Consider the following 72,089-nt stretch of genomic DNA (forward strand, 5'->3'; position numbering starts at 1 on the left):
ATGTTGGAGAGGATGTGGAGAAATAGGAACACTTTTACACTGTTGGTGGGATTGTAAACTAGTTCAACCATTATGGAAAACAGTATGGCGATTCCTCAAGGATCTAGAACTAGATGTACCATATGACCCAGCCATCCCACTACTGGGTATATACCCAAAGGATTATAAATTACTCTACTACAAAGACACATGCACACGTATGTTTATTGCGGCACTATTCACAATAGCAAAGACTTGGAATCAACCCAAATGTCCATCTGTGACAGACTGGATTAAGAAAATGTGGCACATATACACCATGGAATACTATGCAGCCATCAAAAAGGATGAGTTTGCGTCCTTTGTAGGGACATGGATGCAGCTGGAAACCATCATTCTTAGCAAACTATCACAAGAAGAGAAACCAAACACCGCATGTTCTCACTCATAGGTGGGAACTGAACAATGAGATCACTTGGACTCGGGAAGGGGAACATCACACACTGGGGCCTATCATGGGGAGGGGGGAGGAGGGAGGGATTGCTTGGGGAGTTATACATGATATAAACGTTATGCACATGTACCCTAGAACTTAAAGTATAATAAAAAATAAAAAATAAAAAAATTAAAAAATTAAAAAAAAAAAGTGAAATTCATGTAGCATACAATTAACCATTTTAAAGTGTTTAATTCAGTGGCATTTATTACATTCACAATGTTATACAAGTATTACCACTATGTAGTTGTAAACATTTTCATTATCCCAGAAGAAAATCTCATACTCACTACGCAGTCATTCCCTATTCTCTCTTCCCCCTAGCTCCTGGCAACTCCTAATCTGCTTTCTGTCTCTATGGCTTTACCCATTCTGGATATTTCATATCACTGGAATCATACAATATGTGACCTTTTCTGTCTGACTTTTTTCACTTAGCATAATATTTTAAAATTTCACATATAATGTAGCATGTATCAGTACTTCATTCTTTTCTATGGCTGAGTAATGTTACATGGTACTTAGATACCACGTTTTGCTTATCCATTCATCACTTGATGAACATTTGCATTGTATCCACCTTTCGGCTAGTAAGAAGGGTACTGCTATGAACACTCATGTCTAAGTATGTGTTTCAGCACCTGTTTGCAGCTCTTTGGGGTACATAACTAGGAGTGGAATTTCTGGATTGCATGGCAATTCTGTTTAACTTTTTGAGGAATCACCAAACTGTCTTCCACAGTGGATGCACCATTTGATATTCCCATCAGTAATGTGTGAGGGTTCCAATTTCTCCATATTCTTGCCAAGACTTTTTTTTTTAATTAAAATTTTTTATTGTGACTACCCTAGTGGGTGTTAGGTGATATCTCATTGTGGTTTTGAATTGCATTTCCCTACAGATTAATGATGTTGACCATCTTTTCATGTGCATGTTGCCCATTGGTATATCTTCTTGGAAGAAATGTCAATTTAAGTCATTTCCCCATTTTCAAAACTGGGTTTTTAAATATTTTTGTTGTTGAGTTTTATGCATTCTTTGTATATTCTGGATATTAGGCCCTTATCAGATATGTAATTTGCAAGTATTTTCTCCCATTCTATAGGCTGACTTTTAACTTTCGTTTTTAACTTTCAGCATGCCTTAATTTTTTTAATCAACAAATTTTTTAAAATGTTATATATTTAGGGTGTACAACATACTTTTGACATATGTACACATTGTGAAATGGCTAAATCCAGCTGTTTAACATATGCATTACCTTCCATACTTACCATTTTTTTGTGGAGAAAAAATTTAAAATGTACTCTCTCAGCAATTTTCAGATATATAATATATTGTTATTAACTGTAGTTAATAACAAATTAACTGTGGAACAAATCTCTTGAATTTATTCCTCCTGTTTAACTGAAATTTTCTTCTTTCACCAATATCTTTTCACTTTCTCAATAATGTTTTGTGATACATAAAAGTTTAAAAATTTTTTTTTTTTTTTGGAGATGGATTCTCACTCCGTAGCCCAGGCTGGAGTGCAGTGGTGTGATCTCGGCTCACTACAACCTCCGCCTCCTGGGTTCTGGTAATTCTCTCACCTCAGCCTCCTGAGTAGCTGGGATTACAGGCACATGCCACCACACCCAGCCAGTTTTTGTATTTTTAGTAGAGACGGAGTTTCACCACGTTGGTCAGCCTGGTCCTGAACTCCTGGCTTCAAGTGATCCTCCTGCCTCGGCCTCCCAAAGTTCAATTTATCTGTGCTTTTTATTGTTGTTGCTCTTTCTTTGGATGGCGTATCTAAGAATCCATTGCCAAATCCAAGGTGATAAGATTTGCCCGTATTTTCTTATAAGAGCTTTCTAGTTTGAGCTCTTACATTTAGTTTGTTAGTCCATTTGGAGTTAAGTTTTGTGTATGGTGTGAGGTGGGGCTGTCCAGTTTTATTCCTTTGCATGTGGATACTCAGTTATCTCAGCACTTGATGCATATTTTTATATCATTTTGCTTTTTGTTTAAACTATAGGAATATATTAACTATCAAAATTTAAAAATATATTTTTAAATGGGAAAGAAATAATTCTTGTAAAAAGAGGAGCAAATTAATAATGTGGCTAAGATGATGAACTGTAGAGTAAGACTGCCTGGATTGGAAGCCTGGCTTCTCCACATACAAGCTGATTGATCTTGGGCATGTTGTCTAATCTTTCTGTGCCTCAGTTTCCTCACATATGAAATTAAATAACAGTAGTACGTGCTTCACAAAGTTATTATGGGAATTAAGTGAATTAACACATTTGAAGTATATAGTTGTTAGTAAGCCCTATATAAGCATTTTTAAAATAATTGAATAAATAAATTTTGAAACTTCTAATACTCCAACCATTGTGTCCACTGCTTAGGCACCAACTTTTCTGGAGAAGCAGGGCCTGAGTGTAAGGAACCAGAAAAAAAAAACATACTGAAAGTGGTTAGCAGCATGCTGGGATGAAAATCCCAGTCTTCTATCCCAGTTCCCTAGCACAGAGATGCCATTGGTCCTCGCAAGAAGGGATTCCACCCTGGGCCTGTGCTTTAGTGGGCTCCACGTAAACACAAACACACAACAAAACATATTTATAAAGAAACACATGGCGCCTCTGTTACTGGTGCAGTATAACCCATAACCCTAACATCCACCCAAAAACTCATGTAGGGAAGTGTGTCTTCACAACTCTTGCCCTGTGTTCTTGAAACAAAAGGACACCGTGTTCAGATGATGGGAAGGTGTGTGGGTTGTGCTACTGCTATCACGGAGTCTTATCTTATGGTAAGACTCACTACTTTGATATGTGGAGAACATTTTTAATGACAGAAGTGCCCATATAAGAGAAAAGACACATTGATTAACTTGTGAAATCCCTCCGTTTGAGCATTTTGTATAATGAAGTATCAATTTCCAGTAGTGCTAAGTATCCATTTTCTTTCTTCTTTTTGTGTGCCAATTCATGATTTCAAAGATTCTCACAAATTAGTGCACTATTCAAAACAATTGCACAAGATGCCTGGGGAACATTTTGCAATATTAAACATTTCACATCACTATTAAATGTGTGTGTGTATATATGTCTACCTATAATACATGGAAGTTTGATAATGGTTCTTTACATTGTCAAGTAGATGGACATTGAACATTAAAATTGTGAATAGTTTTAATTGTATAAAAATCTGATAATATTTAATTAAAATTTAAAAATTAAAAGATTTTTCAGCTTTATTTAAATATTTTATTAAAACACTGATATTCATTCACTATTATTTAGATTGTGTCTTTAAATTTAAATAATCAATTGGAATATTTTTTAAAAACTTATGGAAAAAATATATAAAAATAATTTTAGTTTTTTATATCTTATATTTATTGCAATTATATTTTTATTAAGTATACTCAATTTGGGATAATTTCAATGCAATTATATTTTAATTTTTAATCCTTTAGAGCAGTGCAATTTAATACAGTTATATGTTGCTTTACAACAGATATGTCCTAAGAAATGCATTGTTAGGCAATGTCATCATTGCGCAAACATCATGGAGTGTACTTACATAAACCTCGAGTGTAGCCTACTACACATCTGGGCAATATGGTATGGCGTATTGCTCCTAGGCTGCCAACCTGAACAGCATGTTACTGTACTGAACAATGTAGGCAATGTAACACAATGATATTTGTGTATCTAAACGTACCTAAATGCAGAAATGCTACAGTAAATATACAATATAAAGGATTTTTTTAAAGTACACCTGTATAAGGCATTTACCATGAATTGAGCTTACAGGCTTGGAAATATCTCTGGGTGAGTCAGTGTGTGAGTGGTGAGTGAGTGTGAAGGTCTAGGATGTTACTGTATTCTACTTTACACTATAAATACTGTCCATTAGACGACACTAAATTTATTTTAAAATACTTTTATTTCTTCAGTAACAGATTAACCTTAACTTAATTTCTTTTACTTTATAAACTTTTAAATGTTTAAAAACTTTTTGACTCTTTAGTAATGACACTTGGCTTAAAACACAAACATTGTATAGTGATACAAAAATATTTTATTTCGTCTAACATTTAAGTCTCTAATCCATCTTGAATTAATTTTCGTATAAGGGGTAAGGAAAGGATCCAGTTTCAGCTTTCTGCTTATGGCTAGCCAATTTTCCCAGCACCATTTATTAAATAGGGAATCCTTTCCCCATTTCTTGTTTCTCTCAGGTTTGTCAAAGATCAGATGGCTGTAGATGTGTGGTATTATTTCTGAGGACTCTGTTCTGTTCCATTGGTCTATTTCTCTGTTGTGGTTTAGAGACTTAAATGTTAGACCTAATACCATAAAAACCCTAGAAGAAAATCTAGGTAGTACCATTCAGGACATAGGCATGGGCAAGGACTTCATGTCTAAAACACCAAAAGCAACAGCAGCAAAAGCAAAAATTGACACATGGGATCTAATTAAACTAAAGAGCTTTTGCACAGCCAAAGAAACTACCATCAGAGTGAACAGGCAACCTACAGAATGGGAAAAAATTTTTGCAACCTACTCATCTGACAAAGGGCTAATATCCAGAATCTACCAAGAACTCAAACAAATATACAAGAAAAAAGCAAACAACCCCATCAAAAAGTGGGGAAAGGATATGAACAGACATTTCTCAAAAGAAGACATCCATACAGCCAACAGACACATGAAAAAATGCTCATCATCACTGGCCATCAGAGAAATGCAAATCAAAACCACAATGAGATACCATCTCACACCAGTTAGAATGGCAATCATTAAGAAGTCAGGAAACAACAGGTGCTGGAGAGGATGTGGAGAAATAGGAACACTTTTACACTGTTGGTGGGATTGTAAGCTAGTTCAACCATTATGGAAAACAGTATGGCGATTCCTCAAGGATCTAGAACTAGATGTACCATATGACCCAGCCATCCCACTACTGGGTATATACCCAAAGGATTATAAATTACTCTACTACAAAGACACATGCACACGTTTGTTTATTGCGGCACTATTCACAATAGCAAAGACTTGGAATCAACCCAAATGTCCATCTGTGACAGACTGGATTAAGAAAATGTGGCACATATACACCATGGAATACTATGCAGCCATCAAAAAGGATGAGTTTGCGTCCTTTGTAGGGACATGGATGCAGCTGGAAACCATCATTCTTAGCAAACTATCACAAGAAGAGAAAACCAAACACCGCATGTTCTCACTCATAGGTGGGAACTGAACAATGAGATCACTTGGACTCGGGAAGGGGAACATCACACACTGGGGCCTATCATGGGGAGGGGGGAGGAGGGAGGGATTGCATTGGGGAGTTATACATGATATAAACGTCATGCACATGTACCCTAGAACTTAAAGTATAAAAAAAAAAAAAAATTTTATTTCTTTATATACTATTTTATAAGCTTATTCTATTTTTGAAATTTTTAATTTTTCTTCTTCGACTTTTTTGTTAAAAACGAAGACACAAATACACACATTAGCCTAGGCCTACACAGGGTCAGAATAATTGGTATCACTGTCTTCTGCCTCCCCTCCTGTCCCACCGGAAGGTTTTCAGGGGCAATAACAAGCACGGAGCTGTCATCTCTTCTGATAACAATGCCTTCTTCTCGAATCCTTCCTGGAAGACCTGCCTGAGGATGTTTTCCAGATAACTTTTTTTTCATAAGTAGAAAGAGTACACTAAAACAACAGCAAAAAGGATGGTAGATACATAAACCAGTACCATAGTCATTTATTATCAAGTGTTATGTACTATACGTAACTGGATGTGCTATACTTTTATTATACAACTGGCAGCGCAATTTGTTTACACCAGCATAATCACATACATGTAAGTCATGCATTGCACTATGATGTTATCATTGCTGCACTATCACTAGGTAATAGGAATTTTTCAGCTCCGTTAGAATCCGATGGGACCACCATTGTCTCTGTGGTCTGTCATTGACTGAAACATCATTATTTGGTGCATGAACTTTAAGCAATGATGAAAATGCTCTATATCTAGACTGTCCAATACGGTAACCACTAGCCACTTGTGACTACTGAGTATCTGAAAGGTGACTGGTACAACTGGGGAACTAAATTTTAAATTTTCTATAATTCAAATTAAAACAGCCACTTTTATTTCATGGCTATTATATCATATCCTATATCATATCATATTTATATATCATATCATATATAGTATGATTATATCATATTATATATGTATATCATATTGTAAATACAGCTGGAGACCATTACCTTCCCTAGAACACAAATTCATGAAAATCATGAGTATCATAACGTAGTTACTGATTTTGCCAGAATAAAGGAAAAAGTAAATTTTATAAAAAAGCATATAATTTATGAATTATTAATATCTTAATTGATTATTCATCCAAACACCACAGGTCCATCAACAGAACTCCCAGCACATGGGATAATAATTATGTTCAGTCATCTTTGATGTTTTGCCAGCTTTCAGTCAATTAGAAACTTTGGACTTTACACGTATTTTTCTATGTAATCATTGTGAAGATATATTTGTCAAGGAAGGAGGATAGAAAACATGCTGTTCAACTCTTTGTGAATTAAAACTGTTAAATGTAGGCATATGATACGCAAGTTCTGCTTGAATTCTTGCCCTGGCTCTTGGCGAAGGGTCGGCCTGCCTGGATCTGAGTCATCCACCTAGAAGAGGGACAACACCACACATTGGACACTGCTCTCAAGCCCCTGGAATACCACCCCACTTGGCTTCTCCTAGTAACAGTGGCTGCCTTTGCTTGCCTGTCTCCAACTCCTCCCAAGAGCACTGTTGACTGTGAGCTGTACCTTTGAATCTGCAGGGGCCCTTCCCATCTGCCTAAAATTTGCTATCAGTGAAACAGAAAAACCCTTGGGGGCACTGTCAGGGAACATTCTGGTCCACAAAATGCCTACCAGCCACCATGCCGTTCTCATTCTCGCCATTAGCAACCTTCTCATTCTCTACATCATCAGAGTCCTATGTGCGCTCATTCTAGAGGGCCGATAATTCTCACGGATCACCAGTGTGGACTCAAATTATCTGTATTATAATCTCACAGTACAAGTAAAAAAGTATATGCCTACGGTTTTTGTTCAGTTATAAAGTTCAAATAAACTTTCTAGATTAAATACAAACAAACTACAACACTGATCAAAATAAAAGCAGCAACATTAACTTAATGTGGCAATGTCTTGTGGAAAGCAAATTGCCAGTGTTGAAACAGTAGAAAGTTCTTAATGTTAGTTTTTTACTGATTGTATTTCCGCATTTTAAATTTAGTAACACTTATACAGAGAATGCTGTATGTAAAATTATATGTGTGTGTGTATATATATATATATATATATATATAATCATAGTCCACTGCAGCCTTGAACTCCTGAGCTCAAGTGATCCTCCTGCCTCAGCCTCTGGAGTAACTGGGACAACAGGCACATGCCACCATGCTCAGCTAATTTTTAAGACTTTTTCGTAGAGATGGGCTCTCACTATAGCCCTGGTCTGGAACTCCTGGGCTCAAGCCATCCTCCCACTTTGGCCTCCCAAAATGCTGGGATTACAGGCATGAACCACCACATCTAGCCTAAAATTATATTGTTAAAATACTTTGTTTCTCAGTTTGGGATAACCAGAACTCATAGTTCTGATCTCAACTACCAGTTTTAATGAGGTGCTTCTTTCTAACTCCATCAGCTGTTTCGCTATCTGCAGGTAACGACTCTTACAACATTATCCAAATTGGGCATCTAATTACCTAATTTATCTAAATTATCTAAAATATCTAAAATGGGCACATAGAATGGGCATCTAATTCCATTAGATTTCTGGTCTTAGAAGTGGAAAATTTTTTAATTGAATATTTTCAAATATCCCTACTGCTAATAAGTTGGGAGCCATGAAATAAGCGCCTCCTCTTCCATGAATGTGGTCTGGTTTGCCACAGCCCAGTTTCTTATCAGTTCAGTTTCCTTGTATTTCCATGCACTTTCCTATTTGAACTACTTCCAAATGTGATGCCCACAGAGCCAGACACCATGTCATGTGGGCCTTTAGGCATGTGGCACTGTTCAAACTGGGAGGTGGCCTACAGTGTGTTTGTACACACACATTTTAGGTTATCATAAAGATGATTACACAAAATTTATAAATTATCAGGAAACCTCAAAGTGTCCTTACATAAGTGATTCTCAAAGTGTGGTCTGTGGATCCCTTGGGGTTCCTGAGTCCTGTTACTAGGGTCTACGTGGTTTGCAGTAAAACCAAGATGTGATTTGCCTTTTGCATTCTGTTGACATTTGCACTGAGGGTGCAAAAGCAATACTGGGTGTTTTAGTTTGTTCAGGTTGCTATAACAAAATACCATAGATTGAGTACTTTATAAACAACAAAAATTTATGGCTCACAGATCTGCTTGCAGTTAATCTGAAGTACAAGATGAAGGCTCTGGCAGAGTTGATGTCTGCTGAGGGCGCATTCCCCAAGGACAGAAACTTTGAGCTGTACCCTCCCATGGCACCCATGGCAGAAGAAGCAAAGCAGCTCTCTTCAACCTCTTTTATAAGGGTGTGAATTCTAATCATGAAGTGGGCAGTTCTTATGGCTTACTGATTTCCTGAAGTCCCCAACTCTTAATACTATCACATGGGGTATTAGGTTTCAACATATGAATTTTTGGGGGACACCAATGTTCAGACCATAGCAATGGGTGAAACTGCTGGAATCTGAACACGACACCAAACTGTTACAGAAGGCATTATGTTCTGCATCATCATGCATTTTCTGCAAAGAAAAAAAAAAGCCATCTCAGCACTTTGGGAGGCTGAGGCGGAAGGATCACAAGGTCAGGAGTTCAAGACCAGCCTGACCAACACGGTGAAACCCTGCCTCTATTAAAAATACAAAAATTAGCTGGGCGTAGTGGCACCCGCCTGTAATCCCAGCTACTAGGGAGGCTGAGACAGGAGAATCGCTTGAACCTGGGAGGTGGAGGTTGCAGTGAGCCGAGATCACCCCACTGCACTCCAGCCTGGGCGACAGGTCAAGACTCCGTCTCAAAAAATAAAAAATAAAAAGGAAAACTAAAAAGCCAATTTCATTTAATGTCCATGATGAAGCAGTAAAAATATACAAATTTGTAATATTCTAAGCGACAAAATGGGAATTACATGCAAACCACTTCTGCTGCATACTAAAGTTAAGATACCGTCTTGAGGACAATCTCTCATGAAATTGAGTTACGGAGCTAAACCAGCTGTTTTTTTTCATTGAATACCATATTTACTCTTAAGAACGACTAACACACACAATGGTTGCTCAGACTTTGGTGTTTGGTACACAGCTTTCCCAGAGATGCGTTAAGTAAGCCCAATAGTTTAGGGAAAACAACTCACAATATTTTTAGCAAATGATAAAATACAAGTTTTCAAGTAAAAATTAGAAAACTTGTACCCGTAAGTTTAATAGTTTCTAAATATTTAAAAACGTTTCTGATAAGATGGTAGGGATATTAATGAATTTATCTTTTTTTATACACTATAAGGAAATGTGTCACTATTTGGAAGATTTATGTAACTCAGTAAACCAATATTTTCCTATTGACCAATGCATGTTGTTACAAAATCATGCATAGTCAAAGACCTACTCAAAGTGCAGGATAGACAAATGGATTTTAATGTAACAGAGTATGAAAAGTTTATTGGCATGGTTTCAGACTCTATTGTAATTAACTTTTAAGAAACTACCATTTGTCAAATTTTGAAGAAGTGTTAAGAAATATCCACAATTATCTGAAAAGGCTTTCAAAACACTCATATTTTTACCCTATTACATATCTATATGAGGCCAGATATTCCTTGTATATTTCAACTAAACAACATATTTCACAGATTGAATGCAGAAGCAAATATGAGAATCCAGGTGTCTTTGATTCAAGCCACATATTAAGGAGATTTGTAAGAATATAAAACACTGTCATTCTTACCAAGTTTTTGATTTAGTAAAAATGCAGGGGTTTTTTGGTAAAATATGTTATTTATTGTAACATATAATGGGCTTTTATTATTATTAAATTATTCATCCATTATTTGATAACCTCAGCAGATATCAAATAATATTATATATTTAATAAATCAATTAATAAATTAAATAAATTACTAAATATTAATTAATTTAATTATAAATATGTTAATTTCCCTTAGCTTTAATTGCTAATATGGGAATATCAATAGATACAACTTAAGTGGAAGCTGAATTCCTAGACACACCAAGAGTCTACAGTCAATGTCATGGCCCTAATTGGGCCATAATTGGGCCATAAACAAAGATTGTGCAAACTAGAGTGATATCTGGGAAGACCTGGATGAGCCTATGTTTAGAAGATCCCCAACACAGCTGGAGTTACTTCAGATAACTCCTCGCCATAATATTATTATCATTTGATAGCTTCAGAAGATATCAGGTTAATTTATTAAATACATGATATTATTATTTGATATCTGCTGAGGGCCCTTTTCCCAAGGACAATTATAATTTACTAAATGAATTAATAAATATTAATTTTTTTCTAGATACCACCCACATAAACAAAAACTTTTTGGGAGTCCTCCAGAATTTTTAAGAGTTATCGAAACTATTGCTTTAACAACTGGGAACTCCGATTTGAGAAGTGTTACCCTACATTAAGCCAACAGCAGCCTGGCTCCTTCATGCTGTGCAGTGTGGGACAGAGCTGCGTCCTTGTTGTCATCAGCCAGACAAGCACATATTAAAGCCCACCTTAGCCATCGGCATTAGAGCTTTAAAATCAGCTCCATCCTACCATGCTGTCACTCAATCAGGTGATCTTAATGACCAGCTCTACATATCCTCCCTCCATGCCCCCACCCCCACCACCCGCCAACAAATCCGATCATCTATCTTTGTCAACAGTCCTGCAATGAATTCTGAATGTAGTTTTTCCCTTCCCTGGCCTGGCGTTTACATAGTACCCTGAATGAATCTATACTTACATCCAATGGAAATGAGAGGGATGATGCGGAGTTATCCGAAGTAACTCCAGCTATGTTGTGCATCTTCTAATCATGGGCTCATCTAAGCCTTCCCAGGTATCAGTCCAGTTTTTACAATCTTTGTTTATGACAATTAGGGCTATAACATTGGCTGTAGACATTTGTTGTGTCTAGGAACTCAGCTTCCACTTAAGTTCCGAAGTTAATCAGTTTGTGATCTTGTTCTACAACTCTCTGCAAGAAGAAAAATCACCGGGAAATAGTACATTCCGAAACTTGTCAAAGTTTCCTTATCCAGCTGGAGAAGTGCAGTCTCAGACCAGAGTCAATTCCTTGCCCAACAGAAGTTACTTTGAGCCATGAGAAGCAGCCTACTTACCCTTACCTGGACACTTCTCCATAACCTGTGAAATGGCCTCTGTCACTGCCTCAAAGCCTCATTCTTGGTGGGCAACTCACCTGGATCCTGAGATCAAAATATGAGAGCTTAATGAACTGCTCCTCTGCTGTAAATCTACTATCCTTTCACAGTAAGATGTGGATATTCTCACCTTGCTCTACCCAGTGACATGTTAATCTAGTTCTTATTTCCCCTGAGAGCCTCTTGCAACTTCACTACTAATAGGAATCACTCTTTTATGCTTGCAAAGAAACCCTCTGGTGTAAAGAATTTATACAAAGATTTACAGGATTGGTAGGGTAACAAGAAAAGCCATATCCCTAGCTGCCTGCTTAATCTGGATCCAACTGCTGCTAAGACAAAAAAGTACAACAAATTTAATAGGAAACCAGAACAAAACCCTAAGAACGAACGCTCAGGATTGTTTAGGTTACAATCTTAGCTTGAGAGATCTGTCCCTGGCATTTATACTTCCTAAAATAGAGAATTTGACTGAGTCAGGTGGCCACCATCCAAATGAAGTGCCTCAACTGGGAAAAGATTCATGCCAACCTGCTAGGGCGTGGTGTTTAGCCTTTCTTATATTTAGTCAATTCATGGGCTCATCATTTCGGGTGAGGTCATCAGGATGGTGCCACTCAGTTCACTTGGCAAGAGCCACAGCAGCTGATGTAGGAAGAAGCCTGTTGGAGTTTATTTTGCTAAAGGGCACCTGGGGGCCAAGGATGCATGGAGCCTTCATGAATTATTGAATGAACCCCCTCAACTGGCTCAGTACAATTATTCTCAGGGGACATCTTTATACACTCTTACAGTTAAAGTCTTGGTGGGGCTAGCTTTTCAAAATAATGACTCCAATTTTGAGGCAGTTCAGATAATTTAGTGAATTGATTTTTCAATATCTCTGTCTGTTACTGATTAATTTGTTGAGAGCGAATGTAGGCATCAGCTCTAATTTCCTTGAAGAGCTTTTATAAGTGACTTACACGTATAAAGGGCATCCTCCAAAACCATTTTAATTTTTAAAGATGCCAAACAATTTGCTAATTAAGTGTCTGTAAATGTGGACTAGTATTTCCCAAACTGTGCCCTCTAGGAAATGCTTCTAGGAGATGTTAATAGATACACAACAAAAATAAGTGAATGAAAGAAAAATTTTCAATCCATTGTCAGAACACTTTGGGAAGAATTTGTTTACTAGAGGAGATTCTTCTTGGAGATTTACTCTCCAATCAGTATATTTAAAGACTTGAAAAGTTCCATTGTAAAGAAATTTGCTTTTAATTAACCAAGCGTTTCCCAAATTTACCTTAACACAGACATTTTAAAATTTTTCCTTATGCTTCCTCAGATCCTAATTTTAGGACATATTGATCTATGTAAAATTTAAGTCAAATATATAATTTTGAAGCATGTGTAGAACTTAAATGGAACAGGTTAGGGAATAGGACTTACTTTAAATCAAGTCCTCAGGAAAAAAATTCAAGATAAAAAATTTGTGTGGGGAAGTTTACTGAGTGGTTTTCTCAGGTTCAATTCCTGCAAGGAAATAAAGACATAGCACTGGGCTGAGGGAGAGTTTGAACTGTGTTCTAGCCACATCAAAGGTCTCATTCTGTCACAGGGGATCACTGAAGTTGGAATGGGCTTTTCGAGTTGTCCTGCCTTGAGGTAATGGGGCTGGGCATTCATAATCCTCCTTACCAAGTTGCTTCCAGGAAGAGGTCATGATCCTGGGCTGGATCAAGAACTGTTATCTTGAGTTGAGGGTAATTCTTGAAGAAGGATTCAGCCAGAGTCCCCATTTCTTAGAGAGGCCATCAACAATTAGGATATTTAGTGCCTCATCCCTAAAGAAGGCCCTGGAGGAACACCATGGCAGCTCTACTTGGTGCCACTTGGATCCATTTGCTTCGTAGATTAAGGTCTGAGAACATTTCCTCCAGAATCTCGGTTGGTCATTTCTCTTGGAGAAACTTACAAGAAAAAGGAAATGGAGGAACTACAGCCTCACCACTGCAGCTCATATAGAGATTGCAACTGACATTCATCAGCTCCTCCTCAAGTACCATTCCAGATCCCCTTGTCCGCGGGTGGTAACTTTGTTGGTCCAGGTGGCTGACCTGATGTAGTGACCAGACTTTGATCTCTGAGGGGCCTGAGCTTCATAGCCATGACTGCTGCACTTCCATTCATTACCAGAATTGCTCCCATTGGGTAGCAGCAGCTCTATCTCCTCCTTATAATAGAGCCAGGATGCTGGCTCCTCTCCTTGCTTACTGTTGGCACAAGGAGTCAAACGTGACCCACTGATAGCCATAGCTAACATTTAATGGGAGCCTTCCTGGGTCTCCTGGTGGAAGCATTTTTTTTTTTTTTTTTGTCTGAAAACCAGAACCTCTAAACCCATAAAGTTGAAAGTTATAGAAATAGAAAATACGAATTTCACAAGTGGGTCGGTGGTACTGATGGAAGCAGGGCAACTCCTAATCGCCTCCCTTGGTTTCTGGATTTACCTCTTGAGAACACAGAACCATGTAAAGGCAGTTGTTTTAGAGCAGTAGCTTTCAAATTTTTGGTCTCAGGACCCCCTTACACTGCTAAAATTATTTTAAACAGAAGCCCGAAGCTCACTGTGGGTGATAACTACCAATACTTACTGAATTTGAAACTAAAACTGAGGAAACTTTAAAATACTTCAATTCATTTGAAGATAGTGTAGAACACACTGCATGTTAACAGAAATAACATCTTCATATAATTATTATGAAGTTAGTTTTGACCTCATGGAACCCTGGGATCTCTCCTAAAGTGTCAGATTGTCCCAGAATATGAAGGAGCATAGTGAAGGACACTAGGCAGGTGAATTTTACTTGCCTTGGTTTGTAATACTTGATTCTTAAAGGAAGCTATGAAATGTGTTGACATTTTAGTGAAGTCTGGTCTGCTTTAGTGGAAGTGCTTCCTTGATTTACTCATTAATTTCTTTGCCAACAAAATGAAATGTTATTCCTCACTTTCTGTAAAATCTGCCTAATAGCAAAGCTTCTTTATGTTAGCTTTGTTACATCCTTGATTATTCAAGAAAAAAGTATGAAGTTATAAAAGAACTTACATATTCTTTACAATCATGTTACTTTCTACATTTAAAAAAGTGCTATTTTGATTAAATAGATAACTAAATATCATTTTCAGGCACCCATAATCATATGTTAATCAAATGTCCAAATCTCCTCTGATAACTTTTTGATTTTTACCTTCTCAAAACCAAATCCAAATACAGAAACACATAAGGTAAAAAAAAGAATATTTCAGGATATCTTTTACATCAAAATCCATTTTGAGATTTCCCAGAGGGTCCCTGGAAAATTGCAAAGATTTGTTTTTTCACTTTATAAGAAGAGAGGTGCTAGAGATAATTAGCGTTTTTGATATGTTACTATTATAAAGTTTCATGGGAAAAGTTGTCAAATCAGAAGAGACATTCAGTTAAATTTGGGTAGTTAAAATATTGTATTAACGTAATGATTTCAGAAATTATGTGATTCTGGAAAGTCCCTGCAGATTTGTCAGTGCCCTTGCATTCTATGTTTTAACTTCAGAGGAAACGTTGACCTAAACTCTGTGGATTTTTCCCATATTCACCAGAATCTTTGTGTTACTTTGCCTGATGATACTAGACAACAACTGTATGCTATTAGTCATAATTTCCATTAATATTTAAAATATGAACTTCATCACAGACTTAATTCTTCAATTTGAATTTAACATATTCTATGCCACTGATTTTCTTTTTTACTTTTTTTTTTTTTTTTTTTGAGATGGAGTCTCGCTGTGTCGCCCAGGCTGGAGTACAGTGGGGTGATCTCGGCTCACTGCGAGCTCCGCCTCCCAGGTTCAAGCGATTCTCCTACCTTAGCCTCCCTAGTAGCTGGGATTACAGCCTGGTGCCACCACATCAGGCTAATTTTTGTATTTTTAATAGAGATGAGGTTTCACTATGTTGGCCAGGCTGGTCTCAAACTCCTGACCTCAAGTGATCAGCCTCCCAAAGTGCTGGGATTACAGGAGTGAGTCACCACGCCCGGCCTGATTTTCAGCTAGGGATGCACCTCAAACTTACTTATGGAGTTATATAAAAATACAGACGTCTAGGACCTATGCCAAAATTACTGAATCTCTTTTTATTCTTGATGTTTTCTTAGTGTATGCTTGCTGTAATCTTAGTATATTATTATATTATGTCTCAGTTATTATATCTCAAGGTTTTTTCCTCTCTAAAGTTATGTTCTCCTATTCTACAAATTAGATGTAACATTCACTGACTTCTCTGAAAACAGGCCTAATCATTATTCTTAGAGACATATTGTCTGAAAGTTTATCTCAGAATGGCTTTATCATCTTGTTATGTGTGCCACAGAAGCACTCAAATTTCTCTGTCAGTTACATTATTCTTATTATTAACTCTCATTAGACCTTTACTTTAGAAAATTATTTTAATAAATTAACCACAGACATTTTCCATTTTCTCTATCATTTAAGATAGGTTTGTGGTTTTTTTGTTTTTGCTTTTGTTTGTTGTTTTTACTATTTACTCTGATGCTTGCCTGAAGACTCTGCTCTCAGCTATAGGTCTGAGTTTGTGTCTCCAACAAAGAAGAACCATCTCAAAGCCCCACAGAAATGGACTGTACCATATACTTCAAACTATTGACACCTCAGAGAACAGAGTTTGGGTGCAGGCTTCTGATGCATTCTGAGACACTCTCAGACCGTACCAGTGGCCTGGGTCAGAATTTACAGAACTATTTTCATTCCAAGAGCATACGGGCTCGTGAGATTGCTAACTCAAGATCCGGTGGAACAGGAATACTTATATTGGACTGAATAAACTGATGAGGAAAATCTTATTGCATTTATTGGTAGAGAATACCGTTGATGTTTAAATGTTCTCTTTTCCGTATTTAAAAGTAAACAAGCACTTCCTTTTTCTTCTTAACCTCTCTGTAATCCGTAATGAGTTAGTAGACTCTGCTCTTTCTTTTTGTTTTTGTTTTGTTTTGTTTTTTGAGACAGAGTCTCGCTCTGTTGCCCGGCTAGAGTGTAGTGGCGGGCTCTTGGCTCACTGTAACCTCTGCCTCCCGGGTTCAAGCAATTCTCCTGCCTCAGCCTCCCGAGTAGCTGGGACTACAGGCACCTGCCACCACGCTCGGCTAATTTTTGTATTTTTAGTAGAGGCGGGGTTTCACTCTGTTGGTCAGGCTAGTCTCGAACTCCTGACCTCAAGCAATCCACCTGCCTCAGCCTCCCAAAGTGCTGGGATTACAAACGTGAGCCGCAGAGTCCGGCCCAACTCTGCTCCTTTATACTGAAATGTAACATTTTAAAATGATATCTGATTCTCATCGATTCCTCTGAAATTAGAAATTTTTAAGTGTCCTCACTTTTCACGTCAATATGCTTGTTTGTATATGTTCAGTAAAAAGCTGTCTTTTAAAAAAATCAGAATATAATTGGGAAAATCAAATATACAAGCAAGGCCTTGCCTGAAATGTCACATTTGTGAATAATCTCATTTAATGGAACTTAGTGGGGCCAATACTTATAAGGTCTTCCCCCCAAAAATGGCCTGGTGCCTCATTCACACAGTCCCAGCCTTATAGGAGTGAAGGCTTGACTGAGGCTGAAAGCTTCACGGCAAGATGGCTCACTTCTGCCTGTTGGCCAGAGACCACAGGGCCTCTTCGTAGGCAGCCTGGGTCTACTCATGACACGGCAGCTGGAATCGCCTACATCCGCTCATCAAGGGATGGAAAGCAAGGAGGAAGTCGCCATCCTTTTTACGACCTAGTCTAAAAGTCACACTGTCTCTTCTGCCTTATTCTATTTGTTAGAAATGAATCACTAAGGCCAGGCGCATGGTAGCTCATGCCTGTAATCCTAGCACTTTGGGAGGCCAAGGAGGGTGGATCACCTGAGGTCAGGAGTTCGATACCAGCCTGGCCAACATAGGGCAACCCCGTCTCTACTAAAAATACAAAAATTAGCCGGGCGTGGTAGTAGGTGCCTGTAATCCCAGCTACTTGGGAGGCTGAGGCAGGAGAATTGCTTGAACCCAGGAGGCGGAGGTTGCAGTGAGCTGAGATCACACCACTGCACTCCAGCCTGGGTGACAGAGCAAGATTCTGTCTCAAAAACAAACAAACAAACATGAATCACTAAGTCCAGTGCACACTCAGATTGGCGCAGGAGAGAATTAAGCTCTACGTCTTGAAGGAAGGCATATCAAATAATTTGTGAAGACATTTTTAAACCCACCACAACCACCTTCCAAAGCTCTAGCCCTTTCCATCATTCTAGGCTCCATCCTCACCTTTGGGTAATTTTATGATTTACTGGATGAAGCGGCCTTATAAACAAATAGCAATAAAACAAAGCAGATTATAATTGTGTACTATTGTAGAGGCACAAAAAGTTCTGGAAAGGAGGTTAAATCCAACTGGAATAATCCAAGGGAAGTTCATGAAGGAAGTGGCATTTGACATGAGAAGATGAGAGGATTTTGAGGGTCTAAGATTAGCAGCAAGAAGGAGGGACTGGCCAGGTGATGGGGCAAGGTGGATGTTGGTATGGAGGCAGGAGAAAGCATATGTTGGGGCTGGAGAACTGAAGACAAAATAGTGTCACTGAAAACAGTGAAAATAAAATTGTGGAAGTTTAAAGAGGAGAATAGTGTGGGATGCCTCGCATGTAAGGACCAGTACAGTAGAAATCCAGGAAAGGTTTCTGAATGGGAGACTGGCATGATTAGACCTATGCTTTAGAAAGAACAGCCTGGTGATCCTGTGAAGATCGAGTCAGAGGGGGACAGGCATTTAATGTATTAAATTATCTTAATAAATTAACCACAGGCATTTGGCAGTAGGAAGGCCCAATGGGAAGCCATCCTAATTGGTTGAACAATGCCCTGTTCACTCCACGGGGCAGCTCAGAGGCGCTCCACTGTGGCTGCACATTGGAGTCACCTGGGTGCTTCCAAAACACACCGACGCTCAGTCTCCCCACCAGGGTTCTAATTTAACTGTGCAGAGGTGGGTTTAGGCACCCTGGCAGATTCTCATTTGCAGCCCAGTTTGAGAACAACGTGACTGAGAAACGGAAGTCAGGCTGATGTCTTCTCAGTTCCAGGCAGATTTGTGGATTACTACTCACTCTTGCCTCATTTTCTGAATTTCTCTTCTACTTTCTTCCTTGGGTCCTTGTCCTTTACTTCTGTGTATTTTTATGACTTTTAGGTTTCCCATGGTAGCACCGCTATTTTGCCTGACTATTCTAACCCCAAACGTGTTTCACGATCTCATTAAAATGGAAGGAATCTGATCAGACTGATTCACAGTAAGATATAAATGATTGATGACCCAAAACCCCACCTAAGGGTATTTGATTTAAAATTTTTTTCAACCTTAAAAAAAGAATAATTTCACACTTACGGAAAAGTTACAAAAGAGATTTTCTAGATACTCTCTTCTAAAGTATATCAGTGTTATTCTCTCTCTTCACACATACACACTCATACGTACACACGCATATTTATTATTCGGAACCATTCAGAACTAAGTTGCAAGCATATCCCCAAATACTTCAGTGTGCATCTCTGCTATGGTTTGAATGTGCCTCCTGCCCTCCAATTCATGTGTTGAAATTTAGTTGCCATTGTGATGATATTAAGAGGATAGGAAATCCAATTAAAATTCATATGTTGATTGGAGGTGGAGTCTAGGTAATTAGGATTAGATAAAGTCATCAGGGCTGGGCCCCTTTGATGGGACTGGTAGCTTTATAAAGACAGGAAGACAGACTTGTGCTGACACGCATGTACTTGCCTCCCTGCCATGTGATGCCCCGCACCACTTCCGGACTCTGCAGAGAGTCCCCACCAGCAAGAAGGCCCTCACCACATGTGGTCCCTACACCTTGGAATTCCCAACCTCCAGGACTATGAGAAATACATTTCTTTTCTTTATGAATTACCCAGTCTCTGGCATTCAGTAACAGCAACTGAAAATGGACGGAGACAATCTCCTAAGAACAAAAACACTCTCTTACATAGCCTCAATACACTTGGCCAAAATCAGTACCTTAATGTTTACACAACACACTTTTCTAATCTACATCCTCCACTCAACTTTTGCTGATTATCCAAATAATATCTTCTACAGAAATACAACGAGAAGGCTGGGCTCAGTGGTTCACACCTGTAATCCCAGCACTTTGGGAGGCTGAGGTACTAGGGGGATCACCTGAGGCCAGGAGTTCGAGACCAGCCTGGCCAACATGGTGAAACCCCTGTCTCTACTAAAAATACAAAAATTAGCTGGGCATGGTGGTACATGCCTGTAGTTCCAGCTACTTGGGAAATTGAGGTAGGAGAATCACTGGAACCTGGGAGGTAGAGGTGGCAGTGAGCTAAGTTCACACCACTGCACTCCAGCCTGGGTGATAGAGCAAGACTCTGTCTCTCTCTAGAGAAAAGAAAGAAAGAAAGAAATAACAACAATGCCATCTTTTCTTTACCCCCTTTCCTTTCTGGTTTGGGATGCAATACACAACCACACACTGCATTCACTTGTTATGTCTCCTGTCTTGGTCCTGAGACTGGGCACTTCACATATGTCTGGCGGGAAAGCCACGGAAGCAGTGCTATGTCCTCAGTGCATCCTATCAGGTGGCACACACAGCCCACTTGACCCAAGCAGTGCTGTTAGCTTCTGTCACTAAGTGAAGATGGTTTTTGCCAGGTTTCTCATAAAGTTAGTAAATATTTTGTCAATAATTAGTAAGAATTGTATAGGGATACACTGTGAGGCCATATAAATATTCTGGCCCTCATTAAACTTTCACCCATTTGTTCCAGCATCCATTGATGATTTTTAGCTGAATTCATGATTACTACGATGGTGGCCAAATGGTGATTTTCTAACTTCATCATTTTTTTCTACACCTATTAGATGGATTTCTACTATAAAAGAGAGCTTTCCCTTCTCCTCAGCTTATTTCCTTATTTATGTAAACATAGACTCATGAATTGCAGTTCTATTCAATAGGTTGTAATAAATCAGTAACATTTTTTATTTTGATGCCCAAATTAATACAGGTTTGACCAAAGACAATCCCTTCAAGCTGGCTCGGATTTTTGACTTTTAAAAGAGGCCAATTTTTTATTCAAATATGTCTCCACATAGTAGGAGTAAGGTCTTGGGAGAAAATGAAGTGGAAAGTTTCGGCAGCGCGCCTGGTGATGGTGAGCAAAGTGGCCTTTACCATGTCAGCGCTCCCTCAACTGTTCCAGCCTCTCACAGCTTCTTCCTCCTTCTCTGTCCTAAAAGGGAATTAAATGCTGGATCTTGGAGGCACCTTAGAGATTATCAGGTCCCTGATTCCCAAACACTGATTACCAAGGGCTGTGTGACTGCAACCCCTGGAGTAGTTTCTCAGAATAGGTGCCCCCACCTTCACCCCAAAGATTCAGATTCAAAAGCCCGACCTGGTGGGATGAACCCTTTTTGTGTATATGAAGCCACCCAGATGACTCCCGCGCTTAGCCAACACCCACCCTACTCCCATAGACATGCACACCCCGCTTTTTTTGCAGGTGAGAAACCAGTGACTCAGAGAGGGGAATCCGCGTGCTCAGGTCATGCTGTGAATGCCAGAACTGGAAGTTTCTTGCTCCATTAACACTGGCTTTTTGCCTGCATTGTGCTATCTCATTATAGTTCTTTGAAAGCTCTGAAATTTTTGGCTGCTAACAGTTGTTCTCACAGCAGTAAGAATGAGGAATTTACTTGTAGGATGGACAATGTTTAAGTCAGGTGTTTGTAAACCAGGGGCTATCTCTGCTCATTTACTTGATTCTTACATGCAATGTAGTTGGTTTATTTTATGCTGATTCCCAGAGTTTCATCATTTAAACTGAAAAGAATAATAATACTTTATATGGCCATTGTGAGCATTCATTTTAGAGATACTGTAAGTCTGGCATTTTTGCTAACTAAATATGCATTTACCACTCCGCCTACCCCAAATATGCACACACACACACACACAGACACACACACACACGCACTCCCCTAATTTCACTTAAGGAAGCACTTTCTGTTACCATTTATCTCTCTCTTACCTCCTGGCCCCTCACTGACAATAACAGCAGTATGTCCTTTTGCCATTGAGAAAGACAGCTGTAAGATAAACAGACGCCATTGCATTGTACATACATGTCCCCCTGAGACCATTCTGCACTGTAGCCACCACCCCGTCCCCTGGGCTACAGGAATCTGACTATTAAACAAAACTAACCTTTAAACATGTAAACTGTATCCACCCAATAACAATTCAGCCATACTTCCTTACAAATCTAGACACGACCCAATACGTTAAAGGCTTTGTGGCACTACAGTGAAGGAAGGGAACATCTTTTCAACATGTTTATAAACACAAATAACAGTGCAGGGTGCTCAAGGCCTCAAGTAATCCACTGCTAACTTTTTCATTAGGTGGTCCTTTGTTGAGCTTCAGCTCCCTTCCAGTACCTTCCATTCATTTTCTTCATCAAGGACATCTGCAGTGCACGGTAGCATCTGGGGGCAGGTTTCCTGAGCCCCCAGCAGGATTCCATTTCTCCACCTTCCACTGCCATCTGACTGCTGATGCCCAGGCCTCCAGAGGAGGAAGGGCTATCCTGATATTATGAGAACAAATGAAGCTAAGAAGTGGTTTGAAGTGGGAACAGTCAGGCCCTAGAGACAGAAAGAATAGTTAATAAATCTGTATTGTACTGAATTAAATAGAGCATCTTAAGCTATCTACTGGGAATAGAACAATGCAGAAACTCCTGTGTTTTTTAGTAACATTAGCAAAAGAGCTTAACATCACCGATAATTAAAATCACATCCACGTTTGGCTTTGGAATGCATAAGGCATCACAATAACTCAGCACTGAAGGGGCTTGTAGTGGTTTTAAAATAAATCCACACATTCTTTGCAGTGTGCTCCCTTCAATGCAGCCTCATTCCTCTCCTCTTAAATGTGGGTTATTCTGAGTGACTCATTTATCATAGAATGTAGTGAAAATGGAGGAATATGACTTTCAAAGATATGTTGTTAAAGACACTGAGCTTCTGTCTTGCTCTCTCTTTTGGATCATGTGCTCTTCAGGGAGCCAGCTGCCATGTCATGCAGACACTCAAGCAGCCCTATGGAGAAGCCACAAGGTGAGGGGCTAAGGCCTCTTTCCCACAGCCATGTGAGTGGGCCATTCCGGAAGCAGATCCTCCAGCCCCAGCCAAGCTGACAGACGACTGCAGCCCCAGCCAACATCTAGACTGGAGCCTCATGAGAGACCAACCCAGAGACCCCACCCAGCTAAGCCACTCCAGAATCCCTGACCCCAAACATTGTGACATGATAAAAATGTGTTGTTTAAGCTACTAAATTGTGTGGTATTCTGTTATGGAGCAATAGATAATGAATACAGCGCTCTTAATCTTTTCCATAGCAACTGTGACAAAAGGTAGTGTGGGTTCAGCTTGCACCTCCCATGACAGAGAGCTTGCTTCTTCTCAGGGCAGACCCTTCTGTTGCTTGGCTGGTCTCTTACCACTGCTGCTCACACTGAGCTGGTTTTGGCCTCTCTGTAACTTCCATCCCTGGTTCAAGATATGCCTCATAAAGCAAAGGTGAAGCTTCTCCTCTTTTATGTGACTGCCCTTCAGACAGCTGCAACTCGTGATTTTGCTGGCCTCCTGTGTGCTCTTGTGCTGGCTAAAGAGAGAAGAAGGGGAGGCAGCACCTTTTGAGGGGCACAGGAAAAGAGGCATAGTCTGTGTATAGGAAAAAAAAACTGCTTTATGCTCTCTTTGGTACTCTCGCAACAGTTTTGGTCACCAAAATATGTGGGGTTTTCCCCCACACCAAGCAATTCTCTAATTCTCTGTTGATTTAATTGTAATTGAATTACAATTTAATTCAATTCTGACAGTAGCCAGAGTTAGTGCAGACCACACAGGTTAAGATCTCAGTCCCACAAGACCACTTCTCACTTCAGACACCAATCACAAAGAGTAGGTCCCCAGGTTACCCGCAACTTCTCTCTGACGTGGCTACACGGAAGTGCAGCTGCCTCACTGGGTTTAATCATTTGCTAGAATGGCTCACAGAACTCAGGGAAATACTCTACTTACTTGGAAGATGTTCTCCCCGCCTTCACTGTAGGGCCACAAAACCTTTACAATTTTGGATGGATTCTAGATGTGTAAAGAAGTGCGGCTGAATTGTTGCTGGGTGGAAACTCCACTGATTACAAAGTATACGACTCAGCAAGAGTCAAATGGAAGAGATGCAAAGAGAAAGGTGTGGGGAAGGGGTCCGCTTCCGTGCCCTCTCTGGGTGTGGACCCTCCCAGAACCTCCACAAGCTCAACAACCTGGAAGCTCTCTGAACCCAGTCCTTTTGGGGTTTTATGGAGGCTTATTGTTTACATCATTAGCTATTAGTTATTAACTCAACCTTCAGCCCCCTTTCCCCTCCCTGGAGGTTGGTTGCGGAGGCAGTGGGGCGGGGGAGGGAGTAGTGGGACTGAAAGTTCCAACTCTCTAACCACATGGTGAGTTCCCCTGGCAACCAGTCCTCACCCCAAGGCTGTCCAGGAGCTTCCAGCCCTTGGTCATCTCACTCGCACACAAAACGACACTTATCACTTATCACAAGGACTTTATGAGCTATGTGCCAGAAAATGGGGAGGGGTGGGAACAGGACAAACATATATTTTTTATTATATCCCAATGTCATAGCTTGGAATTAGGCCACAGTCCTTCATGTACCAATCCAAGAAAGGCTGGATTCTGGGAGATTTTGAGAAATGGATGGCACCACTCCTAAGCCACTAGATAACAATCATAGCAGTAACAGTAATAATTACTGCTGACATAGCACTTAAACAGGCTACCAGATCCTCTTCCATGTATTTTGTATGTGCTGTCATTTAATCCCCACAAAAGCTCAGAATTATTGCCCCTTTTCACAGAGGAGGAAACTACAGTGCCAATAGGTTATAACTTGCCCACAGCCACATAGCCAGCAAGCAACAGAGCAGGATTTAAAGTGAGGCAGCCCAGCTTCAGAATACTCCTCCCTACAACTCAGTAGTCCCTTCCCTTCTGGATCTAGTTCATCTTAGAGCTGCATTGAAAGCCGTTATAGAAACAAAAATTGCAACCATTTATTGAGCATCTGCTATTTCTCAGTACCTGGGCTGAGTGCTTCGTACACACTAGAAAAATTAAGGTTCACGGTCAATGGAACTAATCATTTACATTTATTTATCCAGCACAGACACTTTGCTGATCCCACTGGGGACACAGTGGTGACTCAGGCTTGGGTCCTGCCCTTACAAATTTTTCAGTCCCAAAGCAATAAATTATGTACAAAAATAGTTATAGTTTGAGGCATAGAGCAAGAGTTGCCCTTTTGGAGAGGAGTAGATAGAGCAATGTTATGTTCTAAATGATCATGTTCTCCCAAAATTCATGTTAAAATCCTAGCTCCCAAGGTGATGGGATTAGGAGGTTAGATCTTTCAGGGGGTAATTAGGTCATGAGACTGGAGGGCTCCTGAATGGGATTAGTGCCCTTATAAAGAGCCTTATAAAGAGACCCAAGGGAGCCCATTTGCCCAGTTCACCATGTGAGAATACAGCAAAAAAAAAAAAAAAAAAAAAGGTGCCATCTATGAACGAGAAAGTGGGTCTCACCAGACTCTAAATTTGCTGGTGCCTTGATTTTTGATGGCCTAGCCTCCAGAACTGTGAAAAATAAATTTCTGCTATTTGTAAGCCACTCAGTCTATGGTATTTCATGACAGCAGCCTAAAAGGACTAAGACAAGCACGACACACGGAGAGAGCTGGGGCTATAGGGGTGTTACCTGAGTAGGCTTTATCTGAACTGGTTCTTGAAGGAGGATATGGTTGGGGAAGGTAGAGGTGGGAGAAGGGCACTCTAGGAAAAGAAACAGGACAGGGGTTAAGATGAGAAGAACGAGGCTTCACTCTAACCAAAGACAGAATGATGAGCTAGAAAGATGGAAACACCATATACTGGGGTGGTTTTTGTCTAATCCTGTGCCTAACGTGTGATTTTAGAGAAACCCATGGTCTTGAGGCTGCTGTGGATTTGTGATTTCAGCAAATCTATCCCAGGCTGGAAAAGCAGAGGCCCTGTGAGGCCTTCATCTGGAGCAAATGAAAACTGTCAGACCCTCAGAGCCCCCAGGACACTCATTTATTATGGTGAGAAATATTGATATTAATAAACCCTTCTGCCTGATACAATTTTTTGTCATCACCCTCTTCTCCCACCCCCTGCTGCTGCCACCACCAGTTTCCATTTGGAGAATCAGACTGGCAGCAGAACATCACACTTCTTGCAGACCTGTTGGATACACATTCATAAATACTCAACGCCAATCCTTTTATGTCTAATGAGTGGGAGGTGAGGGGTAGAGGTTCTGACTGGCCAGTGGGAGATTTGCAAACTGTTTTGCTGGGATTTCCTCTCCCCTGTGGGAAAGAGGGAAAGACATGACCCTACCAGCTTCCTGCATGTGATGTGCCTGCAGGCACTGGGGGCAAAGTCATGACTCTGATCCATAGGTCGGGGGGGGTGGGTATGTTTTTGGGAACTTGTGTTTTCTGAGATCTCAGGGAAGAGGCAAATTCTGATTTTGTGAGGCCTGAAAGTTGTACAATTTGGGGACCTTTTATAAGAAAAAGAATATCAAATTATGAATACAAAGTGAGGCTTACAAAATTTTTTTTAGAGTCGAGGTCTCGCTCTGTCACCCAGAGTGGACTGCAATGGTGTTATCATGGCTTTCTGCAACCTTGAGTTCCCGGACCCAAGCAATCCTCCTGCCTCAGCCTCCCAAGTAGCTGGGACTAGCAGGTGCGCTTCACCATACCTAGCTCAAAGTGAGATTTCAAAGTCACTATTTATTTAGAATGATTAAAGAAATCACAACAAATTTTAAATCTTAAAAATGCTGATAAATACCATGAATATCACAAAATTCAGAAAAATGTTTTATTAACTGCCTGACATATGACTAAAATTTTTTTTTTTATTTTTTATTTTTTTATTATACTTTAAGTTCTAGGGTACATGTGCATGACGTTTATATCATGTATAACTCCCCAAAGCAATCTCTCCCTCCTCCCCCCTCCCCATGATAGGCCCTGGTGTGTGATGTTCCCCTTCCCGAGTCCAAGTGATCTCATTGTTCAGTTCCCACCTATGAGTGAGAACATGCGGTGTGGTCACACACTCTCTAGGTCACTTCTTCAAATGGCAACAATTTTGTAATAGTTCTGCAGAGAGAAGACAATTCAGTCTGATGTCTAGCATGTTTGATTCAAATTATTAATATTTTCTTATTGATTTTTTCAGAAGTTTCTTTTAGCTTCACAACTCTTTATTAAATATGCCACTTAAATGTTTAGGATTTTTGTAAATTTGGGGAAAACTTTTAACAAAATATCTTTCCTGTATGACTACAAGACTTCTGTAGCTATCTCCTTAAACGCTCTTTGAATTGAGAATTACTCATCGATTCATTGACCAGTTAGTCATCCACATTCTCATTGTGGAGATGCACGATGTTATCCTCAGAAGTGCCAGTTTCATATTGAGACAGTAGGAAATGTAAATCTTTCTCCAGTGTGTTCATATGATTCACTTCTCTTCATTAACTGGACTATTAAATGATCCGGGAGTCTATTCACTACAATTTTATTGGGAAGTGATCTCTTCCTTTTATTGAATTACTGCTTTTGATGCGATTAAACAATATTTTATTGTAATTCTATCCTTGGTGTCTGAATAATTTCTATGTATCTCATTTTTTTTCTTTTTTGCTCCATTAACTTTTTTTCTGAAATTTCTCTGAGTTTCTGAATAAATACACTTAAAGATGACAAAAGATTATACCCATCATAAATGCCAAAATTGGGAGTCTGTACTCTCTTATTTCTTTTCTTGAAATGTTCCAAAAACGTCTTTCCAAAATGAATTTAAATGGCTTGTTGAGCTTTATAAACTTGTAAGTAAACACCTTGCTTCTTCTTATTTGTCTTTGAATTTCTCTTCTGAATCTTCAAAAATACATTTTTAAATTTTATTTTTATTTTATTTTATTTTTTGAGATGGAGTCTCACTCTGTCACCCAGGCTGGAGTGCAGTGGTGTGGCCTCAGCTCACTGCAACCTCTGCCTCCCGGGTTCAAGTGATTCTCCTGCCTCAGCCTTTGGAGTAGCTGGGACTACAGGTGTGTGCCACCACACCTGGCTAATCACACCCAGCTAATTTTTGTATTTTCAGTAGAGACAGGGTTTCACTATGTTGGCCAGGCTGATCTTGAACTCCTGACCTCATGATCCGCCCACCTTGGCCTCCCAAAGTGCTGGGATTACAGGTGTGAGCCACCATGCCGGGCCTGCATTTTCTCAAAGATTGTTGTATCTATGTGTCAAGGCTTGAACAGGTTTATAATGGTAGACCAAATGTTACCTGCAGATATTACCTGGGTGCCATAAGACACATTCATGTTAAAATGAAATTTGGGTCCTACACATTTTGAACAGAAGTATTCCTGGAAGCCATTCCTGTACCAGACAGCCGGTTGAGCACGTTGACTCACACCTATAATCCCAGCACTTTGGGAGACCAAGGTGGGCAGATCATCTGAGTTCAGGAGTTAGAGACCAGCCTGGCCAACGTAGTAAAACTCCATCTCTACTAAAAATACAAAACGTAGCTGGGCGCAGTGGCTCATGCCTGTAATTCCAGCTAGTAGGGAGGCTGAGAGAGGAGAATCACTTCAACCCAGGAGTCAGAGGTTGCAGTGAGCCGAGATTGTGCCACTGCACTCCAGCGTGGGCAAGAGAGACAGACTCCATCTCAAAACAACAACAACAACAAAATTAGAACCAAAACCTGTACAAGATAGCTAATAACAACTCATCTATACATGAAAGTGGCAGTGATTTCCAAACACATAATTATATCCCAATAGATGTAAATTAATATGTGCCAACTCAACCTCCCCTTAACCAAATACCTCAAATGCCCATGGACACTACATACAACACTATCTGGCATCAGTGAGAATATGATGGAGGAGAAGTTGCAATGGAAAGAAACAGTGGTCTTAACCAACTGCAATAAGTCGCGTTTACTTTTAAAGAAGCGCTCAAAAAATGATGGGAGGACCCTGAAAAAGCTCCCAAGGGCCAAATCTGGGATTGTTTGAGCAATTATGGTAATAAATTGTATTCATTCACTTATTCTATTTAGTGATATAAATAAAAGTAATTGATTAAATAAAGAAATGGGGGAGAAGGAACAGTTCTTCCTTATAGAAGATTTCAATGAATACATATGGAAAGGTGGAAATGGAAAAATCATCATCTGGCAAATACCCCAGTAGTAATTTTCGTTGGCAACAATCACCAATAAATAGGAAAATCAGTGGGTAAACTATGATGGTAAAGAGCATATTTGTACCAGTATCAATGCACCTCTTCATCTGATACTTATTCATTACTGGGGAAACCGGAAACTTCACAGAAGAGAAAACTGAAGATACTATCTCTACCAGGTGGTCAAAGTTAACATCCCTAGTAATGACACATATCAACATCATGTGCCACCTGATCCAGTGCCTGGAAAAGATGTATCACAGCCATATAAGTAAAATATTTAGCGATCCAGTGGTTTTGGACATGCAGCGACATCCCCTGAAAATAAATGACAAGTTATTGCATCTCACCTCTTACCATTAAGAAAGAAGCCCCATGCCTGGGAGGACTCTTCAGGTTCTAGAGGCAGTACTTAGTGATATTGCTCTGACCATTTTACCAGGTAATATGGAAGGCTGTCAGCTCTGAGTCACAGCAGGTATAAGAGGCAATGCCATATTGCTTGGGCCAAATGATTGAGCAGACCCTACTGATATTAGTTATCTGTGGTGGAAGAATTCACCATGTGAAGCTTATGGCAAGCTCCAATAAGAGAATCATAATGTAGACCCCAGAGTCCTGGAGCAAGGCCATGCCATCTGCAGAGGAGACCTTAACACTACTTGAAAACAGCTCCCGGCATGCCACTTCCCTAATAGAGATGGAGCATCTGACAAGTGACCATGTGGCCAAAGCTACCCAGCACAAGCTAAGTAGTGTCTAACCTACCAAGCCATAAAGTTGGCAAGCCTAACAGCAATCGTGATAATGGAAACAGTACATCTGGGATTAGCTGTGAGCAGGGCCAGAGGGTGAATGTAAGCTGTGCTAATAGACGGCCCAGACCCCATGGCATCTATCGCTGCTGTATCGATGTCTCTCCCTTAGACAAAACTTGTGGCCACATGAAGTATGCCTTACAGCCAAGCTGATGGAGGGAAAAAAAGGGCTGAGATTGGTTCAAGGAAGTATAAGCTTGGTTTGGGGGTGCTAGCCAAAACGGGACTGCTGTGGCACTGTAGTCCCATTCAGGGTGGTCCCAAAAAACATGGCAAAGAGGAATCCTCTCATTAGACTGAACACACGGTCATTCACTTTGTGTAGGAAGAGAAATGGCCTGAAGCAGGAATATATAACTCAGGGCTATGAAAAATGACTAGGCCGGTTGGCCAGGGGCCTGAAAAGGGAAAGAATGTAAGACTGGGGACTGGGACAGAGCATGTAGTTGGACTTACAGGAGCAGGCATATGGAGTTAAGACCTTTGCAATGCATGTTAGTGCCCACTAGGGAGCACCTACCGTGGAAGAGGTACTTCACTCTGTGCAGATAGGGTTCCTTCCTTTAGGATGTGATTAACACCCTAAATCAAAGACTTTTATATGAGTTGGTATCCCCAGTAGGAAGAATACATGGGCCCAGGAACCAAGGAGTAAGGTTGGGAAAGGTCCTGCATACCAGCATTCCCAGGGTCACACTTGGCAATTAATGCTTGTGATTGCTGCAACATTAGGCTCTGTGGGTCCAAAGGGCCTGCTTCCCAGAAGGAAACACTTGCACCGGGGGACAAGGTAAGTGTCCCATCAGACTTTAAGCCTTAGCGGCTTCCTAGTCACCTTGGGCTTCTTGTGCCAAAAGATAAGAAGGCAAGGCCCCCATGCTAGCCAGGATGATTGACCCTGAGTGCCAGGGGACGTAGGGCTGCTGTTCCACAGTGAAGGCAGGGTGGAATAAGGCTGACACTCTGGTGATCTGTTGGGGGCTTTTCTTGGTGCTGTCCTGCCTACTTTTGATGGTAAATTGGTGAGTGTAGCAGCCATGGCTTGAGAACAGCAAAATGACCAGAAACTTGGGGATGATGGTTTGGGTCATCCTACCAGGTTAGGCACCTGGACTAGCAAAGGCAACAGTAAGAAGAGTATAAAATGAGTAACCTTGAGGCCAACTACAGCCACTCAGGGAATACACCACCCCTCTAGTCTTTATCTTGTAAGTGGTGAAGAAACCAACCAGAATTCCAGAAGAGCTGTTCCCAGGTGGATTGGACTTATAAAAAGCCAGTAGATTTGGTCAGTGCAAGATATGGACTGTAGAGGATGCGCTGGTGTATCACCCAGATCTCTCCTTTCAGGGCCAAGGCCCCCGTTTCCTTGGCTGCCATGAATGTTGGCTGCTGACTGCTCACATCTGAACCTTCTAGGAATTGCCCCTCACTGAAGAGAGCTTCTGGCATAAAAGGCTGAGGATCCTTGCCTCAGTTTGGGACAATTCAGAAGGCTCATCTCTGCTCCAGAGCACCCTGCTAGAATTGGCTGAGGCCTCTGTTGCTTCTGCATTGCAGCTCAGCTCTTCTCTCTGCTCATTCCAGCTCCCTCACTCCCTTACAGGTGTTGTTCCCAAGAACAGGCAAACAAACTTCCCATACACAAACACCTGTCACAGAATCTGTTTCCTAGGGAGCCTGACCCCAGGAGTCCAGAATTTTCTCCAAGCTCTTGACATGAGTTAGGGGTGTTTGCCCCTACATGCAATGGTTCAACTACGGTAGACGAGGGAGGATGATGTAAAGCAGAGCTCCTACTAACCCTGTGTGAGCATAGAGGATAAGCAAGACATCAACCTTGGTGGTTTAAGTCACCTGAGATCTGATGGTTGTTTGGTACTACAATACAGTCTAACTCTCCTGACTGATACAGAATCAACACAATGATTCTGCCTTTAACAATTTATAGATTCTGGTCTCCATTCAGAAGTGGCCAATCTTAATGCATAAAGCAAATGTATGTCTGTACTTATGGCTGACAAACTAGAGTCAAGCTAGAAAGAGTCAAATAGAGTCAAAGAGGCTAAGTGCCATCATTGGGGCCTTTCTTTAAAAAAAAATTAAATTAAATTTTTTTTTAAGACAGTCTTACTCTGTTACCCAGACTGGAGTGCAGTGGCACAATCTCAGCTCACTGCAGCCTTCGCCTCCTGGGTTCAAGTGATTCAACTGCCTCAGCCTCCCAAGTAGCTGGGATTACAGTCATGTGTCACCATGCCCAGATAAAATTGGGGGTTTTCTCAAGCCTGACTGAGAGTTGCAGGATGGAACTCAAAGTTGCTTGGGGTGCTTGTTGGACAAGTCTGGAACATGGAGATGAATTACCAGACAGCAGGTCCTGGTTAGAATCGGTTGGCTAATTTGCATATGTTTTCAGGTCACTGCCAAGACCTTTTTGCAGGCAATCCAGATGGGTCTGGACTCAAGTGAGAAGTGAGTCATCAATGCTTATATCAATGAGAAAAATAAAGATTGGTAATTCAGTGTTGGGTTCCATGTGTTTTTTTAGTGGGAGGCATGAATCCAAGAGAAAGGTCTTGGCACTACACAGTGCATTCTTTGACAACAGCTCTTGTTAAGGACCTTTCCAAGGAGTTTTAAGCAGTGGTTGTTGCTGATAAAAGTTGACCAGGCAGGGAGCCTTACATTATGGTCCTATCTGTGTGGGTGAAATGTCTTGAGTCTGTGAATGATTTCTGACACCCCTGTTAGTGTCCTGCAATACAACACAATGTTATCTGGCTTAGGAATATGCTACTGGCCTCAGCTGCTGAGGAAGAAACCGGAGCCTCATCTGCTAATATTTCATGAGAGTTAAGTTTTGGGAATTTGTGTGTTGTCTAATTAGAGCCATGGGCAGTGCATCTGACCTCTTCCATCCATTTTCTGCACAAGTCTTGGCCGGTTAATTATTTTTAATCCCATTTTGATATTTTATTACCTCTGCTGACTACAGACAATGTGGGCATTGACAACACTAAAGATTCTGTAGGTTTTTACAACTTTAAGAACCAATCTATTGAATACATGTCCCTATGATTGTAGAGTATTTTAAACCTAGTAATGAGATTTTCTGGAGGTCTTTTGCTGGTCACCATTGTGTCAGCCTTGGAACATATATACGCTTCTACCCATTTTGAAGAGACATATAGATTACTAAAACGTTTCCATACCAATAGCATTTTCTTTATCTGGATAAATGTAGCTTGAATACTAATTATAAGCAGCCCCCAAGGAACAGAAGAAACTGCTTTCTTTTCCTTTTTCTTGGCAGTTCTCTCCTTGCTCCCTTCTTGGTTGTGAGCCTGATAAGTAGGTCCGCTCTTATCATACTATTTGTCCAGACTAGAACATTTTGGAACATACCAGGCAAGTCTCGTGTTTCCTTACATCCTCTCTCTTTTCATGTGGATTGTGTCATGGGCTACATAAGCAAGGTGGAGGAGGCAATTAATTCCTGTCATGCCAATCAAGATATGGATGTAAAAGACACTGCCATCTCCAAAGGTTCTGTGCTGAGTCTGAGACCTTATCCAAAATCTTCTCAGCTGAGGTAGGAAGAAGACAAATGCAGTCTGAGAATAACCAAAAATCTTAGCTGTGCTCTTATTCAAAGCAAACATCTTTTTAGGTAACATGTCCCCAGAAATCTTAATTCCTCCAGAAATTCCTCCATTGTGATAAACTGCCCGTGGACACAATATGGGTCAGACTCTGAAGAACTAAGTATACCCAGCTCAGGTAAGGGCAGCAAATTTGCTCCCCCAGGAGGCCAAGCACTGGTGCAACCTCCTGTGCAGAACAGATCGCGCCCCAGAGATCAGTCCCGTTCTTTTTCTCTCTTACACCAACACTTCCCACAAAGTGTTAGGCACTGTGCTAAGCTTTTCACAACAACCCTGAAGGGAGTATTATCTCAATGGTACAGATAAGAGAGATCACAGAGGCCAAGAGGCTAAGTGAGTTGCATTGACTGACCCTGGATTTAGGCCCCGGTCTGTCTGCCTCCAAAGCCTTTGCACCTCACCTCTCTGCTACAGCCCTTCCTTACTATGCACAATGGCCCCCTTTTTGCAGTACTAGTATGAGCAGGAGACAGGTTTCCTATCAACCTATATGTCTAGGGATTACAGCAGCAGAAAAAGAAATATTTTATTCATCTAATTGTTTATTCATTCCCCAATCCATTCATTTAACAAATATTTGTTGAATTGTTACTACGTCCAACACTGAGCTAGATGCTGAGGTAGAGAGGTGAACACTGAGGAAATGAGACACTCAAAAAACAAACACACAAATGAATACATAATTACAAACTGTGATAAATTTGGGTAAAGAAAATTGTCTTCCCAGTGCATTGCCATCTGCAGCCGCAATATTGGAAAAGCAATTTCAGTTGTGTAGTTTGTGAATCAGAACTGAAAGAACCTCTGGTGCAGCACTGTTCAAAAGAAATATAATGCAAGGCCGGGCGCGGTGGCTCAAGCCTGTAATCCCAACACTTTGGGAGGCCGAGGCGGGTGGATCAGGAGGTCAGGAGATCAAGACCATCCTGGCTAACATGGTGAAACCCCGTCTCAACTAAAAAAAAATACAAAAAACTAGCCGGGCGTGGTGGCGGGCGCCTGTAGTCCCAGCTACTTGGAGGCTGAGGCAGGAGAATGGCGTGAACCCGGGAGGCAGAGCTTGCAGTGAGCCGAGATCGTGCCACTGCACTCTAACCTGGGCAACACAGCGAGACTCTGTCTGAAAAAAAAAAAAAAAAAGAAATATAATGCAAATGACATATATCAGGGTAAATTTCCTAGAAGCCACATTAAAGCCAGTGAAAACAAGGAAGTGAAATTAATAATATAACTTATTTAACCCAATGTATCAAAATATCATTTTAACAAGTATCTCACTATTAATGAGGTATTTTGGGTTATTTATTCAGATTAGGTCTTCAAAATTCAGTGTGTGTTTTAGGCTTACAGCACATTTCAATTCCAACTAGCCTCATCTGAAATGCTCAGTAGCCGCATATTGAGAGTGGTTGCTGTATTGCATAGCACACCTTTTACGGATACAGATAGTGCAACTTTTGCCCGTAAGTCAGTGGTTTGCAACCTTTGCTGGCATGGAATTATCTCAATGCCAGTATCGTAGATTTTCATCTAATTGATGTGGGAGTAGAAGAAGGGGATTGCCTAGGTATCAGTATATTTTATGTCTTCCCAGGTGATTCTAATGTATAATGAAGGCTGAGAACCACTGCTCTAAGCAGTAGCAGTTTTGTACCCAAAGTCTTCAAATTATGCAAGGTGGCAAGCCTGAAGCCCCTTTAACCCAGGTTGATAATCTGCCCACCATCTTCCCTCCCCACTGCAAACTCAGCTCCGGGCCCAGATTCTAGGCCAACGACCTCAGTCTGGGAAGCTAGGTTGAGGAGCTCCAGGGCAGCCATGTTGCCCCATCATCACTTTGGCTGCCGGTCTCATTCTGACCTTTTTGCTCTGGCTCTGACAAATCTTCTGATTCCACCATTATTTTTTTAAAATTTTATCAACAAGAATGAGCTTGAATGATTCTGCCTTCATCATTGGATTGTGCCCTGTGTCTAAGTCTTGCCTGCCTTCTGAGAAACTGCTCAGTGTCTCTAGCCTTGTCAGTTCTCTCTCCGGTCCTCTGCTGTCCTATCCACTTGCCTTCTCTAAGACCTACTATGGGACTGTACCCTTTCTGTCACCTATTGGGACACTTACCACCACTTACCAGGTCCTTCTGATGCAGCAAACTCACTGTTCCTCCTTTCCCCCTCTTGCCAGGCCCCATTTCTCCGGATACCAGGTCCCACTGGCCTGACTGTTCTCTTCATCCCCCTCCTGACTTCTCTGAGCACCTGCTCCAGCTTCCCTCCATCGCTCAATAACCCTGCCCTGTCCAGTCCACATCATAGCATCTTCAGCCCAGGCCCCCTTAGCATCCTGTCATAATGGCTCATTAATCTGTATCTAGGCATTTCAACCTGCCCAGGAAACAGGCAGCTCTGCTTATTTCTATTTTTATCCCTCTCTCTTTTACTCTATTTTTTTATTTTACTTTCTTTTTTCAGTCTCCTCTCCAGTTGCTTCTTCTCTGGGTCTGCCACCCCCAGAGGAGGGAATAGAAAATCTAATAAATAGTGGTGCAAACACGTTTCCCACACCAAACACAAGAGGTGTTTGTCTCTGAGCTAACTCACTGCCTGTGGCTGCTTCAGGGGCATTAATAGGGCTACAAAGCCAGCTGAGAAAATCCCTCCAGGAAATTTGATTTCAAGCTCACAGTTTTCCCTCACAGCCTCTTTCACAGGGATCAAACAAATTTTTTTCCCCAAAAGTCCTCAGTATTGCTATCATCAGCCCTGGCAGTTCTGCTATGAGGGTATAGAGCCCTTGGCCGAAAAGTTAATAATTTCCATGCTATTTTGCTTACAGCTGGTGTCCCCAGGGTCAAACTTGTCAGATAAATAAAATTAAGGCTGTGAGGCTGTTAATCTAAAAATCTACCATGATTCTATTCCCAACAGAGATTTAGGGGAAGATGAAGATAAAGAGAAGAATAATTTCTAAATCAGTTCATCACATACACGAAGGCCAGGACTTAGGAGGCTCTTTTGTGTGTAGGGCGGGGGGGGGGCAGGAGGGGTGACTTTCTCAGCTGTGGTGAATTCCCACTGCTCCAGGCCACAAGGTGCAATTTCTGGAGCAGCTGGCCACTCTGGCTCTGTCCTTGGCCCTCTCCTAGAACTATTGTGCCATAACTTGGCCTTGTCATTGGACAAATGTGTGGTTTGTCTCTGGATCACTCAATCCTGTCCATTGACTTGAAATGCTAGAACTTAGCAGCAGCAATGGATGGGGTGAGCATTGCAGAATAGTAACATGAGGCCTGTGGAGTCCTGGGGGAGGGATGGAGGGATGGATGGATGGATGGATGGATGGATGGATAGATGGGGGCTTACTATGCTGACCATGAAAAGAATTTGTTCTTCCCTCTTATGTATAGTCAGAGATAATATTTTGAAACATCAATTGATATGCTTTTTGCCCCTGATAATATGTTTTTATTTTTTGGCTTTTCCACCTAGTATCTTCTTCACAGGATTGCCATGAGAATTAAATGAGATAATCTGGGAAAAACTGTTTAGCTTTGGTATTAATTTACAGTGAGGGATCATTATATGGCAGCTATTGCCATTATCCTCCCCATTTGACACTAATAAGTTGGTAGAACCTGCATTAGTCCTGCCCCACTAGAAAGCAGCTGCTGGCTTGAATTTCTTCAGACCCTCACTCTTCCCTTTTAGAGGGAGAACAGCACCACTGAGGCTTCCCAGCACCAGTGTAGACCAGCCCTTCCCTCCCTCAAGTGATCAAACAGTCTGAGCTGGAAGAAAAATAGAGCTGTGTATATGTCGGGGTTAGGGTTATAGAAGAGGTCTGCTCTTTTGGTTTTGAAAATTGTAACATATGGGAGAATTCCGCTGTGGTTTCTCAAAAAATCTTATATGAATGGAAGCTCTCACTGTTCGTTTTAGGAGTCCAAGCCATGTGACTCTGATGGTCCTTCAGACAGGAAAGAAATGCAGACCCAGGTGGGTACAGAAGAAGAAGCGGCAGTTTATCCTCCCTCAGCTCCTTTCCTGGAATTCAGATAAACAGACCTGCAGTGATTCTCGGCAAATGGAGGGGCATCCCTTGCTCCCACCACCCCTGTACTCACTCCAAAGATCAGTTTGCCCCGAATGTCAAATACAGTTCAAAAGAAAGCAGATCATAACTGGAATCTGGCTCTGTTGGACACTAGCTGTGTCTCTTGGGCAATTAATTCTCCCCTCCAAGTCCCTGAGCTGAGGGAGAAGAAAGAGAAAGGACCATCTTTGAGAAGCGGTGTTATTTGAGTTGAGTGGAAAGACGCTGGGGAAATCCGTCTTTTTGGCTAGAGGCACAGTCAGTAACTCCTCCAGGGGTCTTCTAAGTCCAAAGCCCCCAAAGAGGGCTGAGCTGGGAGCAGACAGAGCCCTCTGTGGCTGTGCAGATGGAGACAGCTTGATGAGAGCCAAGCCTTCTCCTCCCCGTGTGCAGTCTGCTGCTGCAAAGGCTGGAGCTTGGCAGAAAGGTGACTTGTCAAATAGGCGGCCTCCATGCATGCTTAAGACCTAGATTTTTTTTTCAAAAAGTACATATACTAACTCCAAGAGGACTGTCCTTGAAAGCAGAACAGCTGCTGCGTTTTCTCCGTGAAGATGTCACCTGTAACTCTCACAACTTCTATTTTTCTGATGCTAGGCAACAATCATAACAAACCATTTTCACTAGTAAAAACTTGCATCTGCAATCACAGTTAATCTGCATGTTTTTAAAAACTGTATTTCAGAAAGGGTCTCAAGTCCTCCAACATAACATCCAAAACACTCGTTCTCTTGTGAGAGATGTAAACATGTAAGTGAGATAGATAAGGCATGCAGCTGGGATGAGATCCATTTATTATGAACACGTGGAGCAGTGGTGGGAGCAGTGAAATGGCAGAGAAGCCATGTACCCCTTAAAGAACACCTCAAACATGGAAATTCAGCTTTGGGGAGCAACTAAATTAGTAAAAGTAAGATTTTTTATATCATAAGATTTTTCTCAGGATTTCCTTTGATAAAGGGTTGTTCCGGATCGCTTACAATATAGCATGATTTTTAAAAAGCCCATCTGTTCGCAACGTGCAATGTTTGCAAAAGCACAGTGGTTGGTTTGTCTACAAGAAAGGAGGATCTACTGTTTATGTGAAAATGGCAAAGGCAATGTCCAGATGACTTGCAGAAGCACTTTTCCTGGAATTCTTAAGTCTATTTTCTAAAGGATTGTCCCAGTGAATCATTACTACGACCAGTACAACCGAGACAATTGTCAGCTTGTGAGTAAAGTGATGAGGAAGGAACAGGGGATATTTTGTCACATCAGCAACAAAGATGATGGAGGATGTTAGAGATGGACCAGGACTAGTGAAGCAAGCTTGTGTTAGAACAAGACGGGGCTTCGACCTAGAGAGGGGTCATGGGCCAGGAACCAGACAGGTAGTTAAGAACCAAGGAATTCATGGAAGCCAAAGGATAAGGCAAAGCTGTGGTTCAGAATTCAGTAAAGAACCAGGGGCTCAAATGTCCTGAGACTTCATGCAGGCAGAAAGCTGAGCTATAGGTAAAATGAAGGCTGGAGGGTTCCTCAGCTCCAGCCAAGGAACCTCAGGCCCTGTAGGCATGGAACAGATGAACCACATTTTAGAGCTATGGGATCACTTGCCTGGAAGGCAGAGCCAGAGGTTGGGCTGGAAACAAAGACTCACATGTAGTGGTTTATCTTTGGAAAGAGTGATGCCATAATGTCCAAAGAACAGGAAATTAAATTTTATTCTCTGCTGCCTCCCAGTCTATTTATACTCCCAAGATTTAATCTTTCTGTAATTCTTGTTACCTGAGTAAGGTACATAGCCAACTTGTCAGGTATCCAATAAGAGAGATAAGGTGCTTTTTCCAAAGCCATGTCTACTGCATATTATTGGACTGCAGGGAGTTCCTCCAGGAAGGAAATTAAATCTCGAGGGCCTCAGCATTTGATTTGCCTTTTTCCTTCCTGCTGCTGCAAAGTTGCAGATGTGGTAACTGGTACCCTAGCTTGGAGAAGACCCAGGTGGTCTCCACCAAGGAGGCACAGGAGACGGCAATAGTCTCTTCTGCCTGCCCTATGATCTTGGGATGTTGAAAACAAGTAAGGAAATAGGAAGAGAGAGAGTGGCCCAAAGCACTCCCTGCCTGCATCAAGCATTTTACCCAGAGTTATTCCTGAATACAGGTATCCTAAGCAGAATACCTAATAGGGAAAAGATGATTAAAGATCAAGTTTCTACGAGGAATTGTGCATATTTGGGTTAATGCAAGTGGGAAAGGGGGAGAGAGAAAGGAGAAGAGGCAAAAGGCCCCAGCCGAGGCAAACTACTGCAGATGTATTGTTTTTCTGTGTCAGGTAGCACTGATTTTTTTTTTACTTATAAAATATAATAGGAGTAACAAATAGTAATATATAAGTAGCAACATAAATGTACAGATTACAAAATAACTTTTAGAGTCATAGTTATATTATTTATTTATATATTTTTTGCGATAGAGTCTGGCTCTATCTCCCAGGCTGGAGTGCAGTGACATGATCTTGGCTCATTGCAACATCCACCTCTTGGATTCAAGAGATTCTCCTGCTTCAACCTCCCGAGTAGCTGGGATTACAGACATGTGCCATCATGCCCGGCTAATTTTTGTATTTTTAGTAGATGCAAAGTTTCACCATGTTGCCCAGGCTGGTCTTGAACTCTTGACCTCAGGTGATCCACCCACCTCAGCCTGCCAAAGTGCTGGGATTACAGGCATGTGCCACCGCGCCTGGCCTAGTGTCATAATTTTATATAAAACAATAAATAATAATACCTTATTAATATATGACCAATGATTGTAAGATTTTTCTGGCTCGTTTTTCTGCAAACTCATTTATACTTTTAGCAATTTCTTTTCCATTAATACCATTGAAGGCAATGTGAGTTGCTCATGGCAAATGCAAGACTGGAAGTTGATAATTGATTCTTTTTAATTTTGAGAAGGGTCTGATGATGCAATTGGTACTGAGCTATTAAGAGTTTCTACAGACTACGGCAACAGACAAATTCATCAGATAAATTTCTGGTAAATTACTTTGAAATACATAAATTTTAGTATATCTAGAGCTGGCGATTCTCATGAAACAATTTTTCTAAAAAGATTTCACTCTTTATATAAATCAGTTTCATATAGTCTGAATTCAATTTTAAAGTAATTTTATACAATGGCATTTAAAATTTTCATCTAATATTTTCTGTAACTTGTGAAAGTCCTACAAGAAACCAAAAGTGGTTTCATGGTTTTATATAATACGGAACACCTGCTTATGCATTCTGTCACCATATCTTCAATTACAAAGGAAATGAGTTATAAAATTGTCCTCATTATATTAAAAATTGGTTCACCTGACACTTTGTATGAAAATTGTGTTCCTTTCCATTGAATGCAATAATCTTTAAATTTAATTTCTCTTCCAAGGCTGTGGATATTTTCTTTGCACTGTTGCAGCAGTTTTCAAAACCAGAGTCTAATCTCATTAAATAACTCCTGGCTGGGCGCAGTGGCTCACACCTGTAATCCCAACACTTTGGGAGGGCGAGGTCAAGAGATCGTAGACCAGCCTGGCTAACACGATGAAACCCTGCCTCTACTAAAAGTACAAAAATTATCGGAGTGTGGCGGCACGTGCCTGTAGTCCCAGCTACTTGGGAGCCTGAGGCAGAAGAATTGCTTGAACCCAGGAGGCGGAGGTTGCGGTGAGCCAAGATTGTGCCACTGCACTCCAGCCTGGTGATAGAGTGAGACTCCATCTCAAAAAAAAAAAAAAAAAAAAAAAAAAAAGAACTCCTTGTGATGCTTTATTGCAATATATATGGTTTTATTAATTTACAGACAAAGTTTACTGTCTGAGCTCTGGCATCAACTGGCTTGGCATTCAGGCCACATTAATATTTGTGCTGATGGTGCAGGGATGATGCTAGGGTTTGAATATTTGTGTCCCCTTCGAAATGTATGTTAAAACTTAACCCCCCATGCAATGGTATTTAGAGGTGGGGCCTTTAGGAGGTGATTAAGGCATGAGGGCAGATCTCTTGAGTGGAATTATCAACATTATAAAAGAGGTTCCAGCGAGCTGTTCGGCCCTTTTGCTCTTCCTCTCTTTCTCCCCATGAGGACACAGTGTTCCTCCCTTTTGCCCTTTTAACCCCCCTGCAATATGTGAGAACAAAGCAAGAAGGCCCTCACTAGACACCAAATGCTAGCGTCTTGATCTTGAACATCCCAGTCTCTGGAACTGTAAGAAATAAATTTCTGTTCTTCATAATTTACCCAGTTTCACCTATTTTGCTGGAACAGCAGTACTGAACTAAGACAGAAGGGTTCTGGGGACAGGTAGGCAATGTGGCCGCCACCAGTGGTCCTGCCACCACTCTCGCGCAGAGTCCCCCCTCTCTCTCAGGGCCGTGGCTGTGTGGGCCACCACTGCTGCTCTGCTACTGCTGGACTGTCATCATTTTCCATCTCGGCCTGGGTCCTGCTGCGGGCTGCCAGGCCAACCACTTGGCATGCATGTACCCCTGCCCACTGTGGCGGGGGACTCAGCCTATCTCACTGCCATCGGGCATCTCCTCTGCCCCCACACACTGTCCTATCTGACTTCATTAACAAAACACAAGAGTCAGATAAAAATGATAAGATAAGCAAATTCACAGCAGCAACGGCAGAGTGTTAAAACAAGCACAGGGCCCCTTGTGAGGGTGGGCCTAAGTGATGGCACAGGCTACATTCCCATGAAGCCACCCCTGCTTATGGGACAGGGTCAGGCATGTGATGGGTACCCCATGCTGGACTTAACATGTCTGGGCATGCATAACTGAGTAGTAGGGTAAATCCTCTACATCAATTTTCTGTTTTTCCTATACAAAAAAGCACAAAGAAGTGTGTGCTTCACAAGGGACTGGGTTGGAAGAAAAAGAAGTGCCAATTCCTGGACCTGGCCCAATCCTGAAGATGGGCATCTGACTGAACCCTTTGCAGAGTGAGGCTGCAAGCAGAAGCTGAAGGAGCCGTTTCTCTCAAGGGCCCTGTGAATGTGGAGAAGCCTACAGGGATGATTGGTGGCTCAGGTGACTGCATGGCACAGAGTCTCCCACAGCTCTGAAGAGCAGTAAGCCAGGTACTGGACCACTAAGCACTCCGGAAAGACCCAGTTGGCCTGGTCCCTCAGGGCAGCGGCTCTGGGAGGCACCACCATAGCTTTTCACTGTGGAGATCAGCAGCAGCAGGTATGGCAGCATCCTGATCTCACAGGCCAGGAGGAGCCAGGCAGGAGAGGAGCAAGACCTGCAGAAGCCTGAGTGACAGAAGACTACTCGTGAGCTGGTGTGAGTCGTGCTCAGCAAAGGGGGAAGAACAGGTAAAATGGGGTTAGAATCGTTTCTTGGACTCTGTTTGTAACCAAGGGTCCTAGGGAAGACTGGTTACAGATGTGATCTTGGTGTTGAGCACTTAAAGGCCCAAGATGGACCGGCTCTATGAAGGTTGGCAGTGTGAGTAAGTAGCGTGGAGATACCTTTTAACCTCGTGGGAAGAGGAGAAGAGACATTCTAACCGTAAAAGCTGCCCAGCGAAGGCATGGGCTGCTTTGAACCAGTTCCAACACAGATTCTGGGACTCTGGGTTATGAATCGTGGGGAGAAGACATAGGAAGAGGGTGGGAGTAAGGAAAGGGAATGTTTTTCAAAGTGCTGCTGGAGGGACTACTTGCATTGGCAACATTTTGACCGGAGGGTGTTGAAACGCAGACTCCTGGACTCCACAGAAATTCTAATTCAGCAGGTCTGAATATGGCCTGGGAATTTGCATCTTTGACACACACCCCTGACATTTCTAATGTGCACTAAAGTTTGAGAACCACTCTACTAAGGTCTTTGCAGCTGTAAGACTTGATGCCTCTGTATCTCAGCACTTTTCTTTGACACATGCCCCTAGCATTTCTATGTATATTAAAGTTTGAGAACCACTATACTAAGATCTTTGCAGCTATAAGACTTGATGCCTCTGCGTCTCAGCACTGTTCTCCCTGCCCTTACAATAACGATGGCAGACAGAAGCCCCGAGTCTATAACCCACTCAGGTCCCCCATGCCTCCATATGAGATACTACAAAAATGAACAGGAGACAGAGTGAGTCTCCTACTAATATTTTTTAGCATAAATTAAATTTTATTTTCACAAAATCCTTCAGCAGTTTTTCAGAATCTGACTTTGTAGTCCAAACAACCCAAGCACTAAAAGGCACAGGCACTGAAAAAGACTATCTTCTTGACAAAATTTTAGTTGGGTTCCTCTGAACCTTCTTCTCAACTGGGCTCAACCTTCTGTGTGCTTCTTTCCTGAGTCCCTCCTACCACTGATACACCTATTGGAATAGTCTTGCATACAGTCTTCTTTGCAGGACTGTATTCAAGTCTGAACAAGCATCAGAATAATTTTTTTCTTTAACAGGTATGGTATCACGACTCAGACAGGATCAGAGTCATCATTGGATCCCCGGGCCTCTCACCCAGGACCCCAGATGCCCACCTTTGAAGCTTTCATCTTCACTCCTGACTGACTGATTGGGGCTCCACTGGTGAGCCCGACTCCTGATCCAATCCAGGCCTCCAGATGACAGTCTGTTGAAGAATGGGCAGCACAGATTATGATCCTTGAGATTCTGAATATACTCTCGAAGCTGGGTTAGTGTTCTAGGCTTCTCCGCTTGTAAGAACTGGGCTATAATCTCAGGCAAACAAAAGGCTGGGTTGGAATCTCAGGTTTATCTGTAAGAAAGAGGCTGAGTTAGATTCCCAGGTTTTTCTGTTTTAAGACATAGAGCTGGGATTAGAGTGCCAGGCTCCATTGCTTGTGAGGTATCATGAGTTATGAACATGGGAGCTTCTCAGTTGACTGAACCTCACCCCAACCTCCTTCCAAAACCCCTACTGACTATGTGCTCCACCGTTTAGGCACTAACTCTGTCTGCTTCCCTTCTCGTTGATATGATTTTACTAAGGACAGTTTGGGACTTCCCTACAGTGGCATCTCTAAGACCTCTGTCTTCCTTTTGCTTTCATTCCTCCTTCCATTTTTGATATGTCCTCCTTTAAACTCCCACCTCCTCCATATTTTTGTTCAGCCCTGCCAGACTTTTCCCTTCCCACTCCAGGCTCTCAGCTACCTACACTCACTGGAGCCCCGTTGGAGACTCTATGGGACTCAAGCACCTCCAAAAGCAACTACATTATCTTAAAAATGTCCTCCATAATATTGGTAAAAAACATTTTTGCTCTCACATTGGTCAGGTAGCAACTTGTTCCATTCACCAAAAACGCAATTTGGATAAAAAAATTAAAGTTCAGTAAAGACGAGAACCAATCTTTCATATAAACCAGTGAGTTCTGTATTACTGTGTTTACCTGACTCATGGCTACAATTTTGGAATGGAAGCTATAAGGTCTCCATTTGCATCTATCTGTATTTTATATATGAACATATGTATGTTATGTATATGTGATATTTTCCTACCTCCTGATGGCATTACCCAATTAATTTATAAAACCCTATAAAGAAACTCTATTCTGATAGGCTTAGGGACAAATTGCTTATATCAATCAAATATTTATAAAGCTCTCAGAAATATAGGAATTAACGCCCAGTTTTTTTTTAAGTTCATGTGACTTTGGGAAGTATTTGTTAGATAAAACTGTTTTAAAATTGTTGATTCAATAAAACAGCTGTCTTCTGAGTTATCACATGTATTAAATTCATGTGAGTGGAATAAAAATTTTATAAATGAACTTTTGGACAATAGTTATGTTTTATAATATCTGCCTAAAAATGGTTTCCAAAATCTTTTTGGTAACTTGCAACCTTAAAATTATGCTAAGTAATAGATATTCATTAAATATCTAGAGTACTTCTAAGCCAGATAAACCACTGAAAATTTATTGCTAAGCATAGGTTTAATTTTATGTACTTTTGGCTTCTTATTTTTATAGGATATAGAGAGGCTAAATATTCTTTTAATAAACATTCTTTTGCCACATTAAAACAATTGTACCATAAGGAAGTACATACCTATAAAAATTGTGAGATGGTATATTCATAAAATGTGCTGATCTGCTATAGAATGCTGGTACATGGTGGACAACTCACAATTGTCTATAACATAGTTTTTTCTGTTACCAAAAAAAGAGGTTACTTATAGGTAAAAATTTTAACCAACATGTGTAAATAAAACTACTAGAACTAATAAAGGTAAAGGGAAATGACTTGCAAGCACAATTTGCAAAGTAGGAAGAAAATGTTTACGGGAAAAATAAAATAACTGTCTTAAAGTGAAATGACTGGCTGTTCCAGAATGAGAAAGAGGAAAACATAGAACAAAATGAAACAGATATAAAAAATTGTAAAAGGAATATTGGGTCAGAGCAATTAGGCAAGACAAACAAACAAAGGGCATCCAAATCGGAAAGAAAGAAGTCAAATTAATCTTGTTTGCAGATGACGTAACCTTAGACCTAGAAAAATTGAAAGACTCCACTAAAACACTGATAAAACTAATAAACAAATTCAGTAGAGTTTCAGGATACAAAATCAACATACAAACTGAATACAGTGGCTCACATCTGTAATTCCAGTACTTTGAGAGGCCAAGGTGGGTGGATTGCTTGAGCCCAGGAGTTTGATACCAGCCTGGACAATATAGCAAAACCAAATCTCTACAAAAATATTTAAAAATTAACCTTGTGTGGTGGCATGTACCTATAGTCCTGCCTACTTAAGAGGCTGAGTTTGGGAGAGTTGCTTGAGCCCAGGAGATCCAGACTGCAGTGAGCCATGACTGTGCCACTACACTCTACCCTGGGTGACAGAACGAGACTGTGTCTCAAAAACAAACAAACAAACAAACAAAAATGCGAACACACCAATCAGTAACATTTATATACCCAATAACGAACAATTTGAAAAATAACTCAAGAAAGCCATCCCATTTACAGTAGTTACAAAAAATATAAAATATCTAGGAATCAATTTAACCAAAAAATCCATATAAGGAAACCTATAAAACTCTGATGAAAGAAATGGAAGAAGACATCAAAAAGAAAGATATTTTACATTCATGGATTAGAAAAATTAATATTGTTAGAATGACAATACTCAAAGCAATTTATAGATTCAGTGCAATCCCTATCAAAATACCAATGTTATATACCTACTACGTACCCACAAAAATGTTTTAAATTTTTTTAAAAAATAAAATAAAATGACATGCTTCACAGAAATAGAAAAAACAATCCTAAAATTTATATGAAAGTACAGAAGATCTCAAATAGCCAAAGCAGTTCTGAGCAAAAAGAACAAAGCTGGTGGTGTCACAGTACCTGACATCAAAATTTACTACAAAGCCACAGTAACCAAAACAGCATGGTACTGGCATAAAAACAGACACCCACACCAATGGAACAGAATAGAGAACCCTGATATAAATTCACACATTTAAAACCAAGTCATCTTTGACAAAGGCACCAAGAATATACAACAGGGAAACGACAGTCTTTTCAACAAATGGTACTGGGAAAACTGGATAATTATATGCAGAAACATGACCATAAACTCCTATCTCTCACCACATGAGCAAATCAAAATGAATTAAAGACTTAAATCTAAGACCTGAAACTATGAAACTGCTAGAAGAAAACACAGGGAAAATGCTCCAGGACATTGGTCAGGGCAGAGATTTCCTGTGTAAGACCTCAAAAGCAAAGGGAACTAAAACAAAAATAGGCAACTGCGATTCTATCAAGCTAATAAGCTTCTGCACAACAAAGGAAACAATCAACAAAGCGAAAGGAACACACAAAATGGGAGAAAATATTTGCAGACTATCCATCTGCAAGGGATTAGTAACCAGAATATATAAGGAGCTCAAACAACTCAATAGCGAAAAACAAAATATCTGATTAAAGAATGGGCAAAAGATCTGAACAAACTTTTTTTGGGTGAGACAGAGTTGTGCTCTGTTGCCTAAGCTGGAGTGCAGTGGTGTGATCTTTGCTTCGCAGTGAACAGACATTTTTCAAAAGAAGATATACAAGTAGCCAACAGCTATATGAAAATAAATGCTCAATTCAACATCACTAATCATCAGAGAAATGCTAATAAAAATAACAATGAGATATCATCTCACTCCACTCAAAATGGCTTGTATCAAAAAGACAGGCAATTAACAGATGCCAGTGAGGATATTATGAGGAGATGCTCATAATTCCATGGAAAATGGAAACCCTCATACGTTGTTAGTAGGAATACAAATTCCTAGTATAACCACAATGGAGAACAGTATAAAAGCTCCTAAATAAAACTAAAAATAGAATTACTATATGATCCAGCCATCCCACTATCGAGTATATGACCAAAAACAAGGGAATCAGTATGTCCAAGAGATATATGTGTACTCTCATGTTTATGGCAGCACTATTCACAATAGCCAGAATATGTAATCAGTCCCAGTGTCCATCAGTGGATGAATGGACAAAGAAAATGTGGTATATATACACAGTGGAATATTATTCAACCATAAAAAAGAATAAGATCCTGGCCGGGCGCGGTGGCTCAAGCCTGTAATCCCAGCACTTTGGGAGGCCGAGATGGGCGGATCACGAGGTCAGGAGATCGAGACCATCCTGGCTAACACAGTGAAACCCCATCTCTACTAAAAATACAAAAACTAGCCAGGCGAGGTGGCGGGCGCCTGTAGTCCCAGCTACTCGGGAGGCTGAGGCAGGAGAATGGCGTAAACCCGGGAGGCGGAGCTTGCAGTGAGCTGAGATCTGGCCACTGCACTTCAGTCTGAGCGACAGAGAGAGACTCCGCCTCAAAAAAAAAAGAATAAGATCCTGTCATTTGCAGCAACACAGATGGAACTATAAGCCATTATGTTAGGTGAAATAAGCCAAGCACAGAAAGATAAATATTTCATGTTCTCATTCATGTGTAGGAGCTGAAAACATGTATTTCATGAAGATAGAGAGTAGACCGGTGGTTATCAGAGGCTGGGAAGGGGAGGGGGAAGGAGGAGGTGAAAGACAAAAAAATTATATATATATATATTTTAAAACATATATATAAATGTACTTATTACCACTGAACTGTACATTTAAGATGGTAAATATAGCAAGTTATATATGTATATTTTACCTCAATAAAAGTAAATTTTAGAAAGGGATATTGGAAAAGAAACCTTATCTTGTGCGATCAAAACTGGATAAGAGCAAACAGATTTATAAAGTTTTTAAAAAATTGGCTTCAGTAAAAGAGCTAAGCTTTTTTTATTTTAACAATTGTGTTTCTACGTATATTTACTTTTGAATTCTTTTACTATCGCTTTGGTTAAATTGGTAACTAAGTATTGTTTCACAGTGGCCTAGAGTTCTGTTTAGTTAACTATTCAAACCTCTTGATATTTTTGACAATTTGGCCTTCCCAAAATAAAATCCCAAATGGAATCTTGATCTCGAACTGACCTTGAGATTTCTCAGGGGACCCCTGCAAAATCTCAAAGAATTTGTTCTTTCACTTTCTAAAAACAGAAAAGTGAAAAAATAATTAGGTTTATTTGGTATATTGGATTGCATGAAAAGCATTGTTATATAAAGAGACGCTTAACCTTCCCTGTGTTATATTTGTGTGGGTCAATGTTATTAGTATAAATATTTCAGAAATTGTATGAAGTTCATAGAAATCTGTCATTGTCCTTGTTGTTCAGATTTGGAACTGCACAACAGTTCAGTTGTCCTTACTGGAAAACTGTTATCAATCATAATTCCATCATTTTAATATTTAAAATGTTGCATGCCACAGAGACAACTGAATTTCCTTGTTACTTGCATATTTTTTATTATGAACTCTCATCAGATCTTTAGCCATGGTCATTTTAAGCCTTTTGTCATTCACAGATAATTTTTGTTTTACTCTGATTCTTCTCTGAAAGCATTTGCAATCAGCTACAGGCCAGCATGCTTCATTTTCAGCAATAAGGAATTGTCTCAGAGACCCATGGAAAGGACTATGTCAAGTACTCTGGGCTACAGGATTCTGATAGCATTGCTCACATAACTTTAAGACCATAGCACTGGACTAAGTAAGAACTTCCAGAACTCTAGTGGAGAAGCTTATGGGTTCATAAAACTACTAATCTAAGTGCTATGGACTGATGTTTGTATCATATCCAAAGTTCATACGTTGAAGTCCTAATCCCCAGCGCAGCTGTATTTGGAGATGGGGCCTCTAAGAAAGTAATTCAGGTTAAATGGGTCATAGGATGAGGCCCTGATCAAGTAAGATTAGTGTTCTTACGAAAAGAAACACTAGAGAGTTCATGCTTGCTCGCTCTCTCTCTCTCTCTCCACATTTACACAAATAAGAGGTCATGTGAGCACACAGTGGGCTTGGCCATCTGCAGCCCAAGGGGAGAGCCCTCATCAGATGCCAATCATGTTGGCACTATGATCTTGGATTTTCAGTCTCCAAACTGTGAGAATTTTCGCTTGCTTATACTGCCCAGTCTATGGCATGTTGTCACGGCAGCCTGAGCAGACCAATACAACTAAGATCAAGCAGAACAAGAATTAATTACATGAAACAGAACAAACTGAAGAAGAATAGTTATGGCTTTTGTTTGAAATACTGTTGCTGGATTTAAGGAAGCCCTTTCTCTTTCCTCTGAAGCTGTCTGTAACTCATTAGCAGAGTATGCTTTTGTAAACAGAATGAAACATTTGTCTTTTATTTCTGCCTAGACTTTCCAGAATTTGGAAAGTCATATTGAGTATTCTTATTTTCATGGTAATATAATTATTTGCAGAGATGCAGTCAGAGTCTGCTCTCCTTGAACAGTTCAGAGGCTCCTCAGAAAACTCAAAATAGAGCTACTATATGATCCAGCAATCCTACTGCTGTATATACCCAAAATAAAGGAAATCAGTCTATCAACGAGATACCTGCACCCCCGTGTTTGTTGCAGCACTATTCACAATAGCCAAAATTTAGAAGCAACCCAAGTATCCATTAACAGATGAATGGATAAAGGAACTGTGGTACATATACACAATGGAGTATTATTTATCCATTAAATAGAATGAGACCCTGTCATTTGCAACAACATAGATGGAACTAGAGCTCATTATCATAAGTGAAATATGCCAGGCACGGAAAGACAAACGTCACATGTTCTTACTTATTTGTGGAATCTGAAAATCAAAACAGGCTGGGCACAGTGGCTCACACCTGTAATCCCAGCACTTTGGGAGGCTGATGCGGGCAGATCAGTTGAGGTCAGGAGTTCAAGACCAGCCTGACCAACATGGTGAAATCCTGTCTCTACAAAAATACAAAAATTAGCCAGGCTTGGTGGCGGGCATCTGTAATCTCAGCTACTTAGGAGGCTGAGGCAGGAGAATCACTTCTACCCAGGAGGCAGAGGTTGCGGTTAGCCAAGATCATGCCACTGCACTCCAACCTGGGCAACAGAGTGAGACTCCCTCTCAATAAATAAATAAATAAATAATAAACACAATTGAACACATGAAGATAGTACAAGGATGGTTATCAGAGGCTGGGAAGGGTAGCAGGAGAATGATGGGGGGAGGTGGGGATGGTTAATGGGTGGAAAAAAAAAAGAATGAATGAATGAATACCTAGTATTTGATAGCACAACAGGGTGACTATAGTCAATAATAATTTGATTGTACATTTAAAAATAAAAGAGCATAACTGGATTGTCTGTAACACAAAGGATAAATGCTTGAGAGGATGGATACTCCATTTTATATGATGTGATCATTATGCATTTCATGCCCGCAAAACATCTCATGTAGCCCCATAAATATAGATATATATACACACAGTATGGACCCATGAAATAAAAATAAAAAGAATATGTTCTCTTTATAAGATGTAATTGGATACATTTGTTATAACAAAGGCTTTGACTATAATGTTATATTTGAAAATGAGACATAGATTCAGATATGGCCAGTTTTAAGAAATCAAGGCTGACTATGTGGAGACTACAAAAACCCTCTTAGGAAAACCTGACTTGGGCTGGGCACAGTGGCTCATGCCTATAATCCCAGCACTTTGGGAGGCCAAGGCAGGCAGATAACCTGAGGTCAGAAGTTTGAGACCACCCTGACCAACATGATGAAACCCTGTCTCTACCAAAAATACCAAATTAGTTGGGCGTGGTGGTGCATGGCTGTAATTCCCAGCTACTTGGGAGGCTGAGGCAGGAGAATTGCTTGAACCCTTGAGGTGGAGGTTGCAGTGAGCCGAGATCGTGCCATTGCACCCCAGTCTGGGCAACAAGAGCAAAACTCCATCAAGAAAGGAAGGAAGGAAGGAAGGAAGGAAGGAAGGAAGGAAGGAAGGAAGGAGGGAGGGAGGGAGGGAGGGAGGGAGGGAGGAAGGAAGGAAGAAGGAAGAAAGAAAGAAAGAAAGAAAGAAAGAAAGAAAGAAAAGAGAGAGAGAAAGGAAGGAGGGGGGAGGGAGGGAGGAAGGAAGGAAAGAAGGAAGGCAGGCAGGCAGGCAGGAAGGAAGGAAGGAAGGAAGGAAGACTTGTCTTGGTACCTGGCTTGCAGTGTTTGCAGCCATAGAGGTGAGAAAGGAAGGCCACTTCCCAGCAGACCCAGGAAATTTTGGGGACCTCAAGAAGAGGAATTAATCCAAATCTATAGGTATTGCCAGTAAAATCTGCTGGGGAGTTCCTGGCTTGGCTGTCTGGTCTTGAGAAGCATTTTAAAAGTCTTACCTGAGATTCGTCATAGAGATGTCCAACAAAGAAAACTTCAAAAGGTCTATGTGATCAGTTACCATTCTTACTGCACTTATCTAAATAATTAGGCCAAATCTAATAAGATTTGACTTATTTCTCAAGTAAGAATAATCTTAGTGTGGTTATTTTTAATCAGAAATGGAGCTGATCATAGAGAACGTTTTGCATTTCAGTGAAAAAATAGCACAACCTTGTGGGTTATCAGATTCTGGTCCTGTTTATTGCCTTGAAGGTTTTGTTATCCACTTGTAACTGGATTCTGCTGTCAGGTATGTTTTACACGCTTTCATCCACATCTTTCACCATCTACACTGAGAAATAACCATGACTGTGACCCTCATGTCTATGCCATCACCAAAGACATTCACACTGCAAACAAGGAAACCCGTCAGCTTGCCAGTGCCGTCCTCGCTCCACCACCTAAAGATGTCTCGAGTCCAACATGTAGCAATCTTGGCTGCCCTCTGGACTCAGAAACTGGATTTATTGTCTGCTCCAACCACTCATCTTTGTACTGCTTTTTATTTTCATAGAAATTTCACTCTTTAGATATTCTCTCCTATCAAATCTCTACACATGCTTCAGATAGTCCTTAATGAATAAAGGCAACTGAACAAGGAACAGACTTATATTGTTCAGAGGAAAGAAAGATGTCCTTTCCTTGCACAAGAGGAAGGATGGACAAAAACCCTCAAAACTCTCTCCTTATTCAGACCTCAGTGAAGTGCCTCTGAGCCCTCTTCTCAACTAGGCCTCAACCTTGGGCCTCAGTTTCTGCAAGACTCACGGTAAAGTGGTTTAGCGACCATCCCCCACGCTTTTTTCTGGACCCAACAAGTCAGGCTGGAGGGGCACCCTTTGCCACTGGCCTCTGGAGATGCCAGGGCAGCAGGTCATTGGAATGAGAGGTAGCCCAGCTCGTTAAAACCTGAGTTTCCCTTGAGATTCCATCCCCTGCAGGAGGACCCAGAATAGGGTGGATAAAAATCAGATTAACACGGATCACAGGGCTGTGCCTGCTTTGTGGAATTAAATACTTTCTCCAGATCTGTCACTCTCATTTGTGGGGTGAGGAGGAAAAGCCGTAGGGAGCCCTGGGACTCCTCTTTTCCCAGACTTTGTACTAACCGGTTGTATGACCTACAGGCAGGCCCTTTAGGCACAGAGGTTGGGGACATATGATCTCTTAGATTCCTCCAAATCGTTCTTCCTGGGGCTTTGTCTCCCCACTCCTGCCCTCCTCGCCAGCCTCATCAAAACTTTGTACCATTTGTTGTTCCTCAGACTCATTCCCAGTGGCTCTCTCACCTACCGCTCCAGCTGGGCTCTTGCATGGTGTGAAACCTTTTATAAGGTGCAAAGTTTCTGTAGTCAACCAGTTGGCAGGAGGGAGGCAGTTATTACATTTGTTTCCTCCTTCTCCTGCACTTTGCTCAAAAAGCCTCTTTTAAATTTTTTTTTTCTCCCAGTTTTTCAGATTTTACTTAAAATTTGTTTGATTGTGGCCAGGCACAGTGGCTCACGCCTGTAATCCCAGCACTTTGGGAGGCCGAGGCGGGTGGATCACTTGAGGTCAGGAATTTGAGACTAGCCTGGCCAACATGGTGAAATCCTGTCTCTACTAAAAATCCAAAAATTAGCTGGGGCATGGTGGTGGGGGCCTGTAGTCCCAGCTACTTGGGAGGCTGAGGCGGGAGAATTGCTTGAACCTGGGAGGCGGAGGTTGCAGTGGGCCAAGATTGCGCCACTGTACTCCACCCTGGGTGACAGAGTGAGAGTCCGTCTCAAAAAAAAAAAATTGTTGGATTGCTTTTCCCTGGAATGGCTCTGATTGCTTCCCTCTTTGGTGTGTGAGGAGGCATCTCTTCCACAACATCTCCAAGGTGCCCGGCTCCTTCCCCTCTCTCTCCCCACTCCTTCCTCCCTGCCAGGCTCGACTCACATTCATAACCTCCCTTCCCTCTGTGGCTACCTTGTGAAGTGGGTATGAAGAGCCATATGTCAGCTATGGACATACTGAAGGAGACTCAGAGTGGCTGGCACATGCCCAGGGTTCTGTTGCCTATGGTAGGATGTGGCTTACAGTGGGGTCTGTTTCTAAAGCCTGTGCCCTGAAGCCTTGAGGCACACCCTGTGGAGGAAGCACTAGAAGGCTGGTTCCCTGAAGGCTGGAACCTTTGTCTGATTAATTCAGTGCCCAGTCCCCAGCACCTAGCGAGATGCCTGGCATGTGGTAAACACTCAGTAAATATTTGCTGAATGAGTGAGTGAAAAGCGAAGGTCAAGGCCAGCAGTTCTCAGTCCAGGATGCACATTAGAATTAGTTGGGGAGCTCTAAAAAACTGTGAATGCCTAGGCCTTTTGCCTGGAGATTCTGATTTAATTGATCTGGGTTGAGACCCAGGAATCAATCATTTTTTAAAGTTTCCCAGGTGATTCCAATGCACACCCCAGAGCAGTATATTTCAACCATAGGCATGAACCAATGAGACAAATTGTTACCACCCACCCAGGACCCTCCCCTCCCCAGTTCCTTTCCTTCTTACCTACAGCCTTAAGCAACTCTCTCCCAAGAGTGTCCTGAGGCTGCATGGCAGTGGGGCCCTGGGCCTGGTTCCCCAAACCATTTGTTCTTCCTAAGTCTCTGGGCCTGTGATGGGAGGAGCTGTCCTCCCCTTTCTTCCTATCCTTCACTCCTGTTATCCACAGAAGAGCTTTTGAATTGGAAGCTTTCTAAGCCATAGCATAATTTTAACTGGGAAATATGCAGGAACTGGATTACAGCCTTGGTTACTAGTGAAGAAGGCAAATTGGAAGCTTCCTAGGCTGTAGCATACTTTTAACTAGGAAATACATAGGAACTGGATTTATAGCCTTGGTTACTAATGAAGAAGGCAAATTCTAAAAGGCATTAAAGTCATTCGATCCCAAGCTATGAAGCAACTGATTAAGAACTGGCTGTGTTCTAGATACTGTATATGCCTAAAAATGTCCAGAGCCTGCCTTGAGGTTTTGTGAGATATTTTAGAAGTTTGTCTGAGGACATTCCAGGGAAATAGTCTGACCTTGATGTCAGAAGACAAATCACACCAGGAATTACAATGAGGCATTACCCTTCTGTTTAGAGAAGACCAAAGGGTGATTTTTAATTCAAAGATTTTCCCATGCCACGTAAGACAGCACTTTATTACCCACCATGCTGAACTGCTTCCTAATTGTCCCCATGTCTGCATCTTGTGTCTGCAATTTTAAAGCCTTTGAGGGTAAGGTTGTTAAAGTCTATCCATGCATAGCTTTTGGTTCAGAGAAACTGAAGATTTACCTTAAAAATAAGTTGGCAAGTTTCTGTAGGTGGCAAGGAGATTTCCAGAAGAAAGGAATTGAGACTCTACTTCCTTTCTTTTGGGAGGCTCAGTGTTTCAGAACTCATATAATGGGTTTCAGTTTTAAAAAGCTGATTGACTACAGTTGTTCATTTCTCTGCCCTACCAAAACCTTGCCAAGATGATAGTAAAGAATAAAAATAGACACAGGGACAAGGAGAACAGGAGGGCAACAGCAGACAAGACATTTAGATGAGTTTTTGGAGGACAAATAGCAAACGAAGAAGTGGTTGCTGACTCAGCGGACAGGAGCAAAGTATAACTTAAGGGTCTGTCATAAAAAAATGGGCATGAAGAGGAACCCAGAGAAATACTGAGAGGCTTGGGATTTGGAGGCTCTGCTGAGAAAAGGGATGAGGCATTGGTCTGAAAACAAGAGTCACTGGTTGAAGGTCTGCATAGAGTGTGTTGGGATCCTAGGTCCCCTCTTCATCCCACAAAGCCAGGAAGCTGATATTTGAGCTTGTCCCTGTGAAAATGATGGCTCAGGATTTGAAAACCCTAAAGAAAAGCCAATCAGCTGACAGCTCTATACACACACTGCAGAGCTTCCTACAAGACTTTCAGTGCCTCACTCTTAAAATGAATAGATAGCCAAGGATACGACATACGAGGAAAGCTTCCAACATAGGAGAGACAAAATATCCAGAAAAGAAAAAGGAATGTGGGGGAAACAGACAGTATAGGGAACATTAGAAATGATATTGTGGCCAGGAGTGGTGGCTCATGCCTGTAATCCCAGCACTTTGGGAGGCCAAGGTGGGCGGATCACAAGGTCAGGAGTTCAAGACCAGCCTGGCCAATATGGTGAAATGCTGTCTCTACTACAAATACAAAAAAATTAGCCAGGTGTGGTGGCACGCGCCTGTAGTCCCAGCTACTAGGGAGGCTGAGGCAGGAGAATCGCTTGAACCTGGAAGGCAGCGGTTGAGGTTACAGTGAGTTGAGATTATGCCACTGTAGTCCAGCCTGGGCAACAGAGTGAGACTCTGTCTCAAGAAAGAAAAAAAGGAAAAAAAGAAATATATTGCATCATAAAACAAGAACATGATGCTATGAGAAAGAACTTTAAACCAGAAACAGTCTCTGGGGAAAAAATACATCAAAGTGATGTGGTTAAGCCTACAGAAAATTCAGTAGATTGGAGTAAGTTAGGGATGATGGAGCATTTGGGGGGAAAATAACACTGCAGAAAAGCATGCAAATGTGAAACATAAATTATAAGCCCTGGAAAAACTAAGGGCCATATAAGAATTAAAGCATAATATAGACCACTTCTTGATTCAACCATGAAAAATATTTGTATAGCCAGAATGAAATATGGATGTCAATTTAACCAAACATTGTGAAATAACTATGTTTGGAAGATGCAAGAGACAAAATGAGAAGGAGCATTAGTATATGAAAACTAAGTCCTCATCTACCATGGTGGAAGGTTAGTAGAAAATGGCTAAAAATGATAGGTTAAACATTAGGAAAAAAATATAGAAGCAAATACTAGAAGAGCTGGCTAAAAGTTTTGTGGATAGTTGCCCTAGGCAACAGAACTGGAGAATGGGGTGGTGGAAGGCGTGGGTAAAGGCCTTGGGGTTTTCAATATGGGCCCTGTAGCACCATTTGACTTTCAAGTTATGAACATCTGCTACTTGGACTAAAAATTAATTATTGACAAAAGGTACATTGCTAAGGATTGAGACAGGTTGCTTGAAATCAATGAGTAACAATGAAAGATTCCATAGGCTTCCTATGGCACACAGTAAGAACTCAAAAAGTGTCAACAACTATTATTGTCGTATAACATTCAGTGGAGAAGCCAGCAGACTTTGCAAGATCATTGCCCGTCCATGACTGGTTCTACACCAGGTGGTTTTCAGGGGTTACCTGAAATGGGAAGAAGAGTTGGTGCAGATAAAGAGGCACGCAGAAGGGAAGCAGGAAAGTAAGATAGCAAAGACTGCATGTTTAAAAATGTCTCCCAAAATAAAAACAATCTCATTTATGTTAAATACGTGTATGTATAAAACTTATGTATATACGAAATATTGTCAACAAGTGGCTGATGGGATCATCTCGGGGTGACAGGATTTTAAATGATTTTTATTTTAATTAATTAATTATTTCATAAAATTCAGCTTCTGTATGAAGGTGAACTTTTAAGTTATTTCCTATACTTTTATACTGTTTAAATTATTCCAAAGAGCAAGTGTTAATTATATAAACTGAAACAGCAATAAAGCTGTTTACACAGTGAGAGGAAAAAAAACTTATCAAGGATCCCTTATCTGCGCACCCACCTGGTGATTTCTTTAAAACAAAATTGTAACCAGCCATGTCCTGAAGCAGACATGGTCCTTTATTTTACTATGTGATAAAGGAGGTAGTGTTTCTTTTGTAAATTCAAGCTCTTGCTCTGAGGAGGGTTCCTTGACATTCTGATAATTGTTAAATACGTGTACATGCCTCGTTGCTAAACCTGAAATCATTTAACAGATTTGGTTATTGTCTGCTCCATTAATTGTGCTATTCTCCCATTGCAGACCAGTAAGCCAGGGCTGAGGGGATCTAAAGCTCCTCCCAGCATCACACAACTGAGACTTCTCCCAGACACATCCCCTGGGAGCTAGTAGATAGACTGGAATAAAAATTCTGAGCCTTCTCAGTTTCCCAAGCCAATCTTTTCATCTTGCTATAGCATAAGCTTCCATGCAAAGCCACCCTCTCCCTCTACTGTTCTCTGGAGCAGAGCAGGTCTACAGGGTCAGGTTGCCGGCTTAGGCCCCTCCGTGAATGCCCATTGATTAGAGAACCACTATTATTCTCCTCCTCATAGTCCATGGAAAATAATTACAGGAAAGTCAGCAAACTATCAAGAATGATGATGCTGGCTGTTTTCAGGTCCCAGTCATCCCTGCAGCCTGGCCGTGCCTTCTGCAAGCCTGTTTCATCATAAGCTCTCTGCCAGCAAAACTCTTGCAATAGAAAGCCATCTGAAGAAGAGCCAGGCAAAGGCCTTGACATCGGTGTTCTGGGCACTGGGAGTGATCATGCAGAGACTAGAGCAGCGGCAAAACAGGAACCATTTTCTCCGGACTGCCTATAGCTGCTGCCCTCGGGGCTTGCTCTCATACCCAATTTTTAAAAGCAGGCTCTTAGAATAATAAAACCAGAGAATCCTTGAATACAGAACCATTGACTCTTAGAATCATAAGTTATTGAGAGAAGAACTATGAAATTCTAGAATCTTGGCATTGGAAGTTCCCTCCCAGGTCAATGGGTCCTGTCTCCCCACCTAAGCAACAGGTATTTCTTCTGAGGAAACTGGGTGCAGTGACGATGTGGCAACAACACCTTGTAGATGTGGGAAGATGTCCAAGGTGGCCACAGTAAGAATCCTTTTATATGTGGTCTCTACCTTGAAACAGTCCATGAGGCAAGAAAATGTCCATGCTTGTCATGACAAAAACTACGACTCCCTGGAAGTCTCTCATACTCTTGAACTCTCTTAAAACTTTATCTTCCCTTGAAGAAGGTTTCAGGAGAAGGAGGAGGCCCTGGAAACTCTTGACAATGCCCTCAACACTGCTTCCAAGGAGCTCCAGTCTTACAGACAGACCATCCTGAGAGAAACAAGAGAAAACGGGAAATTCTGACTTCTCTCTACTTCAGAACTATGGACTATTTTGGTTGGCATTTTTGCCCCCCTCCAACTTTTTTTTGGCTTTGCTATCTAAAAGAAATAAATAAAAACAGCTGATGCTGTGAACTGTAAAGAATCTGAGCTAATTTGGTCCTCCCCTTTCTCCCATCCATTGCAGACTTCGGCCATGGCGCGTGAGCATTAGAAAACAACTTGTCGCCCACTCAACTCTCTTTCTCATTCTTAAAGGAAAATATTTATATTATGCCACAGAAAGGGTTTCCATGGCAGTGATGACTGTAACACTGTTGCCTTAGCAACCACTTGAGTCCATCTTGAATGATCTGAATCCCCTTCACAGACAAATAAGGAAAATCTGTCAAAAGTGCCATTCCGCTGGTGGGAAGTCCTGGAAGACAGTTTTCTCGCGCCCTCATTCTCCCTCCAGGTCCGTCCCCCCAGCTCCCCAGTACATATCCCCTAACACTCACTAGGGAACTTTCCATATTTGCTGCTCTTTAAAGAGCTTGCCCTTGCCCTTCTCCTAGTGATTAGACCCTAATCTACCATGGAGACACTGCCCGGAGCTCTGCAAAGGGTTAAGGACTGGCGGGCAGAGCCATGCCAAAGACAACAGGAGACAAAATAAATACACAGATCATCCTTTTTATAGAGCCTTGCTCTTGCCCCTGGAGACTGGGTGCTCTTTTTTCTCTGTCATTCCAGAGCAACTCTGAGGGGAGAGTTTTATAGGAAAGCCCAGTCTTCCTTGAGGTGCAGCTCTCAGTCACAACAGGTGGGCAGGTTGCCTCTTGCGCCTCAAGTTTCCTCATCTGTATGGGAAACCCCACTCAATGGGGTTGAGTGGAGGGTCCTTCTGGCTCTTACACTCTAGGAATTTGGGGGAATCAAGAATGTATCATCTGGCTGGGCGCGGTGGCTCACGCCTGTAATTCCAGCACTTTGGGAAGCCAAGGTGGGTGGATCACTTGAGGTCAGGAATTCCAGACTAGCATGGCCAATATGGTGAAACCCTGTCTCTACTAAAAATACAAAAATTAGCAAGGCATGGTGGTGGGCACCTATAATCCCAGCTATGTGGGTGGCTAAGGCAGGAGGATCGCTTGAACCCAGGAGGCAGAGGTTGAGAGATTGCAGTGAGCTGAGATTGAGCCACCACACTCCAGCCTGTGCGACAGACAGAGACTCTGTCTCAAAAAGAAAAGAAAAGAAAAGAATGTATCATGTTCTTTCTCCCAAAGTCATCAGATTTCTTGAAGCATGCCTACAGAGAACTCAGATAGGACATCAGGACAAGTGACATCCTGGAGTGACAGGGAGCACACCAGCATTCACGGGGAGGTGCGTCTTCCCCCATCACACACGTGGGCACAGGGGAAAAGCACCATCCACCTCAGCGGCAGCAGCGCTAACAGGACCATAGGCACACACTGCAGACCAGGCCACTCCAACTCAACGTCTTTCACTGGAGAAGGTGCCCCCGCAGGCTGATTAAATCAATAAATGAGCCCTCTCAGGGAAGCAGCGACTTTTCTCCCAGAGGAAATGTTTTCAGTGCAACTCATATCCATCTCTGGAGTTTTCTTTGCCTCTTTCCTTATTGAAAAACAGCTTGAAAAGCTAGAAATGCTGACCTGTTTTCTTTCATTCATCTTCCTGCTTCTTACTGACAGGGAGAAAGCTGTTTCAAGAGAGAGAAGAGAGCAATTTAAATCATTTTTATAATTTTACTAGCCAGCAAGAAAATCACTTTACTGGTTTTGTATGGAGACTAGGAGAAATGGAACAAAACATGGGTGGAGGGGCGGGGAGAAAAGAAAAAGGAGAAGCTGATGCCGCTTTAGGAGGAAGCTGAAATACCTCTTCACCAAACCCCTTCTTGGAAAGTGTAATATCTACAAAAGCTTACTTCAGACCTTTTCAGACTTCTGACCTAACTGAGGCAGGATGGCGTGCAGCAGTTAAGAGACTGGGCTTTGGAGTCATACCAAAGTGGGAATGCACTTTGCTCCCACATCCCCTCTTGCCTGCTGGTCACAGTTGATTAGAGTAGGCAGGAGTAGATCCCTGACCTTAAGACAAACTAATCACGGCCTGACCTGATCTAACCCAAAAGGATTGGCTAGGTCAGCTGGTTTTCTTTCCTTAGGAGCCTGAATAGGAAGTCAAGAAAGAATTCAGCCTGGCGCGGTGGCTCACGCCTGTAATCCCAGCACTTTGGGAGGCTGAGTGGGTGGATCACCTGAGCTCAGAGGTTCAAGACCAGCCTGGGCAACATGGTGAAACTCTGTCTCTACAAAAAATTGGCTAAGTATGGTGGTGTGTGCCCAAGTCCCAGCCACTTGGGAGGCTGAGGTGGGAGTATTCCTTGAGCACGTGAGGTCGAAGCTGCAGTGAGCCAAGATCGTGCCACTGCACTCCAGCCTGGCTGACAGTGTGAAACTCTGTCTAAACAAAACAAAACAAAAATAAAGAGAGGGAATTCCCCCAGTCAGTGGAGGACAAGTCAGGTCAATAGTGAAAGAACTGAAAAGGCAACACTGGTAGTCACGGAATAAGACTCATCTCATCCAGACCATATCGTGTTCTGCATTTTTGTGAATCTGTTACCAATCTTTAGACTTTGGGATATTTTGCATAAAAACCCAGCTCTTTGGCTTCTCTTAAAAAGCCAGAAGCTCTGTAACACAGGGTCAGCATGTCCTGGCTGCAGTCAGCTGGAGCTAGGGCCTGCAGCTGCTCGCTTTTCCTGGGCCCTATGTTCTCCCATCCACCAGCCTCCACCCTGCCTTGTTACGCTCACACTTAGCTTACCTGCCTGCCACATGTAGGCATTGGTGCATGCCTGTGTAGGTACTGGTGTGTGCAACACCTAAATTAGAGGGAAGGTCCCTAGCAACTGCTTCCTGGAAACTAAAATTGCCTTGAATACAGAGCTGGAATTACTGAGGCAAACTTTAATATAGTTCCTGGTCCCAGATTTCCCAGAGGCTCCCCTTAATCTTCTATGTGGAGGCTTACAATAAATCCTCTCTACCAAGCTAGCTTGAATGGGTCTTTATCCCTTGCAATAGAACAAGCCCCACGTATACAGGGGTAATTATTAAATTACCTCCCCTTCTCTTCCCAGCTCTCTCAGAGGCTGCAGTTTTGTACAATGGGCTGCTGTCTGAGAAGAATTCTAGGGGAGACTGGCTGACAATTGGGAGATGTAGTCCTGAGGATTAGCTGGGCACCAGGAACCAAGGTCAGGCTCACTTTGCCAGGGGAGATACAGGAATGAGAGCTGACTCACGGGCCAACAGCTTGTGAAAAATACCAAAGTAACTCCATAGGTACCTACCCGGGATTCTCTGGAGCCAGATGTAGGCAAGGCATAGATTGGTCCTCTGGACATAGGAAGCCAAGAGTGGTGTCCAGTAGGACTTTGGGGAAGCTTAGTCACGTGAGCAATCAGAACCAACCTCAGCCCTAGCCTTTGGAGGCCTCCAGCTGGACTGTAGGAGGAGCCCAAGGCAGCTGGAGTTCTCCAAAGGACTTGAGGGGCTCTGGACAGAGGTTATTCATTAACCAGTGTGAAAGTATATAATATGTGAGCCACTGGTATGGTCCCACCTGTGACTGCGGGGCTTTAACTCAAAGAATAATCATTCTTTAAGTAGTCATGATGGATATTGGGCCTCATGGTTACCAGGTTGCTGTGAGTGCAGCATTGGTACCTTAATGGGTTAATGCTGGCACAGCCCTGGGAATCTTCCTTTGTTATGTGCACAGGGATCTCTGGAAGCCTGGCTTTGGCAAGGATTTGGGTTCAGAGATGTGTGTGAGCTCCAGGATATTGCAGTTTCTTATCACTGACTCTCAGGTACTCTGGACATGAGCCACACATCTCAGCCACACAAAGACAGTGAGGTCTTTATCTTGTCGACTAGATTCATACTGGGGGTATTGTGTGGATCAACACATAAGCAAGATGGAGGAATAGGATTTTCCAGTGCCCATCTATCCACAGAAACATCAATTTGAACAACTCTCCATGCACGGAAATGCCCTCAAAGAGCTAACGAAACCAAGTGAGAGATTATAGCAAGTGGGTTGTAGCACAGAAGTAAGAGGTGTTTAAGAGGGTAGGAAGGAGAGTCTGACATCACCCAAATCCCCCCTCCCCCAAGTCCAGGCAGCAGAGGGCAGAAAGACACCCTCTATGTTGGGGAGGGAGAGGGAAGTGAACACCTGACTTTGCCTTGGAGCCTAACACTGGACCCTCTCAGTAAAACTCAGTACCAGGCAGGACTCCACAGCCCAGCCTCCAGGCCAATACCCATGGACTAAGCCTCCAAACCAGCCCTGGTGCCAGGAGGGATCCTGCAGCCCCAGGCTCCAGGCCTGCATGGTGGAAGGTCTCTAGGCCCGTGCCACTGCCAGGCTGACCCCAGTGGCCCCAGACTTTGGGACTACCTAACACCAGGCCAACCACTACAGACTCAATATCCAGGCCCTGGACTCTGGACCATCCCCAGCACTAGGCTGCCTCTCACAGCCCCGGGCTTCAGGCCTGCCCCAGCACCAGGTTGACCCCAGAGCCCTAGTCATCAGGCCATCACCTATAGACCCAGCCTTGAGACTAGCCTTTGTGTTCATAAGTTCTTATCACTTAGCTCTCACAAGTGAGAAAATTTAGTATTTGGTTTTCTGTTCCTGTGTTACTTTGCTAAGGATAATAGCCTCCAGCTCCATCCATGTTCCTGCAAAAGATAGGATCTCATTCTTTTTTTATGGCTGCACAGTATTCCATGGTATATATATACCACATTTTCTTTATCCAATCTGTCATTGATGGGCATTTAGATTGATTCCACGTCTTTGCCATTGTGAATAGTTCTGCAGTGAATATTCACACGCATGTGTCTTTATGGTCGAATGATTTATATTCCTCTGGGTATATACCCAGTAATGGGATTGCTGGGTGGAATGGTATTTCTGCTTTTAGCTCTTTAAGGAATCACCATACTGCTTTCCACAATAGTTGAACTAAATTACACTGTCACCAATAATATAGAAATCTTCCCTTTTCTCTACAACCTCACCAGCATCTGTTATTTTTTGAATTTTTAATGATACCCATTCTGACTGCTATAAGATGGTATCTCATTGTGGGTTTGATTTGTGTTTCTCTAATGATGAGTTACATTGAGCTGTTTTCATATGATTTTTGGCTACATGTATGTATTCTTTTGAGAAGTGTCTGTTTATGTCCTTTGCCCACTTTTTAGTGGGGCTGGTTGTTTCCCTCTGGTAAATTTAAGTTCCTTATCGATGCTGGATATTAGACCTTTGTCAGATGCAAATATTCTCTCCCATTCTGTAGGCTGTCTGTTTACTCTCTTGATACTTTCATTTGCTATGCAGAAGCTCTTAAGTTTAATTAGATCCTACTTGTCAATTTTTGCTTTTGTTGTGATTGCTTTTGGTGTCTTTATTATGAAATCTTTGCCTGTTCCTATGTTTAGGATATTATTGCCTAGGTTTTTGTAGTTTTGGGTTTTACACTTAAGTCTTTAATCCATCTTGAGTTGATTTTTCTGTATGGTATAAGGAAGTGGTCCAGGTTCAGTCTTCTGCATATAGCTAGCCAGTTATCTCAACACCACTTATTGAATAGAGTCTTTTCCCCATTTTTTGTTTCTGTCAGCTTTGTCAAAGATCAGATAGTCATAGATGTGGGGCCTTATATCTGGGCTTTCTATTCTGTTCCATGGGTCTGTGTGCCTGTTTTTGTGCCAGTACCATGCTGTTTTGGTTACTGTAGACTTGTAGTATAGTTTGAAGTTGGGTAACGTGATGCTTCTAGCTTTGTTCTTTTTGCTTAGGATTGCTTTGGCTATTTGGGCTCCTTTTTTGTTCCATATGAATTTTAAAATAGATTTTTTTAAGTTATGTTAATAATGTCATTGGTAGTCTGATAGGAATAATATAGAATCTGCAAATTGAATAATGTCATTGGTAATCTGATAGGAATAATATGGAATCTGTAAATTGCTTTGGGCAGTATAGCCATTTTAATGATATTGATTCTTCCTATCCATGAGCAGGGGATGTTTTTCCATTTGTTTGTGTCTTCTCCGATTTCTTTGAGCAGTGTTTTGTAATTCTTTATTTATTATTATTATTATTATTTGAGACAGAGTCTTGCTCTGTCACCCAGGTTGGAGTACAGTGGCACAATCTCGGCTCACTGCAATCTCTGCCTCCTGGGTTCAAGCAGTTCTCCTGCCTCAGCCTCCTGAGTAGCTGGGACTACAGGAGTATGGCACCACGCCCGGCTAATTTTTCTATTTTTAGTAAAGATGGGATTTCACCATGTTGGCCAGGCTGGTCTCGAACTCCTGACCTCAGGCAATCTGCCCGCCTCAGCCTCCCAAAGTGCTGGGATTACAGGCATGAGCCACCACTCCTGGCCTGTGATTCTCATTGTAGAGATCTTTCACCTCCCTCGTTATCTGTATTCCCAGATAGTTTATTCTTTTTGTGGCAATTGTGAATGGGATTGCCTTTCTGATTTGGCTCTCAGTTTGGCTGTTGTTGATGTATAGGAATGCCAGTGATTTTTGTACATTGATTTTGTATCCTACAACTTTGCCGAAGTTGTTTATCAGCTAAAGGAGCTTTTGGGCTGAGACTGTGGGGGTTTGTAGATATAGAATCACGTCGTCTGCAAACAAAGATAATTTGGCTTCCTCTTTTCTGTTTGGACGTGATTTATTTCTTTCTCTTGCCTAACTGCTCTGGCTAGGACTTCCAATACTATGTTGAATAGAAGTGGTGAGACAGGGAATCCTTGTCTTGTGCTGGTTTTCAAGGGGAATGCTTCCAGCTTTTGCCCTTTAAGTAAAATGTTGGCTGTGGGTTTGTCATAGATGGTTCTTATTATTTTGAGGTATGTTCCTTTAATACCTAGTTTATTGAGAGTTTTTTTTTTTTTTTAACATGAAACAGTGTTGAATTTTATCAAAAGACTTTTCTGCGTCTACTGAAATAATCATGTGGTTTTTGTCTTTAGTTCTGTTTCCTATGATGAATCACATTTATGTTGAACCAACCTTGCATCCTGGGGATGAAGCCTACTTGATCATGATGGATTCGCTTTTTGATGTGCTGCTGAATTCAGTTTGCAAGTATTTTGTTGAGGATTTTTGCATCTATGTTCATCAAGGATATTGGCCTGAAGATTTCTTTTTTTGTCGTGTCTCTGCCAGGTTTTAGTATCAAGATAATGCTGGCCTCATAGAATGAATTGAGGAGGAGTCTCTCCTCCTCTACTTTTTGGAATAGTTTCTGTAGGAATGGTATTAGCTCTTCTTTGTACATCTGGTAGAATTAGCATGTGATTAGCTTTCTTGGGTTGGTAGCCTATTTATTACCGATTCAATGTTAGAGTTCATCATTGGTCTGTTTAGGGAATCAATTTCCTCCTGGCTTAGTTCTGGGAGGGTGTAAGTGTCCAGGAATTTATCCATCTCTTCTAGGTTTTCTAGTTTGTCTGCATAGAGGTGTTCATAGTAGTTTCTGATGGTTGCTTGTATTTCTGTGGGGTCAGTAGTAACATTCCCTTTGTCATTTCTAATAGTGTTTATTTCGATCTTTTCTCTTCTTAATTAGCCTAGCTAGTGGCCTATTTATTTTATTTTATTTTTTTCCAAAAAAACAACTCCTGGGTTCATTGATCTTCTGAATGGTTTTTTGTATCTCAATTTCCTTCAGTCCAGCTCTGATTTTTGTTATTTCTCATCTTCTGCTAGTTTTGGGGTTGATTTGTTCTTGCTTCTATAATTCTTTCAGTTGTGAAGTTAGGTTGCTAATTTGAGATCTTTCTAACTTTTTGATATGGGCAACTTTTAATGGGCATAGGGATTACCTTTTAAAATGTGGATTCCTGAACACTCCCCTGGAGATACTGAGCTGAAACTGACATGACCTCCTAGGCCAGTGAAAAGCACTACCGGGAGAGTCCCTGAAAGACTTGGAATCTGGAGCTTGATGGGTGAACAGATTGTGTGACTTGGACAAATTCCTTCACTTCCCTCTTGTTGTTATATAAGGAAGTTGGACGGGATAAACCCCAGTGAACCCTCCGGTTCTGATATCCCAGGGCTGTGCCATTTGACAAGTTCCATATACTCTGAACCCTTGGTTTGGCTGAGAATACAGACGCAAAGTGTCTGGGGACATTGGCCACACTTACAGCCCCCAACACAAGGTTCACTGGACAATATTCTCTCCTGCAGAAGAACATGGAGATAAGTCCCTGGCCCAGTCAGAACACCTCATGCCAGTTGATGCCTTTCCAACACATATGCCCTTCCCAGGGGCTCTGAGAACAGAGTGCAGTCTAGGGGCCTGTCTGAATGGCTTGTGCTCTTCAGACTGAAGTGCTGTATTTCTTCTTTCTCCCATTGGCATGCCTTATTTCTGAGGATGCTCATTTATACACCTGGGAGAGGATCAGCCTATAGATATAAAATACAGGATTTTTTAAGGGATGAGAAAAGACAGGGTCCTGAGGAAATCAGCTCTGGGCTGGAGAGGTGGAGCATTCCTCTCTTTCCCCTTTGAGCCTCAAGGCACCATGGAGAGGAGAAAGGCTTTGGGGTCAGATTGAATTCCAGTCCTGATTCTGCCACTTACTACTTGGGGTGATTCAAGTAACTTAACTGCTCTGAGTCTCTGTGTTTTCACATCTGAAAAAAATGAAGTGGCAATAATCAAGTTTATTTGCATGGTTGCAGTGAGAATTAAATCTGATTACATACATAAAGGTGCCTGGCACTTAGAAGGGGCTCAGTAATCCTCAGCCCTCACTTCCCACCTCCAGCTCTTTCTTGCTGCCATCCTCTGTCTGGGGAAGGGTATCTCTACCTAGTCCCTCCAGCCTTAGGAGTCATCAAGATAGAATGGGGTTTGGGGGAGGACTCCTTCCTTCTTCAGTATTATTGATGGATATTCAAAGGAAACATTTACACCAAAAGCGACTCTGAGGAAACAAAGGGAAATGAACAAAGCAAATATAAATCCATGAAATGAAATGCAGATTACAGCTTCTACAAAAGCCTCTCATAAACTCTCCACAGTGCCCAGAAACAATGGGGCCAACTGGAGCTGGGAACCTGTTCCCAGCTGAAAATTGAAGCCCTGTCTCTCCAGTGGAGCCTCCTCTGCCTCTGGACTGTTTTCTCAGCCTAAGGAAGGTAGGAGGTGCGGAGAGTTGGAGGCCCAGAGAGCACTCCAACTTGTCTGTCAGCTTTGCAGCTCCTCTATGGCTCCTGCCCAATGCACACTCCTCCCTTCAGACATCTCTACTCCACTGAGGTCCCCCACAAAGAATAAAACCACAACCCTGCCTGTGCAGAGCTGCACAAGGCTGCACAGAGACTGTCATGACTTGGGGCTCAGAGGAGACTTGCTTCTTCTTGGGTGGGTGTTGGACAAATAGCAGGAGTTAAGAGGCTAACACTGCTGTCTTTTCTGCATCTGAGCCAGGTCCTACAGCATGGGCTGCTGGGGATGTTAAAGTGTTATCAGAAAGGGGTGCTGATCCAGACCCCAAGAAATAGTTCTTGGATCTTGTACAAGAAAGAATTCGGGGTAAATCCACAGAGTAAAGTGAAAGCAAGGTTATTAGACAAGTAAAGAAACAAAAGAATGGCTACTCCATAGTCAGTGGCTCTTTTTATGGTTATTTCTTGATCATATGTTAAGTAAGGGGTGGACCATTCCTGAGTTTCCCGGGGAAAGGGGAAAGGAGTTCCCAGAACTGAGGATTCCCCTTCCTTTTAGACCATATAAAGTAATTGCTGGACATTGCCATGGCATTTATGAACTGTCATGACACTGGTGGGAGTGAATCTTAGTATGCTGATGCATTATAATCAGTGTATAATGAGCAGTGGGGATGATCAGAGGTCACTTCTGTCACTATCTTGGTTTTGGTAGCTTTTGGCTGGCTTCTTTACTGTATCTTGCTTTATCAGCAGGATGTTTGTGACTGTAGCTTGTGCGAGCCTCCTGTCTCATCTGTGACTAAGAATGCTTACCCTTCTGGGGTTGCAGCCCAGCAGGTCTCAGCCTTATTTTACCCAGCTTCTATTCAAGATGAGTTGCTCTGGTTCAAATGCCTATGACAAAGGGAGAGAGAACAAGATTAGTGGGACCCATTCTTGGAATCTCACAGCTCACAGCCTACGACCCATACTCAGCCCTGGGAGAAGTGGGGGGCTTAGAAGGAAAGCCCTGAACAGCTGCCATGTCAAGGGAAGGCCAAATCAAACAATAGCCATTGCCTGAGCTTGGGGCAACCAGACTGAGCCCTGACCCCTAGCTCCCTAGGACAGGAGGAAGAGTGAGACCCTCAGTTTCCAAAAACTTCCAGACCAGACAAGCAGAAGTAACACCACAGTGCAGGCTGCCTTTACTGACACAGTAAAGGTTAATAAACCCTCCTGGGCTGAAGCCTGAGAAGGGTGGCCAGGATCTGCTCAAGAATCTGGAAAAATTGCCAGTTAATGATTTAAGAAGCTGAGGGTGCTTAGTAGGGAAAGAAAAGCTTTAAGGACACCTGGGTTTATATATGTGAGGGTTCATCTGTGGAAAAGGAATTTGCCATAATTAGGGGATGCATTTAGGCAGAGGGTAGAAGTCACAGGAAGAATTTCCGTCACTCAGAGTGGTTAGCAATGGAGCAATCATGGCACTGAGGTCTTTAGAAGGATAACCTGTTTGGATTTGAAACAACAATGCCCCACGCGAGATATGTTGGTGGGCGTTATGCCAGTTATGGAGCCAACAAGGGACTCAGTGAGCCCTCTTCAATATTTTGAGCAGGTTAATGATGCGTAGGGATGGTTTACACACATATGTGTGGGTTTTCCAAACAGAACACAAAAACCATCAGCTCAGCGAGTCACCATGCAGATCCCTCCCCCATGAACAGCACCAGCTCTGGGGTTTCAGAGCGTGCCAAAATGGCTGTAGCTCTCAGCTTGTAGGTATCTCTGGTCAATGCCTGATAATCTGATGCTCACTGGACCTGGGAACATGCTACTGGATCACAAGACATACAATCATGCCCCAGTCAATGGGGATGCAGGCTGACTCGACCAGAAGGAAGGGATGGTGGGTCCTAACACCATGACAGACCTTCCCTTTTTTTTGAGACGGAGTCTCGCTGTGTCACCAGGCTGGAGTGCAGTGGCTCAATCTTGGTTCACTGCAAACTCCACCTCCTGGGTTCAAGCGATTCTTCTGCCTCAGCCTGCCGAGTACAGGGGTGCACCACCACACGTGGCTAATTTTTGTATTTTTAGTAGCGACGCGGTCTCACCATATTGGCCAGGCTGGTCTCCAGCTCCTGACCCCGTGATCCACCTGCCTCGGCCTCCCAAAGTGCTGGGATTACAGGCGTGAGCCAGTGCGCCCGACCACCTTCCTTTTTTGATCTGGGTCCTGGTTCAGCGGGCCCAGCTGCTTGTCCAACCCACCGTCATCCTGTCTGGATTCATATTGTTTATTGTCCCCTGTTGGGAGGCCTAATAATCTGCAAATAGAAGGGAGTCCCACAAAGCGACCTACTTCCTTGTCACTGCTTTCCCTTGTCTCTTGGCTGGGGCTTGCTCTCTTATCCTTCAGAAAATTAGCCCTGAACTCAACCCCCAGAACTGTCGTATCTTTTCATAATCCCAAATGAAAACATCTATCAGGTTGGATTTTAGACCAGATATAAGGAGAAAGACGCTGTTTCCACATCAGAAACAACAACTAATAGGAAGAACTAACCATTTATCATACTCAGAGGTCTACATCCTCATCTCATTCATCCCTCGCAACAATGCTTTTATGGGATACATTCCCCTGGCCCTTTGTATCAAGCAGTTGTAGCAGGATATGAAACTTCCATTTGCTTTGTAAGACACCTCAATTCGTTTGCACCTTCTCTTTGCTCCACTGAACATTATCATCTGCCTTTCCCCAGGATGAGATCAAACATTTTCTGACCCCTCCAGAGAAGAGAGATAAGATGTCTATCCTCTATGAATACTAACTCTTCGTGCCTTCAAAGGTGAAAGAGTCTGATGTTTCTATTTTATTTCTTAATTACGCATTATTTGAGCTCCAGTTTTTATG

At 41.8% G+C, this 72,089-nt stretch overlaps 1 long non-coding RNA gene across 1 annotated transcript; it reads right to left on the reverse strand.

The window, feature by feature from the left end:
- Nucleotides 1-21,133: 21,133 nt before the first annotated feature.
- Nucleotides 21,134-60,106, reverse strand: LOC117077347. The gene is made up of 8 exons (XR_004434737.1): nucleotides 59,544-60,106; nucleotides 58,549-58,727; nucleotides 44,579-44,817; nucleotides 23,480-23,768; nucleotides 22,305-22,744; nucleotides 22,129-22,186; nucleotides 21,585-21,920; nucleotides 21,134-21,327 (listed from the first exon to the last, which is right to left on the reverse strand). It is a non-coding gene; the product is annotated as an uncharacterized LOC117077347 (long non-coding RNA).
- Between the last annotated feature and the right edge of the window lie 11,983 nt (nucleotides 60,107-72,089).

Source organism: Trachypithecus francoisi, unplaced genomic scaffold, assembly GCF_009764315.1.
Source record: "Trachypithecus francoisi isolate TF-2019V2 unplaced genomic scaffold, Tfra_2.0 Lachesis_group0, whole genome shotgun sequence".
NCBI classification, from domain to species: domain Eukaryota; kingdom Metazoa; phylum Chordata; class Mammalia; order Primates; family Cercopithecidae; genus Trachypithecus; species Trachypithecus francoisi.